The sequence below is a fragment of the Coenobita brevimanus genome, chromosome 15 (assembly GCF_032717465.1).
Source record: "Coenobita brevimanus isolate Jiangsu-jjx chromosome 15, ASM3271746v2, whole genome shotgun sequence".
NCBI lineage: Eukaryota > Metazoa > Arthropoda > Malacostraca > Decapoda > Coenobitidae > Coenobita > Coenobita brevimanus.
This window is the reverse complement of record NC_136968.1, coordinates 24977640-25049728: the sequence shown is the minus strand read 5'-3', so window position 1 is coordinate 25049728 and position 72089 is coordinate 24977640.

The window sequence follows — 72089 nt, the reverse complement described above, 5'->3', positions numbered from 1 at the left end:
AATTTTTACTAGGAATATTTTCTGTATTCTCACTGTAAATATTTGCTGCTTGAGGGACCGGGTCTAGATTTTCCTTGGTACATACTGATATGAAATATTAATTAAGATGGAGCACATTTCTCTATCTTCACTGGTAATGTTACCTGATTCTGTTCAGAGAGGTCCTATCCTATCTTTATTTTTCGTACGGTAAATTTGGTAAAAGGCCTTGGGCTTTTCTTTCGCTTCACTACAGTCGTTCTATTTTATGAAGGCAGTTTGGGTGGGACGCTCTGGGACTTCACACTGTTAGCTCTGTTGTCACATCGCCGCCGATACACGTGTAATTATTTGTGTTCACCTCTCTCTCTCTCTCTCTCTCTCTCTCTCTCTCACTCTCCTATTTTAAGCTAGTAACTACTTATAAATGAATTTTAAACACTCTGTATAGATGTAATTCAATAAAAAAGCTGTAGTATAGTATACATCTCATAAGACTCGTCAGCGTTGCCTTTGAGACGTTGTCAGGTGGTGACACGAGGGACAGCCCTGCGTGAGTGGGTCATACTCGGTCAGTCTCCCGCCATGGAAGCTATTTAAAAAAAAAAAAAAAAAAAGCACCTATAGACTTTTACCTCAGGGGTGGTGTGGAAAAAAAGTCGAAAACAAGAGAAAAAATTAAGAAAATACAATTAGTAGTAGTTAATATATAATATGAGAGAGAGAGAGAGAGAGAGAGAGAGAGAGAGAGAGAGAGAGAGAGAGAGAGAGAGCGCACGTGTGTGGCGACGATGTGGCAACAGAGCTAACAGGTTGAGGTCCCAGAGGGCCCGACCCAAACTGCCTTGATAAAATAGAACGACTATAGCAACCTTAATTTCATGACCTCGGTTTGCTTGCCGTATCTCCCTCTACTTCTCTATTAAAATTTGCATACCGGTTACGTAAGTGTTCCTCTCTACTTTTTATTTTTCTATATATTCCTTTCCTTTGGCCTATGAGAGATTTTAATGTGTTGTTTAACCATCTTGGTTTTGAATTACTCGTTCAAAACGGTTTTGAAGGGATATATCTATCTTGGCCTCTATGTATTATATTTACTAACTGGTTATATTTCTCACTGCCCGGACGGCTCCTTGATACTGTCACCTGAACGACACTCCCACCTATATTCTGACATGGAATTAGCTACGTGAGGATTTATGACACCCAGCACACACACATTGAACACTTCCACCAAGAAAAGTTTCCCAGTACATTACACACGTCCACTGGCAGAGTCAAGGTCTGATCTGCAGTGGAACGCATGAAAGGGGCAACCAGATATTTGACAGTGAAAAATCAGTTGTATGTTTTCTTTTGCAGCTAAAAAAAAAGAAAGAAAAAAAAAAAACTGAACTACTTCATACTCGTGGAAACAAGTATGAATACAAACGGAAAAAATCTAATTATCTGAATGTCTTTCATCCGAGCCTTTATTGCCCCTTCCATTTCACTATACTTTATACTCACTTTGCCAAACAACACACCTTCTAACATCCTCACACCGACTCCTAAACTCGTTCATGGAGTGTTGAAAAAAAAAAAAAAATGTGTAACCCAGTTAACCTATCCCTATTAAACTGCAAGAGGCAAGTATGTTTCTCTGCTCATACAGGAAGGAAAGTGACGGACATGATCAAACTGTGAAACAGTAGCGAACTTTGGTTCATTATGTACAGTAACCTCGACGAAATTTCCGCCTTATACACCTGCCTGCCAGTTCGGATTTTTATGTGTAAGACAACCACTAGTGAGGCAGCAGCAGACACTCAAATGTCTGGTACCACTTTGTGGGAGGGGAAGAGGTTAAGGGAGGAGGATGGCTGAGCGAGCTGATAGGTCCTCATCTATCCCCATCCTTTTGACAGTTACCAGACAGATGAATGCTGGCTACTGCTTCGCTACAGTTGTCTCACATTTATTATTTCGAAGATGTGGGCGAGCGTATAACACGGAACTTTCCTCGGGTGTACAGGGGACTTGTCATTCTGCCTGCTGTGGGCCAGTGCTGCCAAAACGCGGAAATACCGTCTGCTATGCGGATAAAACAGTCCACGGAACTGCACACTAAGTTTCGATGAGGACGCAGTAACCGCATCCTCACAAATGCGGACGAAACCATCCGCATCCCTTAATATATGCAATTTTACGTTGATTGCGTAATAAATAAACTTATATCACTTAATCCTAGTAGTATGATTACCCAGTACATTTTGTATATGGGTATCTATCTATCTCTATCTATAGCCCGACGCCCTAATCCCGCAAAGGGTGGCCGCAGACAAAACGCCTCCAAGTCACTCTGTCACCCACCATTTGACTCCCCTCCCCCCAACTCTCCCCCCCCCTCCCTCATATACCTCTCAACTCCATCCCTCCACCTCACCCTCGGTCTACCCCTCCCTCTCCCTCCCTCCACCTCACCTACATACACCCTCTTAGTCAGTCTTTCAATCTCCATTCTCTCCACATGTCCAAACCACCTCAGTGTATTTCTCCTAATCTTTTCAACCACATCCACATCTATCCCACAACGTTCCTTCACTTCTTCATTCGTCAACCTGTCCCTCCACGTTACTCCACATGCTCCTCTCAAGTAACTCATTTCCACTGCTCTCACTCTTGACTTGTTCCCCTCTTGCAATGTCCACGCCTCGCTTCCATACGTCAGGGTAGGGATCACAATACCATCATGCAGTGACTTCTTAACTTCCATACTCACCTCCCTATTTCTCATCACTGCTTTCAGTGTACCAACAACCTTTCTTCCCTGCTGTACCCTTTCACGTACTTCATCCCCCAAAGTTCCATCCTTACTCATCACATTACCCAAGTACTTGAATGCACTCACATTCTCCATATCCTCACCATCCAACCTCACTGCACACTCTGTGACTTCATTCCTCTCAAACACCATAACTTTACATTAACTTTCAGCTTCCTCCTCCTACACACTGTCCCAAATTCATTCACCAAACCTTGCAACTCCCATTCATCTTCACTCAACAATACTGTATCATCAGCAAACAGCAACACCGGAAGCTTCCAAATCTCACCCTCATTCATTAAGGCCACCCCCACATCCACTGCCCTACCTTGTACCTCCTTTACAACCCCATCCATATATATATTAAACAGCCATGGAGACATTACACACCCCTGTTTCAGTCCCACATTGAGATCAAAGAACTCACTCAGCTCACCATCCACTCGCACCGTAGCCCTAGCTCCCTCGTACATACTCTTTACAGCACTCAACAATTTCCCCTCCACTCCATATATTCTTAATACCTTCCACATACCTTGCCTATCTATTCTGTCATAAGCTTTCTCCAAGTCCATGAAGGCAGCATACACTTTCCTTCCCTTCTCTAGATACTTCTCCACTAAACATCTTAGAACAAATATCTGATCTACACACCCTTTTCCCTTCCTAAATCCCCCTTGTTCTTCTCCAACTAGCTCCTCTGTCATATGCCTAACCCTATCAATGAGTATTCTACCATATATTTTACCAGTCACACTAAGAAGGCAAATACCCCTATGGTTACCACATACTTCTCTCTCCCCTTTTCCTTTGTACAGAGGAACAATTATACCTGATTTCCAGTCCTCTGGAACCCTTCCCTCTTCCCAAGCCAATCTACACAACTTCCATATCCACTCCACAACAATCTCACCCCCATACCTAAGCATTTCACCACACACTCCATCAATTCCTGGGGCCTTTCCCAGTTTAATCTTCTTCATCACTTCCACTACTTCCGACCTACTGATCTCTTCCTCCCTCCTCTCATCTCTTCTTCTCCCAGCCATTCCCCAACCACTTATACTCACACTGCTCTCACTCTCTACATTCAACAAATCCTCAAAGTGCTCCTTCCATCTCCTCAATTTCTCTCTCTTCTCCACCAACAATCTATTATTCCTATCTTTCACTCCCCTACTATTTCCCCTTTCACACTGCCTTACTTTCTTTACCTCCTTCCAAAACAATTTCTTACTCTCCCTCCATTTCACACTCAGATTCCTCCCAAACTCTTCATCCACTTTCTTCTTACTCTTCTTCACCAGTCTCTTAACCTCCCTTCTCCTGCTCACATATACCTCTCTCTTCTCTCTCTCATCTTCTCCCCTACCTCTACTCGCCAACCATTCACCATATGCCTTCTTCTTTTGTTCCACAGCTCGTTTCACCTCATCATTCCACCATGCTGTCCCTTGCACACCCTTGCATCTCCTCCTCACTTCACAAACTGCCTCACATGCTGCGCTTATCTCTTCCGTGAATATCTTACATACTTCTTCCACCCATTCCATCTGCTCTAGCTCATACCTTCCCAATCTTTCTTCCACTATGCTCTTATACTCTGTCCTTTTCTCACTATCTTGCAATTTCTCCACTCTTCTCACAGGAGCTGCTTCCTCCTGTTTTCCCCTTCGCCTCCTCAACCACTTTCTTTGCAGCTCTACCTTGGCCATCACTAAGTGATGGTCCGAGACTCCATTCCCCCACCCTCTCCACACCCTTGCATCCAACACTTGTCTTCTCATTCGCTCATCCACACACACGTAGTCTATCATTGCCTTTCGTTCAACAAGTTCACCATCCATATATGGGTATGCATTGCATAATTATGCAACAAATGCATATTGCAGTCGTATAAGGTTTTGCAGCTTGATGTGGACTGACAATCCATCACCATATGCCTGCTGGTACTTCCAATACTGATGCTGAGTGCATATTTTCAAAAGTAAACCTAAATAAAACCCCTCTCAGAAATACACTTTCGCCCTTCACACAGGCATCACTTGTGCTCGTATCAGAAGCTGTTACTGCTACAGAGGGTTGCCACCGTTGCGTTGTTTTTGACCTGTCCCGCCTCATGGTTGAGTTCGTTCAGCACCTCAGCAGAGAATAACTCCTACCTAGGGGCTTTGTTAATCATTTTAGTTTCCTATTGGCAGAGGTTTGGCAGTTTATGGGTATAGGCCTATCTTTATTTAACACGTTGAATACGTCAGAGACACTTTAATATATATATGTACCCATCTATTCTGTATAACGTTTTACATTAATTATTGGTATGTTGTACTTTACAGTTTTTATATCCAGTGGGTTATAATTATGTTGCATGGAAATACTGTCCGAATGGGGAGATTCATGGGTATCTTTTTAATCCTTACGTATAGTTTCACTTGGTATTCCCCTCAGGCATTTCATTTTCCTCTATAATCCATTAAGGAAAATATAGCGAGGATATCAAAGTGCGGATGAGGCGGCAACACTGCTGTGGGCCTTTTGATCTGACACTGTATGGGATAAGGCGATGATAGATGATAGAACAAGCGATGGTAGAAGGGCGATAAGCAATAGTACAAAAAATTGTTATATTAGTAAAGAGTTGCCCAGTTAGTAATGAAATAAATAACAGTAAATGCCAAGGTAAAGGCATAACAACTAGTAATAATATGAAAGTGTACTACACAAACAGCCGGAGTTTACGTAATAAAATCGATGAACTGAGTGCTTTAATTTGTACAGAGAAAATAGACATTGCCGTTATTAGTGAAACTTGGATGAATAGACACTCGAAAACTTTTCGCAGAATATCAGATAAAAGGCTATAATATTTTTGTGTCAAACCGTCTGGGAAGAAAGGGGGAAGGGGTAGCTATTTATGTAAAGGATTCATTAAACTGTTACAATAAAGCAGACATTAAAGTAAATAGGGACACAAAGTGTCTGGGTTGAAATTAGTAACAATAGGGAGAACTTAGTCTTAGGAGCTATTTACAGATGTCCTAAATTAAGTACAGCTGATAGTAAATACCTTTCGGAGGAAATTAGGAAAGCATCACAGTCCAGCTTAGTAATAATTGTAGGGGACCTTAATTTGCCAAGGATAGATTGGAGAAATCAGACAGGAGATGCAGAGTCAGGAATTTCTAGAGGTAGTACAGGATAATTTCCCTTATCAGTATATCAGGGAGCCCACCAGAGGTAATATTATACTAGATTTGCTTTTAACTAATAAAGAAAATGTCATTAGTGATATAGAGGTTGGTGGACGACTTGGTAATAGCAATCATGAAGAAATTAAGTTCAATTTTATTTGGGATGTCTGTTCCACTGAAAATACCTCCACCATTCCTAATTTTCGTCTAGGAGATTTCGATGGCTTAAGAGCTTACTTTCGAACGGTATTCCACAGGGAGATTAGCTCTTTGAGAGAATGCCAGGTCAGTGGGGAACCCCAGGTCATAGGTGAAGGTCAGGAAACACGTGGGAATGTCCGTCAGGTGTCTGTGAGGGGGGAGGTGGTAGATGGGAATGTAGTCCAGGTGACGGGAATTAACTCAGCTCCAGTACTAAGCAGACGTTCGACCAGTGAGAAGTACTGCATAACGAGTTAGCAGATATAATACACGGAAGCCAAGATAGATATATCCCTTCAAAACCGTTTAAAACGAATAATTCAGAGCCAAGATGGTTAAACAACAGATTAGAATCTCTCATACGCCAAAGGAAAGGAATATATAGAAAAATAAAACGTGGAGAGGAACACTTACGTAACCGGTACACGATTTTAAGTAGAGAAGTAAAGAGGGAGATAAGAAAAGCAAAGTTATGAAATTAAGGTTGCTAGTGAATCAAAAGAAAACCCTAAAGGTTATTATCAAATGTACTGTACGAAAAATAAAGATAGGATAGGACCACTCAGAACAGAATCAGGTGACATTACCAGTGAAGATAAAGAAATGTGCTCCATCCTAAATAATTATTTCATATCAGTATTCACCAAGGAAAATCTAGACCTGGTCCCTCAAGCAGCAAATATTTACGATCAGAATACGGAAAATATTCTTAGTAAAATAACCATTAGTAAGGAGGATGTATTGAAAGAAATTAATAAGTTAAAACCTCAAACATCCCCAGGTCCGAACGATATATATGCAAAAATTATAAAAGAAACCAAAGAAGAATTATGTCAGCCACTTTTAACATTATTTAATGACTCTTTAAGTTCAGGAGAAATTCCAGAGGCGTGGAAGACCGCAAACGTAGTGCCCATCTTTCAAAAGGGTGATAAATCAGCTGTGTCGAATTATCGTCCGATAAGTCTAACGTCAATAGTGGGAAAAATGTTAGTCAATTTTGGCAAATAAGATTAGAGAACACTTAGAAAGATTTAATCTTATAAACGACAGTCAGCACGGATTCAGGCAAGGACGATCCTGCCTCACAAACTTCTTGTCATTCTACTCGGAGGTCTATGAGGCAGTAGATAGCGATAAAGCTTATAATATTATTTATCTGGGCTTTAGTGAGGTTTTTGATAGGGTCCCACACGAAAGGTTAGTTAGATAGGTTCGAGCACACGGTATAGATGGCGATATCTTAAAATGGATTGAATCCTGGCTGAAAGGACTAAAACAGAGTATTAATAAATGGAACTAAGTCGGACTGGGGGTATAGATGGCGATATCTTAAAATGGATAGAATCCTGGCTGAAAGGACTAAAACAGAGAGTATTAATAAATGGAACTAAGTCGGACTGGGGCTTAGTATCTAGCGGTGTACCACAGGGTTCAGTACTCGGTCCATTATTATTTATATTATATATAAATGATCTAGACTTAGGAGTCAATAGCAGTATCAGCAAATTTGCCGACGATACAAAAATAGGGCGTATCATTAAGTCGACTGATGATTGCCATAATTTACAAAAAGACCTCGATACATTGTCCAAATGGTCTAAAACTTGGCAAATGGACTTTAACGATGAAAGATGTAAAGTACTTAACGTAGGCAAGACCATTGGACACACTAAATACAGCTTAGATAACAAAGAAAGTAGCAAATCAGAAAGCGGGAGGGATCTAGGAGTTATGGTTATACCCTTTCTCAGGAAACATGAAGGAGAGAATTTTACAAAGCCTTTGGCAAAATCGGAACACGAGTGACCGTGTGAAGGATTAAGAGGTCCCCTCGGGATTCTGGACCTTCTTCCTTCCCTCTTCCGTTTTCTTTCTTCTACACACACACACACACACACACACACACACACACACACACACTTGAGTTGACTCGTGAACTGGGACTTAAATTGGTGCTTGAGTTGTAACTTACGTTGGCACTTGAGTTGTAACTTACATTGGCACTTGAACTGGGACTACAGTTGGTGCTTGAGTTTTAACTTACGTTGGCACTTCAGTTGGTGCTTGAGTTGGGACTTCAGTTTGAGCTTAAGTTGGGACTTAAGTTGGTGCTTGGATTGGGACAAGTCGACGCTTGAGTTGGGACTTATGTTGGCTCTTGAGTTGAGACCTTAGTTAGCGCTTGAGTTGGGACTTAAGTTTGCGCTTGAGTTAGGACTTGAGCTCGTACTTGTGTTAGGATTTAAGTTGGTACTTGTGTTTGGACCCAAATGGTACCTGTGTTGGGATTTGAGTTGACACTTGAGTTTGAACTTTTGATGGTACTTGAGTTGGGATTTAAATCGGCTCTTGTGTTGGATTTTAAGTTGGCACTTGTTTTAGGACTTAAGTTGGCACTTGTTATAGGACTTAACTTGGTATTTAAGTCGGAGCTTTAGTTAACATATGAATTGACACTTACATCAACACGTGAGTTTGCACTTAAGTTGGCATTTGCGTTTGCACGTAAGTTGGCATTTGAGTTTTCTCTTAAGTTTGCATTTGAGTTGACACTTAAGTTGGCACTTGAATTGGCACTCACGTTTGCACTTATCATTTACGTTAGCACTTTATTTGGCACTTAAGTTGGCAGTTAAGTTTGGACTTAAGTTGGCGCTTGAGTTAGGACTTAAGCTGGTGTTTGAATTGGAACTTAACTTGGTACTTGAGTTGGGACCTAAGGTCGCCCTTTAGTTGGGACTAAAGATGGCGCTTGAGTTGGTACTTAAGTTTGCGCTTGAGCTGAGACATGTTGGCGCTTGAGTTGGGACTTAAACTGTCACTTGAGCTGAGATCCAAGTTGGCGCTTGTGTTTGGACCTGAGTTGGCATTTGAGTTGGCCCTTATGTTGTCACTTGAGTTGGCACTTGTGTTGTCACTTGAGTTGGGAGTTATGTTTGCGCTTGAGTTGCAACATAAGTTGGCGCTTTACTTGGCACTTAAGTTAGCTCTTGAGTTGGCAATTCCGTTGGCACGAGTTGGAGCTTACGTTGGCACTTGAGTTGGAGCTTACGTTGGCACTTAAGTTGAAGCTTACCTTGGCACTTGAGTTGGAGTTTACGTTCGCACTTGAGTAGGGACCTATGCTGACCCCTGAGTTGTGATTAAGCTGGTGCTTGAGTTGGGACTAAGGTTGGCGCTTGAGTTGAAACATGGGATGGCACTTGAGCAATGCTGGGAATAGCGCCGCTACTATTTTAATAGCGATGGTGGTACCGCCATTACTTTTTTTTAGCCAGCAGCGAAACTGAGAGCGCCGCTACTTTTTGGCTGTACTCACGCGTTACCGCGCTCCTCGCTACTCACGCGACGAATACAGTCCGGAGTCGTGAGTACATACAGATATGCCGACGGTTTGGTTGTATTTATTAATGACGAAAAATAATACTTTCGTTAATTTTGTCAATTAAGGATGTTTGTTCTACATTACATCAGTAATTTATTAAACTATATATATTATTTATTAGTAATTGTGCAATAATTAGACAGGAAGTTGCTATTTAATTATCGATCATTTAAATTAAGTAGGCCTAAAGATAAATAAGGATGTCAGCTAGATGTAGGCAACACACACACACACACACACACACACACACACACACACACACACACACACACACCTCTAACTATTCCCGTCTCTAACTTGCGCTCTCTCCCTCACTCTTTCTTTCAGACTGATTCTTACTCACTACGTTATTATTTCGTAAAAGTATGTTACTTTCAGTTTAAGGTAATGGAAAAAACATTGCTATTGTATAGCCTTTAACAGAAAGCCCCAGTTCATTTTTACTCTCGTTTTCGTATATATCTTAAATGAGTATCATTGAAAATATAATAAATCTATATAGTATGTATCAATGGTAGGCCACATTTTTTTGCCTGTTACTTACGTATGTTACTTTCAGTAGGTATACTAGGTAACAGTGTAAAAGAACATTTGTTACATTATACAGTAAATAGCTTTTTTCCTGTACATTCGGCTCTAAGCTTCATTAAAGTGACACCGACATGTATGATTTTATTTATTCAGTATAAGTGTATACTGACATTACTGGTACACAACATAATCACTCAGACTGACTAATACAGTATTATCAAAACAGTATATAGTGTATTGCTATATCACAGATTTTTGTTAACCTTTCCTTCGTGTACGTTTTTCTTATCCAAAGCAGCAGGAGCGGGAGCACCGCTACATTTCATATCAAGTAGCGAAACCAGTAACGCCACTACTTTTTCGGGCTAGTAACGGGAATGGGAGCGCCGCTACTTTTTATTAGTAGCGTTCCCAGCACTGCTGATGAGGATATTTGCTTTGAAGATGTTCTGACTTTCCTTCCTCAAAGAATGGGATATTTTACAGTCAGACTCCCTCTCTTCCTTCTCTCTCTCTCTCTCTCTCTCTCTCTCTCTCTCTCTCTCTCTCTCTCTCTCTCTCATCTTTTGTCTGCCTGTCTTGAACCTTTGTGGGAACGACCTTGCTTCACCTTACGTCTCAGAGTAACTCCTTCTTTCCTTTCCTTCCATTCTTCCTTAATTCCTTCCTTCCTTTCCTCGACGTCTCTTTCTTTCCTTGTTTCCCCTTCCACACTTTTTCCCATCCAGTTCCCTTTTCCTCCTCCTAATTCTTTTCACCATTTCCACTCCTTTTCCTTCCTTTCTTTTCACTTCCTTCCATATTCTCCTTCCCAGTTCTTTTCAGCATTTCCTCCCTTCCTTCCATTTTCTTCTTCGCCCCCTCTTTCTCTCCCCTCCTTGCCCGTCCTCGTACCCTCTCCTCTCCTTCCTCTACCCCTCCCCCTCCTCTCTTCACAGGGGCCAATTTAAATCCCAACTCAAGTTCCAACTAAAGTTCAAACTCAAGTGCCAACTCATGTCCCAACACAGGTACCAAACGCAAGTACCAACTTAAGTCTTAACACAAGTACCAACTCAAGTCATAACTCAAGCGCTTAGTCCCAACTCAAGCGCCAACCTAAGTCTCAACTCAAGTGCCAATGTAAGTTACAACTCAAGTGCCAACTTAAGTCTCAACTCATGAATCAACTTAAGTGCCAACTCAAGTGACAACGTGTCAACTCAAGTACGAACATTAATCCCAACTCAAGTGAAACCTTAAGTGCCAACTCAAGTGCCAACTTGGGGCAAAACTCAAGCGCCAACGTAGGTCCCAACTCAAGCGCCAACCTTAGTCTCAACTCAAGCACCAGCTTAATTACAATTCAAAGGTCAGCATAGTTCCCAACTTAAGTGCCAAGGTAAGCTCCAACTCAAGTGCCAGTGTAAGCTCCAACTCGTGCCAACGTAAGTGCCAACTCAAGAGATAACTTACGTGCCAACTCGTGACAACACAAAAGCCAATTCAAGTGACATCATAAGCGTAAACTCAAGGGACAAAATAAGTGCCAACTCAAATGCTAACTCAGGTCCAAACTCAAGCGCCAACTTAGATCCCAGCTCAAGTGACAACTAAAGTCCCAACTCAAGCGGCAAGAAGTCTCATCTCAAGCGCAAACTTAAGTACCAACTCAAGCGCTACATTTAGTCCCAATTAAAGGGCGAACATAGGTCCCAACTCAAGTACCAATTTAAGTTTCATTTCAAGCAGCGGCTTAAGTCCCAACTCAAGTGCAAACTTAAGTCCAAACTTAACTGCCAACGTAAATGCCAAATAAAGTGCTAACGTAAACGATAAGTGCAAACTTGTGTGCCAATTCAAGTGCCAACTTAAGTGCCAACTCAAATGCAAACTTAAGAGAAAACTCAAATGTCAACTTAACTGGAAACGCAAATGCTACCCTAAGTGCAAACGCGAATGCCAACTTAAGTGCAAACGCAAATCCCAACTTAAGTGCAAACTCACGTGGTGACGTAAGTTCCAATTCAAATGTTAACTAAAGCTCCGACTCAAGTGCCAAATTAAGTCCCAAAATAAGTGCCAACTTAAGTCCTATAACAAGTGCCAACTTAAGTCCTAAAACAAGTGCCAACTTAAATCCAACACAAGCGCCAATTTAAATCCCAACTCAAGTACCACCTAATGATCAAACTCAAGTGTCAGTTCGTCCCAACACAGGTACCACTTGGGTCCAGACACAAGTACCAACTTAAGTCCTAACACAAGTACGAGATCAAGTCCCAACTCAAGCGCTAACTTAAGTCCCAACTTAAGCGCCAACTAAGTTCTCAACTCAAGCGCCAACTTAAGTCCCAAGTCAAGCGTAAACTTGTCCCAATCCAAGCACCAACTTTAGTCCCAACTCAAGCACCAACTGAAGTCCCAACTCAAGCACCAACTGAAGTCCCAACTCAAGCACCAACTAAAGTCCCAACTCAAGCACCAACTAAAGTCCCAACTCAAGCACCAACTAAAGTCCCAACTCAAGCACCAACTAAAGTCCCAACTCAAGTGCCAACGCAAGTACCGACTCAAGCACCAACATAAATCTCAAATCACGAGTCAACTCAAGTCCCAACTCATGCGCCAACTTATGCTGCATCTCAAGCACCAACATTAATCCCAACTCAAGTGAAACCTTAGTGCCAACTTGGGTAAAAACTCAAGCACCAACGTAGGTCCAAGCTCAAGCGCGAACTTAAGTCCCAACTCAAGCGTTCCAACATAAGCCTCAACTCAATTGCAAACTTAAGCCCCAACCCAAGCGCGACCTTAAGTCCCAAGTCAAGTGCAAACTTAAGTCCCATCTCAAGCGCCAACTTAAGTCCCATCTCAAGCGCCAACGTAAGTCCCAACTCAAGCGCGAACTTTGAGTCCTAACTCAAGCGCCAACTTAAGTCCCAAATTAAGCGCCAACTTAAGTCCGAACACGAGCGCTAACCTAAGTCCCAACTCAAGCGAAAACTTAATTCCCAATTCAAGCGCCAACTTAAGTCCTAACTTAAGAGCCAACCTAAGTCCCAACTCAAGCACCAACTTAAGTCCCAACTCAAGCGAGAACCTAAGTCCCAATTCAAGCGCCAACCTAAGTCCCAACTCAAGAGCCAAAGTAGATCCCAACTCAAGCACCAACTTAAGCCCCAACTCAAGTGCCAACTTAAGTCCCAACTCAAGCACCAACTTAAGTTCTAACACAAGCACCAACCTAAGTCCCAACTCAAGAGCCAACTTAGGTCCCAACTCAAGCGTCAACCTAAGTCCCAACTCAAGCGCCAACCTAAGTCTCAACTCAAGTGCCAAAGTAGCTCGGAACTCAAGCACCAACTTAAGTCCCAACTGAAGCACCAACTTAAGTCCCAATGAAGCACCAACTTAAGTCCCAACTCAAGCACCAACTTAAGTCCCAACTCAAGCACCAACTTAAATCCTAACTCAAGCGCGAACTTAAGCCCCAACTCAAGCGCCAACTTAAGTCCCAACTCAAGCGACAACCTAAGTCCCAAGTCAAGCACCAAAGTAGATCCCAACTCAAACCCCAATTCAAGTGCCAACTTAAGTCCCAACTCAAGCACCAACTTAAGTCCCAACTCAAGCACCAACTTAAATCCCAACACAAGCACCAACCTAAGTCCCAACTCAAGCGCCAACTTAAGTCCCAACTCAAGCTCCAACCTATGTCCCAACTCAAGCGCCAACCTAATTCCAAACTCAAGTGCCAAAGTAGCTCCCAACTCAAGCACCACCTTAAGTTCCAACTCAAGCACCAACATAAGTCCCAACTCAAGCGCCAACTTAAGTCCCAACTGAAGAGCCAACTGAAATTCCAACTCAAGCGCCAACTTAAGTCCCAACTCAAGCGCCAATTTAAGTCCCAACTCAAGCGCCAACTTAAATTCCAACTCAAGCGCGAACTTAAGTTTCAACTCAAGCGCCAACTTAAGTCCCAACTCAAGCGCCAACTAAAGTCCCAACTCAGATGCCAACTTAGTTCCAATTTGTCCCAATTTAAGTGCCAACTTAAGTGCCTAAAGTGGCACTCAGATGGCACCTATCCGGAAGAGTTCTACTTTAGTTCCACTAAGTTCAAGTTCCACTTAAGTGGTACTTAAGTGGAACTTAAGTGGCACTTAAGTGGAACTTAAGTGGCACTAAAGTGGCACTAAAGTGGCACTTAAGTTCCACTTAAGAATCACTTAAGAGGAACTTGAGTGGAACTTGAGTGGAACTTCAGTGGCACTTAAGTGGCACTTAACCCGTCACGTCCCGAGGTTTTCCGCACCTCCGACATCCCCCAGTCCCGAGGTATTTTCGATTTTTTTTTTTGGCTAAAACCTTCGCTTTTGGTGAGAAACATCGAAAATTCATAGAGAAATCGCTCACCTGAGGTTTAAAGTGCCCAATCCAGGTAGGAGTTCCTCCTTACCTGAGTGGGTTTTCTAACATGCTGGCACCAAAGAAAACGAGTTCTATGGGAGGGTAACTATTTTATCCACTCATAAACGGTATTTATTTATTTACTTGGTACGAATGTATATGTAGTATGACAGTATATTGGTTTTCAAGCAGTAATAAAGGCATTATAAGCATTGTTTCACTCACTAACTAATCACCATACCTGACCTATTTTTGCCACACTACCTGATCATTATTTCTGGCTGTTTCTTCTTCTAATGCTATGTAAACATTGTCCTCCACATTGTCATCGATTGGGGAATCACTCTGGCCCTGAATAACTTTACTAGCCAGGTCACTGGTAACAGGTCCTTTGCCAAGACAATGGTGTGAGGGGGGGAGGGGGGAAGTTATGCAGTGTAAGGCATTGTCCCTGCTTGGTATCTTGTACAGGAATAGAGGAAGGTGTCCCGTGTATACATACGAAAAATCACGTGCGAAAATTGAAAATTGTGCAAATTAGGTACCTTGCAATTGCACGACGTACTGGTACGTCGCCGGGACTGGCAAATGCAAATCGTGGTGACGTACCCATACGTCGTCGGGACGGGGCGGGTTAAGTAGAAAACTTCCACATAGGTGCAATCTGAGTGCCACTTGAGGCACTTGAAGTTGGCACTTAAATTGGGACAAGTTTGAACTAAGTTCGCACTTGACTTGGGACTTAAGTTGGCGCTTGAGTTGGGACTTAAGTTGGCGCTTGAGTTGGGACTTAGGTTGGCGCTTGAGTTGAGACGTATTTTAGAGCTTGAGTTGGGACTTAGGTTGGCGCCTGAGTTGGACATAAGTTGGCGCTTAAGTTGGAACTTAAGTTCGCGCTTGAGCTGGGATCTACATTGGCGCTTGAGTTTTGACCTAAGTTGGCACTTAAGGTTTCAATTGAGTTGGGATTAATGTTGGTGCTTGAGATGCAGCGTAAGTTGGCGCTTTAGTTGGGACTTGAGTTGACTTGTGAACTGGGACTTAAATTGGTGCTTGAGTTGTAACTTACGTTGGCACTTGAGTTGTGACACGTTGGCACTTGAGTTGGTGCTTGAGTTGGGACTTCAGTTGGTGCTTGAGTTGGAACTTAAGTTGGTGCTTGGATTGTGACAAGTTAACGCATGAGTTGGGATCTTAGTTGGCACTTGAGTTGGGACTTAAGTTAGCGCTTGAGTTAGGACTTGAGCTCGTACTTGTGTAAGGACTTCACTTGGTACTTGTGTTTGGGCCCAAGTAGTACCTGTGTTGGGACTTGAGTTGACACTTGAGTTTGAGCTATAGTTGGTACTTGAGTTGGGATTTAAATTGGCTCTTGTGTTGGATTTAAGTTGGCACTTGTTTTAGGACTTAAATTGGCACTTGTCTTAGGATTTAATTTGGCACTTATTTTGGAACTTAATTTGGCACTTTGGTCGGAGCTTAACATTTGAATTGGCACTTACGTCACCACGTGAGTTTGCACTTAAGTTGGCATTTGAGTTTTCTCTTAAGTTTGCATTTGAGTTGGCACTTAAGTTGGCACTTGAACTGACACTCACATTTGCACTTATCATTTACGATAATACTTTATTTGGCACTTAAGTTGGCAGTTAAGTTTGGACTTAATGTAGCGCTTGAGTTGGGACTTAAGCTGGTGCTTGAATTGGAACTTCAGTTGATGCTTGAGTTGGGACGTAAGCTCGCCCTTTCGTTGGGACTAAAGATGATGCTTGAATAAGGACTTGAGTCTCCGCTTGAGATGAAACATGATGGAGCTTGAGTTGGGACTTAAATTGTAACTTAAGCTAAGACCCAAGCTGGCGCATGAGTTTGGACCTGAGTTGACGTTTGAGTTGGCACTTATTTTGTCACTTGAGTTGGCACTTATGTTGTCACTTGAGTTGGCACTTATGTTGTCACTTGAGTTGGCATTTGTGTTGTCACTTGAGTTGGCACTTATGTTGTCACTAAGTTGGGAGATATGTTTGCGCTTGAGTTGCAGAATAAGTTGGTGCTTTAGTTGGCCAAGTTAGCTCTTGAGTTGGCATTTACGTTGGCACTAGTTGGAGCTACCGTTGGCACTTGAGTTGGGACCTATGCTGACCCGTGAGTTGTGATTAAGCTGGTGCTTGAGTTGGGACTAAGGTTGACGCTTGAGTTGAGACATGGGTTGGCACTTGAGTTGGGACCTACGTTGGCGCTTGAGTTTTGACCCAAGTTGTCACTTGAGTTGGCACTTAAGGTTTCACTTGAGTTGGGATTAATGTTCGTACCTGAGTTGGCACGTTGTCACTTGAGTTGGCACTTAAGTTGATTCATTAGTTGGGACTTAAGTTGACACTTGAGTTGTAATTTACGTTGGCACTTGAGTTGGGACTTAGGTTGGCGCTTGGGTTGGGACGCTTGAGCTGATACTTAAGTTTCCGCTTGAGTTGGGACAAGTTAACGCTTGAGTTATGACTTGAGTTGGTACTTGTGTTAAGACTTAAGTTGGTACTTGCGTTTGGTAACTGTGCTGGGACCTGAGTTGGCACTTGAGTTTGAACGTCAGTTCGTACTGGAGTTGGGATTTTAATTGGCCCTTGTGCAGAGAGGATGGGGAAGGGTAGGGGGAGGAGAGGAAGGAGGGAGTCGTAGGGGGAGGAGAGGAGGGGGGGAGAGGGTACGAGGACTAGCAAGGAGGGGAGAATAGGAGGGGGCGAAGGAGATAATGCCAGGAAGGGAGGAAATGCTGAAAAAAACAGGGAGGGAGAAGAGGGAAGGATGTGAAAAGGAAGAAGGAAGGAAAAGGAGTGGAAATGGTGAAAAGAATTAGGAGGAGGAAAAGGGAACTGGATGGGAAAAAGTGAAGAAGGGGAAATAGGGAAAGAAAGAGACATCGAAGAAAGGAAGGAATTAAGGAAACAAGGGAAGGAAAGAAGGAGTTAGCCTGAGACGTAAAGAGAAGCAAGGTCGTTCCCACAAAGGTTCGAGACAGGCAGACAAAAGATAAGAGAGAGAGAGAGAGAGAGAGAGAGAGTGTTATCGTGCTATCGGACAGACGTAAACATGAAGCAAACTAAACATTATAATGCTAACAAAAACAACACTTATTCTACTGTAAATTTGTGTTTATCTGACGGAAGTGGGCCACTGACAGCTTGAATATTATGTTGTGGTTCCATGAAATTTAGTCAGCTTTATTCCTGCTCTAAAAATGAGTCTCCTTGGTTACTATAGCCGCGGCGCGCGACTCTGAGGTTGTTATTATCGTGCCCTGGCAACCTATGATTCAAAAGTGCGTGATTTCGCGTATAATATCAGACGCATGTAATTCGTGTATAATATGTTCGTGTGGAATATTATTCGTGTATAATAAATTCGTGAACAACAATATGATTCGTGTACAATATGTTCGTGTATAATAATATTCGTGTATAATAATATTCGTGTATAATATGGTCGTGAATAATAATAATCGTGGATAATATATCCGTGCATAATAATAAGATTCGTGTATAATATGTTCGTGTCTAATATTATTCGTGTATAATATATTCGTGCATACTTATATTCGTGTGTCATATTATTCGTGTATAATATATTCGTGCATACTTATATTCGTGTGTCATATTATTCGTGTATAATACATTCGTGCACAATAATATGATTCGTGTATAATATGTTCGTGTATAATAATATTCGTGTATAATATATTCGTGCATAATATATTCGTGCATATAATATGATTCGTGTATAATATGATACGAAATCGGACGCACTCTCGAATGGTAGGTTGCCAAGGTACGATAATGACAACCTCAGAGTCCTGCTCCGCGACTATTCAGCCCTCTAATCTGACTAGAGAGAGAGAGAGAGAGAGAGTAGATGGGGAAGGGAGGAGGGAGACAAGAAAGGACGGAAGCAGAGGTTGAGAGAGAGAGAGAGAGAGAGAGAGAGAGAAAGAGAGAGAGAGAGAGAGAGAGAGAGGGTAGATGGGGAAGGGAGGAGGGAGACAAGAAAGGACGGAAGCAGAGGTTGAGAGAGAGAGAGAGAGAGAGAGAGAGAGAGAGAGAGAGAGAGAGATGCTAGATGGGGAAGGGAGGAGGGAGAGAAGAGAGGAGGGAAGCAGGGATTTAGAGAGAGAGAGAGAGAGAGAGAGAGAGAGAGAGAGAGGGTAAGTCCATTGATGAAATGCGAATATGGATATCCAGCTCAGATTGAAGCAAGGGGAAAACTGCAGACAACTCTGTCTTGTCATCTTCCAGGAGTCAGTCAGGAGGTGCTGTGACCTGAGATGCCAACTTACAATGTCTTGATGACGGGCGAATCAAGCTAAAAAAAAAAAAAAAAAAAAAAAAAAAAGTAAAATAAAAGGAATAATATGCTATAAAATCTAAATATACAACGAATAGCTGGTCCAATATTTTTCGTTTATTTTTAGCGCTTTGTAGCTCAAAAAAAAAAAAAAAAAAAGTTGCAACCAAAAACAGGAACCACAGTTCATATTGACCTGTGAGCATAGCGGGTCACTTATACCCATTCATTGATTGTGTGTGTGTGTGTGTGTGTGTGTGTGTGTGTGTGTGTGTGTGTGTGTGTGTGTGTGTGTGTGTGTGTGTGTGTGTGTGTGTGCCTCTTGGCCTCAGGCCTTGTCCCTGGCCAGCCTGTATTCCCACAGGTCGTTAAATCAGATGCCTTCGGCCTTTGACAGTGACTTTGGAGTAAAATAGACGATATTCTACATTCGTGTTTCCTGAGACAGACTATAGTAACGACCATAAACCAAGGCAACAGTGTATAAATGCGAGAAATAAAGCAAATTGGGTCCTAGGATTTATTTCGAGAAGCGTGAGCAATAAATCATCAAAAGTAATACTGAAACTTTATCTAGCATTAATAAGGCCACATTTAGACTACGCAGTACAATTTTGGTGTCCTTACTATAGAATGGATATTAACTCGTTAGAAAAGTACATAGAAGAATGACAAAAATGATACATGACGTCCGGAACCTGTCATATGAAGACAGACTGAAAAGACTAAGTCTGCATTCACTAGAGAGGCGTAGAGTAAAGGGAGACTTAATTGAGGTGTTTAAGTGGATGAAGGGTATAAATAAGGGAGGTATTAGCAAGGTACTTAAAGTGAGCATACAGGATAGAACTAGAAATAATGGTTTCAAACTAGGAAATTCCTTTTCAATAAGGAAATAGGTAGAAATTGGTTTGGTAATAGAGTAGTAGACGAATGGAATAAGATACCTAGTAAAGTAGTTGCTGCCTCTTCCATTGAGAGTTTCAAGCATAGGCTAGATAAGCATATGACAAATAAGGGGTGGATATAGAAAAAAGAAAATCTTATAACCAATACTAATTCATAATTTTTCCTTTCCAGGTTACACTATGATAGTCTCTATTCTCCTTTCACACTTTCCTATAAAATGTCCACGCCTGTTTTTCTATACTGCGTGGTGTTCTTTCTTTCTTTTTCCGCCGGCTTCGGCTGGAGGGCTTGGAGGGCGGGGGAGAGCCTTCTTGTTTGCTGTCCTTATCTCTTTCCAGTAGTTCAGTTACTCTTGTAGGAGCTGCCTAGCATGGGCCAACCGGCCTACTGCAGTTATCCTCTCTTCTTATGTTCTTATAAAATTGTCTGGTATGGTTTAAGTCGATCATATTTTAAACATGCGATCAGATACGACTATATTGGGGGAGGCGGTGGCTGAATCGGTAGAGAAGCGGCCTGCAGTCCTGATGGACCCAGGTTCGAATCCCGGCTGGGGCAGGGAACAGTTTAAGGATTTGAATTTCATAAAAGCAGACTTTCCTGATCTACCAGATGACCCGCCAACATGTCATAAAAGTACCCCCGCTAATACCAGTACACCAGTCCTGTATGAGACAGCCCTAGCATGTATTCAGTATGGACGGTGGTTGTTAGCGCCGAAGTGGTGACATGTAGAGAGGTGTATGGTATATAGGAGGACTACTGGGCCTTGAAAGCAGGCTGTGAAGCCTATGCCCAGAGTCGGACACACACACACAAAAAAAAAATAATAAAAATAATAATATGCAGCAGATGGGATGATAATCTTATGGAGATATGTGTGACGTTCGAACAGGCAGATGTTTGGATATGGACTTTAACGCTCAGGATCATTACTATTAACCCGTACAATCCCGCCGTCGGCATGGTGTCGACAGTAAAAAAAAAAATTCACTTAATCCCACCGACGTGATGGTGCCGACAGCAAAATTCGAGCCCTGTAACATCTCAAAATGCTTCAGTCTAGCTAATTTTTTGCTAAGTAGTACCTTAACGTATTGGCAACACTGTGCCGAAGCCCTTGTAGCACGAGTTTGGTTCTGGGTGGGTGGGTATCATCAGATCAGTTGGCCAACTTGGCCACTGTCTGTCATAGTGTCAGGGTGTTGCGAAAAAGTGTCTGGGATTGGGTGGGTATAAAATTGCAAAAATGCTTGGGATGGTACAGGTTAATGTTGTTAGAGCTTATATGAAACAATATAGAATGCTTTCAGTATGAAGATGATATTACATGAGATTGATTATAAAGTCAGCCAAACACATGCGAAAATACAGTTTTGTCCTCTTTAAATCACATCCCCTGCCTCCATCATTCCTCATCTCTCACACGTTCATAGTCGCGGTTTGACATCATCCCCTTTTTCCCCTTATTAAAATTAGTTTAAGCAGAGTATGGAAAGTAATCATACTAAAGGCTTCATTGAGCTTCACTTTACCTCATTCAGCTATGCTCGAGTATTCATAAAGTAACTGTTAGTGAAGAATCAGTTATTGTAACCATTATATGAAGTTTATTTACCCATCCAGAATTAATGTTCCAGTTCCTATTCCTGTCCGCTCTTCATCCGTATCCCTCTCCCTTCCATCCGTCTCTATTAGATCTAAACCTCCTTGATCCTCCTCACGTTATTCCCATCTCCCACTTCGATTTGCGCTCCTTTACCCCATCCCAGTCACCACGATCCCAGTTTCAATCCACTTTACCTGCTTCGTTTCACTTATTATTTTTGTGAACACGATTGTCAGTAGCGGATATCAAATTCACAGTTGTGGAAATATAACAAACACAATACTATGAACATAAAACTGTCAACACTATCACACCCATACAGCCATCATGCTTATAGGGCACATCTATTGGTACTACCAGACTTAGTGGTAGGTGGTGGCGACCATCAGGTCACTTAATGTAATGCTGCCTGAGTACTTCTTTTTTCACCTTTATCATTCATTTCCTGTATCTGCCCTCCTCTCTTCCAATTTCTCTCATCCTTCTTGCTACATTTTCTTTCTCTTCTTTCCATTTCAGATGGGTGGCCTTTGAGCGACGAGCCTAATGGTTTCCTGTCACCAGGGAAGCCATTTGGAACTTTGGGTTTTAACCATGTAACCAAATAACGGGTGAGATGGAGCATGTTATGGTGCCCCAGATAACCAGGTGGAGATACAAGCGGCATCCATCCAGAGACCAATCCTCCACACTCTTTACCATGTCTCGTTCTGATGAGGTGCTGTCCCACTGCAGAGGAGCATTTGTTCATTGCACGAAACAGTCCTGTATGCGCCGGGCCTGGTCGTTTTGGCCGTAAGTCATTTAGCTCCTAAAGTTCAAACTGGGAAATGGCCGAATCGCCTAACGGCCTGAACTGTATACAACCAAAACAACCAAACCTCATTAAGATGCCATTGCTGAAGTTTTGTTCATCACAACATCATGGAACATAATATCTCTCAACTTACCATATAGCTGGATGCCATAAATATATATATATATATATATATTGTTACATAGCCTATGATTTCATCATCCTTTGTATAATTTTAACGTACAGTATGCTGCATGTTTGATCACGATTCGCCTCGTGGCTTCCATAGTGACCAAGCTTCCGTGTTCTACCTCACTCCCCCCTTCTCCCCTTATAGTAGAGTAAGTCGTTCTTTTTGTTGTTCAGAGCAGGAGTGTCAACTCTTTGTCCCCTATTGCTTCATTTGCGCGTCCTTCTTACAAGTTGTATCAAGGTCTGCCGGCCCCTATATAATGAGCTGTTTCTGCATTAATGGCCACTTAGATCTACTCCTCATTTTGTTCACATCTCTGTCCTCCCCTGTACAGTTGTTATTATTTTTGTGAGTGCTCAGGAAGTCTCCAACCATCAAGCTGCTGCGTAAATTGAGTATGAGTGTTGCTGCATTTTATCTTGTGCTGTATAGAAATAAGGTGTTAATTCGTAGGCCTAGTGAGGTTTTTGTGATTAATGTAAAGTTTTTGCTGTCAGCCAGTAGTAATAATATTTTGTATCTGTAATAATATATCTTGCATTCACTGAGCATTATCCGGTTTTCTCATTTTATCAGGGCTGACTTAGATAAATTTACTCTTGCTAATTTCGTGTTAATAGAGGCTATTGCAGTTAACCATATATTTAACCTGTTTTTTGCCATTACATTATCCTTATGAGTCCTGAATGTTTTGTTGTTAGTTTGAGCATTAAACTTTAACTTGTAATTTTATGTAACTCTTTTGTTTTGAACCTGGAACTTTGCAGGACAGTTTTCTCTGTTCCGTAACAATATATATTTATATATATGGAATATCAACACCAGAGCTTGTAGGAACATCTTTAATGGTGACGTTTCGCAGTATCTCAATGCATCTCTATTTACCAATAACCCGTAAAATGTGACTGTTGATATTTGCAATAATGAACTTTTTAAGGAGCATGACGTAGTTTCCCGCCTCAGTAGCGAACAGATATGTAAATTACTAAATTTAGCTGTAAATGGCTGCATATTTTATTCAATGAACAAGTCTACAGACAAGTAGATGGGGTAGCAACAGGAAACAATTTTCCCTCAACATTAAACAACATTTTCTTAAGCTTTCATGGGCAGTTGCTTGCCTGTGGTTGTTTGGTTTACTTGGCCAGACAGACCTGTGTTATTCAACAACAGCTACCAGGGTTCGCAACGCACTTCCTTCCTCCCCTCCACCATGCCTGACTCCTTCCCTCCTGTCTTCTCTCTATTACCACTCCTCCCTGCGGTTGTCTTTCTAATACAAAATATTTCTTAATTTACATTATGTTTACCTGTAAGTCAGCTTCTATGGTGGTCCAAATCTAAACTGGCGGCTAGGGTGTGGCGACTTTGATGCATGGTCGTGAGGAGTGTAGACGTGTTTTTCCTTGCGCTCTTCTCTAGTTTTCAGGGCTGCCTCACTGGCATTAGCTTTTTTTTTTTTTTTTTCACCCTTCTGGTGACGTTAGGCTAGTTAGTTTCTAACTTTCCTCCCCTCCCTATTAGTTTGGAACAGCAGGTGTCTGTTTTAATAAAACTGAGTTTACCTTTGCTTATCGCCCATGGAGGGTCTCCCCCACTGATCGCTCTGGGGCGTGAATAAACACAGTCGGGCCTCCCTGGAGTGGTTTGAGAGGGCAACCTCAGACTTGGGTGTCTGGACCCTGGTCATTCGTCCCTTGCTCGTTTTTCTCCCTCTTCCCACTTCCCCCTAAAGGGGGAAGTGGTAACTATGGTGGACGCCCCTACTGCCTCCCCCTCCCTTCAGGGGGGTAGGTAGTCCTGACTGATCCCAGACTGCTGCACGGACAGACTGCACCGAGACTGAACTGCCCCAGACACGTCCCCGGCTTGACATCAATGTAAAAAACGCCGAGTTTGTACAGATTCATGCGGTTGGTTCCACTCCCCTGTCCAGCCTCAATCCCTTTATCATCAAGAAGGTGATTGATGGGTGTGCAGGTGAGGTGGAACAAGTGAAAAAACTTGCGAGTGGAGACCTTCTCATAAAAACCAAGAATTCAGCCCAGGTCAAGGATTTGCTTAAACTGAGGAAGTTCCATTGTCACGATGTCCAAACAACGATCCCCCACTCCATGAATTCCTGCAAGGGTGTTATCACCTGCAGGGATCTTGTGCTTATGGAGGAAGAAGAAATTGTACAGAAGCTTTCTCAGCAAGATGTCATTGAGGTGAGGTTCATTACCAGATTCTCGGAAGGCATAAGGACGACGACCGCAACAGTTGTTCTCACTTTTGGCAAAGTATCTCTTCCAGCCAATGTGAAGGTTGGATACGAAATTGTAAATGTTAGACCATACATCCCGAACCCCCTTCGTTATTCAAAATGTCAGCTCTATGGACACCATGAAAAGGGTTGTCAGGCTTCCAACACTGTGTGTGGCAAGTGTGCTTCTGTAGGTCACTCTGCTGACAACTGTACATCCGAGACTGAGTGCTGCTTTCACTGCAAGGATGCTCACTCCACCTCCTCGAGGGCTTGTCCCATGTGGAAGGAGGAGAAGAAGGTCTGCACAGTGAAAGCGACACAGGGCATTTCCTTCTATGATGCTAGGAAGAAGGTGGAGTTGCATGCAACTCCCAAGCCTAATATCTCCTATGCATCGGCGGTTATGTCCCGTCCCGTGATGTGCACCGTTGAGACACAGACTGACCTAACATTCGCTCCTCATGCCCCATACCCTACCTCTCAGTCTAAGCCTCCTGTACGCTCCAACTCTCTTACGGATATCCCTTTTGCTACTTCCTACTCCCAGGCTGCCACTGCTCCTTTGCAGTTAGTGCGGTCAAAATCGAAGTCAGACAAGTCTGACAAAATTAACTTGACCACCCTCACTAAACAGTCACATCCTCATGTCCCTCCCGCTCCTGGACCAGCGAGGGAGAGAAAGAAAAGCTCTTCCTCGGTGGAGTTTGGGAGCCTCGTTATTGATGAGACTATGGAGATCTCCACAAACAAGCACCAGGATAGGTCCCCCGGTAGTCACTCGCCTGCTGGCAGGCGACAAAAAAAGACCAAGCACACTGGCCCCCAACAAAACTCTTAAAACGCCACATTCACTCTATTACAGTGGAATTGTAGAGGTATTGGGAATAAGTTACCAAATATAGCAACCTTGCTTTCACTACACAGGCCAGATGTTGTTTGTTTACAGGAGACGCGCCTGGAGGATCACCCTGATCCTCCACAGTTCAAACACTACCACTCATATAGAAGATATGAAGGTCACGGAGTTGCCATTTACACACACAAATCACACCCACAAACGGAAGTGATTCTAAATTCTACTCTGGAAGCTGTCGCGTGCAGAGTAAAATTTAATAACACGTATCTGTCTATTTGTTCTCTCTACTGTCCTCCACATGGCCCCATTGATAGTGATGCTTTAAATTCATTTTTTGAACACCTCCCTGGAAATAAGTTAGTGTTGGGCGATTTTAACGCCCATCACTATCAATGGGGTACCTTGAGGATTGATGGTCATGGGGAGCAAGTAGCCGACCTAATACTACAGTCCAACCTCTGTCTTCTGAACGATGGTAGAGTGACTCGTGTAGATGATCGTATTGGTAACTTTTCGGCCATTGACTTATCTTTGGCCTCCCCTGGTATACATCAAGATTTCTCATGGGACCCTTACGACAACTCCTTGGGAAGTGATCATTTACCCATCTGTCTTTCTTATACACGTGACATCATTTCGGATCCTCCACCTCCAAAATTTTACTATAATAAAGCAGATTGGGGATCCTTCTCAAGGACTCCCAATTTAGATATATCTGGGGAGACCATAGATGTTAAGGTCGAAAATATAACTACTTCCATATTACACGCAGCTGAGGCTGCTATTCCCAAGACTTCTACAGTTCATGCAATGCATAGAGCACATTGGTGGATGACGGATTGCCGACAAGCATTAAGAAAATGCAATAGGAGATACAGGATTTTTGATAGTCAGCCCACTGAGAAAAATTTTATTGCATACAAACAGGCATGGGCTGAGGCAAGGAGAATAATAAGAAGGGCCAAACATGACTCCTGGCGGTCCTTTGTGTCCACTGTGACTCGCACAACACCATTACGTAAAGTCTGGTCCACTATAAGAATATTAAATAATAAAGGCCCATATTTCCCTGTCACCACCCTTCAGGTTAATAATAACATTTATGACGAGCCCGTGGACATTGCTAACATCCTCGCCAGGAGTTTTTCTCATGTAAGTAGCTCAGCCAATTACGACCCGCGTTTTCAACACCATAAACGCATGGCTGAGCTACAGATATTAGACTTTGCCACAGAAGACGTAGACTCCCCGTACAACAAAGAGTTTACACTAGATGAACTGCTCCTTGCCCTTAAATCCTGTAAAGACACCAGCCCTGGACCAGACACCATCACGTACGGTATGATCCAGCATCTTAATCAGGACAACCTAATTAAGATGTTAGCATTGTACAATGAGATTTGGGCATCTTGAACGTTCCCAAACTCATGGCACTGTGCACGTCATACCGATACCCAAAGAGGCTGGTCGTCTTATGAATCCCACTTTATTTCGTCCTATTGTGTTGACTTCTTGTCTATGTAAGGTCATGGAACGTATGGTAAATAATAGGCTTCTTTTTTGTTTTAGAGTCGAAGAATTTGTTAAATGATCAATAATGTGGCTTCCGTAAATACAGAAGTTCACTAGATCATTTAATGAATTTGGAGCATTGTATTGCAGAGGCATTTGCCAATAAAGAATTTATTATAGGGGTGTTCTTGGACATCCATAAAGCCTATGACATGACATGGCAACACGGTATACTAATGAACTCTATGCTTATGGTTTAAGAGGAAATTTGCTTATTTTTATTTCAAATTTCTTAAGGGACAGGATTTTCTCTGTCAAATTGCCCCGTAACGTAACATCGGATATATTTATCCAGGAAAACGGTGTGTCGCAGGGAAGTGTGCTTAGTCCTACATTATTTAGTATTATGATCAATGATATTCTGTCATCAGCTCCCATCCCGAGGAATCTTAAGTACTCGCTCTACGCTGACGATTGTGCAATATGGCACTCTTCCCGTAATGCACAATTTTCGGCTGGCCGGATTCAAGCAGCCCTTGACTCTGTCCACCTATGGGCCTTGCAGTAGGGATTTAAGTTTTCCATCCGTAAGTGTGCCACTGTAGTCTTCACTAATCGTAACGTACCTAATTTGTGCTTAACTTTGGATAATCAGGCGGTACCTTTTCAAAATTCTGTAAAAATTTAAGGAATACAATTTGATCATAGAATGAATTTTAAACTTCACGTTAATACTTTGCTTGCTCATTGTGATAAACCGTTAAATGTCCTCAAGTACCTAGCGGTTACTACCTGGGGTGCCGACAGAAAATCTTTATTAATGGTGTATAAGTCCCTTATTCGACTGAAGCTAGACCATGGCGCACATGTGTATGGCTCGGCATCCGATGCCACGCTGAAAGGCTTGGATGCGCTACAGAATAAATGTTTGCGAATGTGTCTTGGAGCCGTCCGGTGTACCCGTGTGGCTCATATGGAAGTGGAGGCAAATGTGCCTCCCCTTCATATTCGCCGTGACCACCTGGCCTTGTCCTACGGCGTAAGGACATTTAGGAAAAGTAATATCGGCAATGTGGCCTGTACCCCCGTGTCAATACCACCGCCTGCTGCGGGGGGTGCATCGGCCACTTGCCGTTCGCCTCCACTTACTGACTCAGGAGCTTGGTGTGGACCCCAGTGACTGTGACAAGTTGGTGTTAAAAAATATAGTGCCTTGGGAGCCACCTGGCTTTACCGTTTGATGTTACATGACTCCCAGCACCAAAGGCCAAGGCGCCAGAGGCGGAGGTCCACCACTTGTTTCGTAACGTCATTTGTCACTTGGGGTCCCACCACTTGTTTCGTAACATCATTTGTCACTTGGGGTCCCACCACTTGTATACCGACGGCTCCAAGTCGAGTGAATGTGTGGGTGCACGTGTGTGGTCGACTGAATGTGCCCTCGGGTATTGGTTGCCGACTCATACATCTGTGTTTACCTCAGAACTTTTTGCTATTGACAAAGCCATAGACTATGCTCTCAGTTCTAGGCATGACTCATTTGTCATATTTTTGGATTCAAAATCAGCCCTTCAGGCAATTGCATCTTGCACTACGGACTCTCACGAGATCCAGGGCCGCATCGTTAATAAGTTGCATTCATGCAACAAGTCATTCACGCTGATCTGGGTGCCTGGTCATTGTCGTATCTACGGCAATGAGCAGGCTGACTTACTTGCAAAGTCGGCTGTAGAGCTCGAGGAGATTTGGGATGTTCCTCGTGATCTACAGTTGAGTCTCTCTCTCGGATAGAAATCAATAAATCTTCTGTGGCAAGGTCAATGGACCAGACTAAATATTCCAACTTGTAAGCCGCACCTGGGCGACTGGAACACCGCCAACCGTCCCAGTCACCTTGAAGAAAAAGTGTTGGCATGGTTACGGCTCAATGCCACCTTTTTAACTCACATGAAACCATATATAGAAAGATGCTTCCCACCGCACTGTGACATCCGTGATGCGGTGTTATCTATCAGTCATATCATCCTGCGCTGTCGGCGATTTATTCGTGAATGTGCTTCACTTATAAATTACTGCAGCACAGTAGACATCCCCTTCACCCTTTCCACCATCCTGGGTGATGGGGACATTGTTATGATTGATAAATTGATGGCTTCCTTGAGAGAGACCGGACTGATCAGAGTGATGTGACTTTTTTACTATATGGTTTTGTTTTTTATCGACTGTAATTATGTATATATTGTACTAATAATTAGGGTTGACAGTTGACATATTTGAAATACTTCCTCCTTCCCACTGATCTATTTCTAATATTGATGTCCCATACATTAAACCCCGTTCCTCGACTGACAGTCACCAGCTGATGAGTGTAAGTGTTCAATATAGAAAGGTATTGGGCACTTGCAGTTGATGGTGGTCTGTTGGGCGAGGTTCTTCACTTTCTGTACAAATTATGTAAATACAGTATACCATCTTGCTTAAGTTATTCTAATTAGGGCCGACAGCTGACGTATATGGAAATGTTCCTGACTCGTCTGGTTCCCTTTCATATATTGATGTCCCCTATATTAGGTTGTGCCTCGACTGACAGTCACCAGGTGATGAGTGCAGGTACGTCATGTAGAAAGGCATTACATATCTGCAGTCGATGGTGTTCTGTTAGTCAAGGTATTTTTACCATTAGTGTAAGTCTAGCTATTTGTCTCTGTAGGATTTAGTATAGGTTAGCGATTTGTCTGTTAGGTGATTAGTTTTAGGGTCTTTAGATTAGTTTTTCTTTATAATATAAAGTATAAAAAATATAAAACCAAGAAAAAAATTTACAAAATTAAAATACAAAAAAATAAATAAAATTAAAATTATTATATATATATGTACATTTGCTTGAAAGTGTGTCTGTATGTATGCATAGAAGTGTGTGTGTGTGTGTGTGTGTATGTATATATATATATATATATATATATATATATTTATATATATATATATATATATTTATATATATATATATATATATATATATATATATATATATATATATATGTTTAAATGTATATACATATATCCGGCCTTAGTAACCAGGGGCTTTGGCCCCAATGGTTGATAGGCCAGGAAAAAAAAAAAAAAAAAAAAAGGGTGCGGCGCGACCCTCTGTACAGTGGTGCCATGTTTTCCAAACCCGCGATGTGAAACGCCTGCTATATATGTAAAAGGCATCACAAATACGATAAACATATATGCATATATTGTTAACGTGTGTATTATAATATATGAAAGAACAGTAAATTTATTATGCATAAAAATATTTACACAGCTGTACAGAATCGTGGCATAAATATTTTACAGTGTTGCTAAAAAAAAAAATGTAGTCACCTTTATTTGGTTTTACCGTATTTCTGGAGTGGGTAATAATGTCACAATTATGATTATAAGGTAATGTGCAAGAATATAAGTAAAAATATGCCAATTTCTTAGTAAAAAAAAAAAATTATACATTTCATCCTCATGAGCGGCAACATTCAGACCCAGTCTGACCCGGCCACAGCCTACTCGTGTACTCACTTTCCTTTGTGTCCTTGACTCAGACAAGATGGAAGTTCAACCAGTCCACTCCTCGCATCTACAAGGAAATTGTCTTCAATGTAAGGCAGTATTTTCAGAAGGAGAAAGAGAATGGAATTCTTGATGACATTTCGAAGGCTACCTTTCACTGTCACTCTCACATCTTCTGATGAGAATTCATCGTAACTCTTCTGTGAGAGATAGAGGAATTGGCCTGCTGGGGACACCTCTTGAAAAAAAAAAAAAAAAAAAAAAATGCGCCAAGACTTTTACCTCCTGGGTGGTGTGAAAATAAAGTCAAATTTACAATATGTAAAATATAATGTAAAAGAAAATAACCATAATGTATCCTAAACATCATAGATGAGAGAGAGAGAGAGAGAGGGGGGGGGGAGAAGGCAGGCCAGGGGAGGTGTGAGGGAGAGATTGAGGAAGGGAGGGAAGGAAGGAGGGAGAGAGTGACTGAATGAAAACAAATCATGGCGCCACACCAGCGAGGTCATCTGGCGACAAATGAAAAACAATAATAAATATTTTTAAATAAAATTAGATGTAACAGAAAATAAAGAAATGAAAGCATAAGTTTGTAAGTCACTCATAAAAGAAACAAAATTCCCTAGGGTGACACATCTCCCCCCAGGAGAGAGAGAGAGAGAGAGAGAGGGGTGGGGGGGATCAAGCGTATGGAAAACGTGGCACACTGTACAGAGCGTCGTGCCCCACCCTAGCCACCAGTTTAGATTTGTCCTACCATAACATCTATATTCTTTTTCCATAACCACAATATTATTACCTCCATTCTCTTCCCCTATTACCTCTGTACTTATCGAACAAAAGCAGATATTCGAAACAACGATGTACAGTATATAGCGCACTGATATTGTTTTGGATAAGTGGTTCTCCACCTATGGATCGCGATCCATGAAGGTGGGCCACGGGATAAATTTCAATGATTGCAGGGACATACAACAGGACTTATGTGTTCGGTATATTTATTTACTATACTGAAATGATGACTATCACTATTTGCATTGCCATTAGTACAATAGGCTGTATATAGGTTGCTCATTATATATATATATATATATATATATATATATATATATATATATATATATATATATATATATATGCGGAACGTTAAAACAGCTGTCACCTCTATGACGGCCATTATATAATAATAAAAAAAAAAAAAGGTGACGCCCCTTGATCATAACTTTTTCTCTCCCTCCTTATACCGCACCTCTCACCATACAGTGAATACACAGTAATGACCAGGGTGGCAGAATCACAATAATGCTTAACCACTTCACGGATACTGACATATTTCTCACAGTTAACCTGATTTTGCTAGATGCCTGAGAGCATTTTATTTTTAATTATCAGAATTTTTGTTCTGAAGTGTATATCTATTTGATATTATGCTATTGATCTGCCTAGAAGTGGCACCTGTCCAAATTACCGCAGCACAGCAAGGAACATGAGTGATTATCAATCTATAGCCACAGTGGGGCCATAGTATATTTTTCAGGGAAATCATGGGACATTCTTAAATATTTTGCTTCACTGTTGGGAACTATAATCATTTTCCTGAGGCATGATTTGTGAAACTAAATTAAATACATGAATTCATTGTTCTTCAATCATCTCATGCAGAATAGCCTACACCTGGAAGCAATGCTACATGAATTCGATGAACTTCAAAGTTACTCATTTGCCAAAGAACAGTAGCAGTGAAGAACATGGCTGAGTCTGAGGTGAGGGTGGGATGATATCTTATTTTGTACTGGCTCTGTTTGTGTGTTTCTGTGGGGCTCGTCTGCCTGTCCGTACAAAGAATTTTCCATACTGTTAAGCATCAAACGAAGAGTGTTATTAATTCCACATGGAAGATGACTTCTTCGGTCCCGCTACTGATTCTCAACTAATAACGCAGCTGATCAGAAAAATGCAGTTCCAGCAGAAATACTTTTGTTTTTCATTATCACATCCAAAGCATTCTTTGATGTGCATGCAGTGCATCTCAGTGCTTTACTACCAGAATTATTAAAATTTAACATCGAACATGTTCATTCCAGCAAAGTTGTTTTGCTTCTTGAAACGTAGCTGTTGATGGAGACCACGACCGTCGTTTCGTCCGGGGGACGCGGAACGAAAAAGTTTGGAAACCACTGATCTTTAGTAACAGTTAATACGCTGCTGGATCTGGTGTATGTGTGTGTGTGTGTGTGTGTGTGTGTGTGTGTGTGTGTGTGTGTGTGTGTGTGTGTGTGTTTCAGTAATATCCTAGATAGATAGATAAGTAGATTGATAGACAGATAGGTAGATACAAATATAGAGATACAGACAAATATAGATAGATAGATAGATAGATACACAGATATGTATATATGTACACACATGCACTCACATACTGGATCTATGGTACCCAAGAAGTTGGTCGTTCATTTATCTATCTATCTACCGCCAGACACATTAATCCCGTAAGGGGTGGCCACAAACAAATCGCCTCTGTGTCACCCTGTCCCCCGCCATTTCATTGCCCTGCTCCCAGCTCACACACACCCTCTCTCATATACCTCTCCACTCCATCCTTCCATCTCATCCTTGGTACCCCCTCCCTCTCCCACCCTCCTCCTCACTCACATACACTCTCCTCGTCAGTCTCTCGCTCTCCATCCTCCCCACATGTTCAAACCACCTCAGTGTGTTTCTCCTAACGTTCCCAATCACATCCACATTCACACCACAACTCTCCTTCACTCCCTCATTTGTAAGTCTGTCTCTCCATGTGACTCCACATGCTCCTCTCAAACAACTCATTTCAACTGCTCTCACTCTTGAATTCAATCCTTCCAACAATGTTAGAGTTGGTATCACAATACTGTCGTGTAGTAGCTTTTTTACTTCTATGCTCACTTCCCTGTTTCTTATCACTGCTTTCAAGGAACCAGCAACCTTTCTTCCCTGTTACACCCTTTCAAGCACTTCACCCTTTAAATTTCCATCCTTACTCATCACGCTACCCAGTAGTTAAACGCACTCACATTTTCCATTTCCTTCTCATCCAGCCTCACTGTACATTCACTGACTTCACTTCTCTCGAAGACCATAACTTTACTCTTATCTACATCCACCTTTAGATTCCGTTTCTTACACACTTTCCCAAACTCACCCACCAAGCCTTGGAGCTCCCCTTCGTCATCACTTAACAACACAGTATCATCTGAAAACAACAGTACAAGTAGTTTCCAATCAGTACCCTCTCTCACTAGGGCAGCTCCAATATCTACTGCCCTACCTTGTATCTCTTTTATAACCCATCCATATACAGACTGAACAACCATGGAGACATGTCACATCCTTGTTTCAATCCAACCTTCAAATAGAAAAATTCTTTCAGTTAACTATCCACATGCATTGCAGCCTTAGCACCCTCATACATACTCTTCACAGCCTTCAGCAACCTCCCATCTACTCCATATATTCTAATACTTTCCACAATCCTGGTCTGTCCACCCTGTCATATGCTTTCTCCAAATCCATGAAGACCACATACAATATCTTTCCCTTCTCTAGAAACTTTTCGACTTAAGATCTAAGAATGAATATCTGATCTACACAACCTCTTCCCTTCCTAAACCCTCCCTGTACTTCTCCAACTAATTCCTGTTATTTCTCTAACTCTGTCAATAAGTATCCAGCCATATACTTTTCCCATTACACTTGGAAGACAAATGCCCATATGATTACCACACACTTCTTTCTCCACTTTTTCTTTGTACAGGGGAATAATTATACCTGACTTCCAATCCTCCGGGACTCTACCTTCCTCCCAGGCCAATCTGCACAACTTCCACATCCATTCTACTACTATCTCTCCCCAATGCTTCAGCATTTCACGACGCACTCCATCAATTCCTGGGGCTTTCCTCATTTTAACTTTCTTCATTGCTTCCACAACCTCCATCCTCCTGACTTCTTCCTCTCTTCTCACATTCCTGCTTCTTCCTACCATTCCCCAGCCACTTATACTTGCATTACTTTCATTCTCTATGCTCAACAATTCCTTAAAGTGTTCTCTCCATCTGTTCACATTTTTGTCCTGTGCCAAATAAAACGCTCAAGAATATATGCACGAAAATATTTGGTGCCTCTGGCAACAATATAGCTGTTTGGTGTGAATGGGGTATCTAACATTCATGGTAACGCTGATCTACTCTGTCTTAGGGGAGTAACTTTCTCCATCAACAAGCAGTCTCTTCGTGTGATTCAGGAATGGGCCACCTTACTGAGTAGGAAAGGTGAATTATGAATCTGGTATTGATCAGTGGGCCACTTTAATTTGGAATGATTCTAAATATATTTTAACAATCAAGTTGACATGTTATTATAAACCAAAAGCATTCACTCTCTTTGCCAAACCCTCAAAAAGGCACGACTATATTACACAGATATTTATTTCATATGGTTATATGTCAATAAGTAGTTAGGATTAGGAAAAGCAAAGAGGGGGGGTAAGGAGCAATTAATGCCTCCCCACTTGCTTCTAATACCGCACTGAGAGAGAGAGAGAGAGAGAGAGAGAGAGAGAGAGAGAGAGAGACCTGCTGTGGAATACCAGAAGTTTACAAGGCAAAAAGTTATTTGCATAGTTTGTGGTCATTTACTTTTTTGTCGTGTTGTTTGTGACGTGTATTGATATTATAATTACATTATTTTATCTCGAGGCTCACATGACAAACCTAGTATTACACTGAGACAGTATAAACTACACAGGCTGGTGGCCACAAGTTAAAACGAGTAACAATCTATCAGTCTGTCTATTGCCAGACGCCTTAATCCCATACGGGGTGGCCACAAACAAGTCGCCTCCACGTCACCCTGTCCCCCGCCATTTCACTGCCCTGCTCCCAATTTACACACCCCTCTCATATACCTCTCCACACCATCCCTCCACCTCATCCTTGGCCTTCCCCTCCCTCTCTCCCCCTCCACCTCACTCACATACACTCGTCTCCAGTCTCTCATTCTCCATCCTCTCCATATGGCCAAATCACATCAATGTGTTTCTCATAACACTTCCTATCACATCCACATCCACACTCCAACGCTCCTTCACATCCTCATTTGTCAGTCTATCTCTCCAAGTAACTCCACATGCTCCTCTCAAATAACTCATTTCCACAGCTTTCACTCTTGACTTGTGTCCCTCCAACAACGTCCAAGCTTCACTTCAATACGTTAGAGTTGGTATCACAATACTGTCATGTAGTAACTTTTTCACTTCCATGCTCACTTCTCTGTTTCTTATCACTGCCTTCAAGGAACCAACAACCTTTCTTCCTTGTTGTGCCCTTTCATGCACTTCACCCTTCAAACTTCCATCCTTACACATCACACTACCCAAGTACTTCTCACATTTCTCATTTCCTCATCATCCAACTTCACTGTACATTCACTAACTTCATCTCTCTCGAAGACCATAACTTTACTCTTCCCTACATTCACCTTTAGATTCCATTTCTCACACACTCTCCCAAACTCATCTACCAAGCCTTGCAGCTCCCCTTTGTCTTCACTTAGCAACACAGTATCATCGCAAACAACAGTACGGGAGCTTCCAAACACTGCCCTCTCTCATTAGGGCCACTCCAATATCCACTGCCCTTCATGTATCACTTTTATAACTCCATCCATATACAGATTGAACAACCATGGAGACATAACACATCCCTGTTTCAAGTCAATTTTCAAATTGAAAAACTCACTCAGTTCACCATTCACACACACTGCAGCCTTAGCACAATCATAAATACTCTTCACAGCATTCAACAACTTCCCATCTACTCCATATATTCTTAATACTTTCCACAATCCTTGTCTATCCACCATGTCATATCTCTCTATCTATCTATTGCCAGACGCCTTAATCCCGTACAGGGTGGCCACAAACAAATCGCCTCCACGTCGCCCTGTCCCCCGCCATTTCACTGTCCTGCTCCCAATTCACACACCCCTCTCTCATATACCTTTCCACTTCATCCCTCCAGCTTATCCTCGGCCTCCCCTTCCTCTCCCCCCTCCACCTCACTCACACTCTCCTCGTCAGTCTCTCATTCTCCATCTCTCCACATGGCCAAGTCACCTCAGTGTGTTCCTCATAACGCTTCCTATCACATCCACATCCACACCACAACGCTCCTTTATACTCATTTATCAGCCTGTCTCTCCATGTGACTCCATAGGCACCTCTTAAATAGCCCATTTCCACTGCTCTCACTCTTGACTTGGGTCCTTCCAACAACGTCCAAGCTTCACGTCCATACGTTAGAGTTGGTATCATAATACCTTTATGTAGTAACTTTTTCACTTTCATGCTCAGTTCTCTGTTTCTTATCACTGCCTTCAAGGAACCAGCAACCTCTCTTCTTTGTACCCTTTCAAGCACTTCACCCTCCAAATTTCCATCCTTACTCATCACACTCCCCAAGTACTTAAACGCACTCACATTTTCCATTTCCTCATCATCCAACCTCACTGTATATTCACTGACTTCACCTCTCTCAAAGACCATCACCTTTACTCTTCCCTACATTCACCTTTAGATTCCATTTCTCACACACTCTCTGAAACTCATCCACCAAGCCTTGCAGCTTCCCTTCGTCTTCACTTAACAACACAGTATCATCTGCAAACAACAGTACAGGGAGTTTCCAAACACTACTCTCTCACTAGGGCTACTCCAGCATCCACTGCCCTACCTTGTATCTCTTTTATTACTTCATCCATGCACAGACTGAACAACCATGGAGACATAACACATCCCTGTTTCAGCCCAACCTTCAAAGAGAAAAAATCACTCAGTTCACTATCCAAACGAACTGCAGCCTTACCACCATCATACATACTCTTCACAGCATTCAACAACCTCCCATCTACTCCACATATTCTTAATACTTTCCACAATCCTTGTCTATCCACCCTGTCATATGCTTTCTCCAAATCCATGAAGGCTGCATACAACTTCTTTCCCTTCTCTAGAAACTTTTCCACTAAAGATCTAAGAATGAATATCTGATCTACATAACCTCTTCCCTTCCTAAAGGATTCCTGTTCTTCTCCAACTAATTCCTCTGTTATTTCCCTAACTCTCTCAATAAGTATCCTACCATACACTTTTTCTATTATACTAAGAAGAAAAATGCCCCTATGACTACCACACACTTCTTTTTCCCCTTTTCCTTTGTATAAGGGAATAATTATACCTGACTTCCAATCCTCCGGGACCCTACCTTCCTCCCAGGCCAATCAGCATATCTTGCACATCCATTCTACAACTATCTCTTCTCCATGCTTCAGCATTTCACCACACACTATATCAATTCCTGGGGCTTTCCCCAATATGACTTTCTTCATTGCTTCCACCACTTCTATCCTACTGATTTCATCCTGTCTTCTCGCCTCCCTCCTTCTTCCAGCAATTCCCATGCCACTTATACTCACATTACTTTCATTCTATGTTCAACAGTTCCTTACAGTGTTCTCTCCATCTGCTTACTTTTTCTCCCTTCTCCACTAGTAATCTACCATTTTTATCTTTCACTCCCCTACTAACTTCATTGCCACCCTGTCTGATTCTCTACCTCTTTCCAGAACATTTTCTTACATTCCCTCCTCTTGACACTCAAATTCCTTCCAAATTCCTCATCCACTCTCTTCTTACTCTCTCTTATTAATCTTTTCACCTCTCTCTTCCTTTCTACATATAACTCTCTCTTCCGTCTGTCAACTTCTTCCACACCCCTATTTCTCATCCACTCATTATATGCTTTATTCTTCTGTGCCACAGCCTGTCTAACCTCTTCATTACACCATGCTGTTCCTTGCACCCCTTTTCATCACCGCACACACCACCACACATGCTGCACATATTTCTTCTGTGAATATCTTGCACACACCTTCTACGTCCCCGATCGGCTCCATTTCATATTTACCCAATCGTTCCTCCAATTCTCTCTTATATTCTGCCTTTTTCTCATCCTCTTGTAACCTTTCCACTCTCCTTACATCTACTCCTTCCTCACGTCCTTCCATTTTTCTTTTTGTCCATTTTACTTGGACCTTGATTCTGACCACAAGCAAGTGGCAGTCGGAAAGTCCACTCCCCCAAGCTCTATACGCTGTTGCATCCATTACACATCTTCGCATCCTTTCATCCACACACACATAATCAATCATTGCCTTCCTTTCATTCAGTTCACCAACCACCCTTCTCATCACTCGCCATGTATACGTGTGTATCATTTTGTGCCTGAAGAGGGTATTGGCTATCACCAACCCCCTCCCGGCACAAATGTCCACTAAAGCACTGCTCCTGTTAATCTGAGTAACATAGAGACAAAGCTGTTTATAGGCCGGCTCCTGGGATATTCCTGCAGTTTATTTTCGTAATATCTCAAGGCACAGTAAATGAAAGAAAAGCATTTGGGAGCCCGTCAGAATATGCTGTTGGCCCAGTCCAAGATTTAGGCCATACCTTGATACCCTGAATGTTTTGTGTTGATAGCTCAAGCCCGTTCATGAGATATAATGGTGCTAAAGGTGGACGATAAAAAATTAATTGACCTTTGGCAGCCATTTTGGGGACCTTGACATTGACCCCGAATGCCCATTTTCGAACTCGGCCAAGAATGTGGCCGTATCTTGATACCCTGAAGATGTCATAAGCCATTCATGAGATATAATGGGAACACACACACACACACACACACACACACACACACACACATTACCTAAATTAGTATCTTTGTATGAGTCAAGCTCTGTACCAGATTAGACTAAATGATTTTTCATTATTAAAAGGAAAAAAAAAAAAAAGTTTAAACAAGACTTGTTCAAACAGAAAAGAGAACCAAGAGGAAAAAAATGCACTGAGTCAGCTGAGGTTTGTTTAGACTACAGCAACACGGGGAAAGTGTACATACTTTGTAAGTACATACTCTGTTCTTTTAGTATTGCAAAATGAATACATACTTTAGTAAAGCAAATTTGGAAAAGAAAAGGGATAAAGGTAAAATGCAAAATGATGATTTCTACCAAGAACTGGTTGAAGTAGAGACTCACAATAGACTGGTTGAACATGTACACAAACTAGAAATGGCTTTCAAAAATGAAATTGATGAAATAAAGAAGCAAATGCACTTGCAAAAGGAAGAAATAGAAAAACTAGGAAGGGAGGCCAATAAGAAAGACACAACCACCAGTGAACTAACAGTGGAATTGAGTACACTTAGGAAGAAAATGAGTGAAATGGCAAGTACAGTAGTCAATCACAAGAGTGTTATGGAAGAGTTCAAAAATGACACAGAGACAATTAGGCAAGTAAGCAGTCTTATAGACCAGAGCAGTGATGCTGAGAAGATAACACAGGTGAATGAAGCTGTGCAAAGCTACAAAAATGATGTGGAAACCACGTATGCTGAAATGGTGAAAGTAAAGAAAGACTTAGAAATAAGGGTGGAGGAAAAAAACATTAAAAAGGAAGTGAAAAGAATAATCCAAAACAATCCAAAGTTAGTCATAGATTCAGTAGATATAAACAAATCTATAGTAATCACTGGTATAGAAGAGGAAGAAGTAAAAAACAAGATCAGAAGAGACAAAAAGGAGATGGCAACTGTAATGAGCTTACTGAAGTAAAGACATAGAGAAACACAAAAGGTTAGGGAAATACGAGAAAAGCAAGACAAGACCTCTAAAGGTGACTTTCCGGAGTGTAAACACTGTGGAGGAGATACTAAAAAATGCAAAGAATCTTATGGAAAAAGAGGAGTTCAAAAATGATGCCTAACACAAGAGGAACTGGAATTACTGAAAGAGAAAAGGGAGGAACCAAAAACAAAAAATGAGGGAAGATCAGAAGAGGAGAAGAAGAAATTTTTTTAACAAAGTAATAGGATTGCAGGTACGAAAGTGGTACACAAACAGAATGGAATAAAAAGGAGGAAGGTAGTAGAACCATGTCATGACAAGTATATAAACAAGATGATAAAGTTGATGTACTCAAATGTGGATGGAATGGTATCTAAATTACTAGAGATGAATGATTATGTCAGAGAAAATGAACCACAAATAATGTGCCTAACTGAAACAAAATTAACACCAAGGATATCCAATGACATACTAAACTTAGAGGAATACAATATATGGAGAAGAGACAGAAATTTAAAAAAAAGGAGGAGGAATTATAATATTAACTAAGAAAAATCTAAAAGTCAATGAAATAAAACTAGATATACCATCACAAGTAGAACTGATTGCAGTAGAGATCAACACATCTGAAGGTAAAGTAATTGTAGCCAATTTGTACATGCCACCCAGATCAAACACATGGGAAAGAGACGAATATGAGAACCTGGCAGAGAGTACAATTCGGAGTTTAAGATCATTACTACATAAAATGGAAGAAAAATCAGAAAGAATTATACTAACTGGGGATTTCAATACAAATATAAATTGGAATACTCTAGATATAATTAGCCAACAAAGCTGTTGGGACCAAAAGCTCCTGGATCTCGTGCAAGAGTTTTTCCTAACGCAACATGTGAAGGAAACCACCAGAAAAAGAGGACTTGATGTACCTTCAGTGCTAGATCTAATATTTACTAGGCAAGAAAATGATATTGACAGTTTAATATATCACCCTCCACTCGGCAAAAGCGATCATGCAGTGCTAAATTATAACTTCAGGATAGCATATGACATAGTAAACAGCAATGACAGTTACAAAAAAAGCCTAAACTATAAAAAGGGAAATTATCAAGACCTAAAGAAGTATTTCTTAGAAGTTGATTGGGAAAATGAGCTTAGAGGACAAGATTTCAATGCTGTATAAAAAAAATTCTGTGAATTTTATGAAATAGGAGTCCAGAAGTACATCCCACAGCACAAAGAAGCAGATAAGAAAATACAGAAGTGGTTCAATACAGAATGTAAAAAATCAAAAGAAGAGATTTGTTGTGGAATAGATACAGAAAACACAATAGTGAAAGGGCGTATAATAATTACAAACAGGCAAGAAACGATTATACAAGAATAAGGAGGGAAGCCCAAAAACAGTTTGAGCAGGATATAATAAATAAAAGTAGTGATCAAGCAAAGCTGTTTTACAGCTATATCAGAAGCAAAACCAAAATAAAAGATATAATACAATCCATTATGGACGAGGGAATCATTATCTACAAGAGAAAGATATTTGTGAAGCACTAAATAAGAATTTCCAATTAGTTTTTACAGAAGAAAAAAATTTTGAGAGGGACTATGTGGAACATGCATGTCCACACATACTACCAGATATACAAATAGCAGAAAAAGTAATACAGGAGGAGTTAAGTAGATTAGACAGAGGAAGAGCAAGTGGTCCTGATGAAATTTCATGTTGGGTATTACGAGAATGTGCAAAGGAGTTAAGTAAACCATTATTTTTAATTTTCAAGAAATCCTTGAGTCAAGGTAAACTACCTGATATTTGGAAAAAAGCAAATATTGTCCCCTTATTCAAGAAAGGAAATAGACAAAATCCACTCAACTACCGACCAGTATCACTGACCAGTGTTGTAAGCAAGGTATTAGAAAAGCTTATAAGAAAAGCTTGGGTAAATCATCTAGAAGAACACAGTATGATAACAGAAAGACAGTTTGGTTTCAGAAAAGGAAAATCATGTGTTACTAATCTGTTGAGCTACTATGACAGAGTAACAAACACAATACAGGAAAGGGAAGGATGGGTGGACAGTACCTATTTAGATTTCAAGAAAGCTTTTGACACAGTACCACACCAAAGACTTTTATGGAAACTGTACCATCAAGGAGGAATTCGAGGCAAACTGTTTTGTTGGATGCAAGACTTTCTCATAAAAAGAGAAATGAGAACAGTACTAAGAGGAAACTACTCATCATGGAAAGAAGTGACTAGTGGAGTACCACAGGGTTCAGTGCTGGCACCAATCATGTTTTTAGTGTATATAAATGATATAAACAGTAACACTGGAAACGAGAGCTATCTGAATATGTTTGCAGATGATGCAAAAATACAAAGGAGAATTACTAGCACAGACTCTTGTAAAGAGCTACAAGAAGAATTAAATAAACTTCATGAATGCAGTAGTACATGGCAAATGGAATTCAATGTGGACAAGTGTCATGTAATCAAGTTTGGTAAAAGTGGAAAAAGACCTGATTGGGATTATAAGTTAGGAAATAAAACCCTATACACATCAGAAAGAGAGAAAGATCTAGGTGTGATTATCAATAACAGACTATCTCCGGCTGACCACATCAGCGAGAAGGTACGGAACATGTATACACTGCTTGCAAATATGAGAATAGCATTCACATACATAAATGAAGACATGCTAAGAAGGATAATAACATCATTCATTAGACCAACCCTGGAATATGCATCAGTAGTCTGGAGTCCTCATCTCAAAAAGCACATAGACAAGATTGAAAAAGTTCAAAGGGCCGCTACAAGATGGATACCAAGCTTAAGGGACCTAAGCTACGAAGAAAGACTAAATAAACTGAATCTACCAACACTACAGGAGAGAAGGAAAAGAGGTGACATGATAATGCTATATAAGTGCATATCAGGGAAGGAGAAAATAGACATAAATGATTACTTAACATATGGAGAAGCATCAGCAAGAGGACACTGCAAAAAACCGCATAAGAAGAGAGGTGATAAAGACGTAAGGAAATTCAGTTTCTCAAACAGAGCAATTGATCAATGGAATGCACTACCGAATGAAATAGTGTGTGCCAAAACAATTAACAAATTTAAGGATGTGTACGATAAATATGGTTTAAGACATGGGACAGTATGAGCTTGACTCATTCCTGTAAAGATACAACTAGGTAAGAACAATTAGGTAAGGTACGAACCTTACACACACACACACACACACACACACACACACACAGGTAGGCAAAAACATTATCGCTCTGCCTACTCAAGAGGGGCGAAAACAACAGTATTGAAATAAAATGTGATGCACTGTACTGTGCAACTGAACACATTTATTTACACTGTGATGAACTGTTAATGAAATCTTACGTTGTATTAGGAAACAAGTATCCTAGTTACGTAATCTTCAGTTTTGGAGTTTGAATTCAGAAGTAAGAAGGTTAGCTAGGAGAGATAAAAGAAGATGTGTGGATGAAAAGGTTGCAGAGACTGATATCTTAATAAACAAAAATGATGGACAGAGTCAAAGAATAGCATATGAATAGATTAGAGAACTGAGTGGTAATGCAGGTAAACGCAAGGAAATACCAGTTAGAGACAGGGAAGGAAATTTATTGACCAAAGATGGAGATATTAAAAATAGATGGAAAGAGCATTTTGAGACAGTTCTTAATAGACCAATACCACCAGAAGAGGATATACCGTCTGCTCAGGAAGATTTAAATATAGAAACAGGAGAGTTGAGGCTTGCAGAAGTGGAGAAAGCAGTACAACAGTTAAAGAATTATAAGGCACCAGGGGAGGATGGTTTATTTCCGGAAATGTTTAAAGTGGAGGGGGATAGATTAATAATGATCTTGACCAAGCTATTCAATAAGATATGGGTGACGGGGTTACTACCATCAGTTTGGAAGAATGGTGTAATTGTTAAAGTTCCGAAGAAGGGAGACCTGAGTGAATGTGGTAATTGGAGGGGAATCTCTTTGTCACCGATAGCTTTGAAAGTTTTCAGTAGAGTGTTGTTAAATAGGTTGGAGCCGGTGGTTGAGGGTATTCTGAGGGATGAACAGGCTGGTTTTAGAAAGGGACGTGGTTGCAATGATCAGATCTTTATAGTTAGGCATCTGATGCAGCAAGTTAATGAAATGAGAGTACCGTTAAGTCTTTGTTTTGTTGATTTTGAAAAGGCTTTTGATAGTGTTTCGAGAGAGACTATGGGGAAGATCATGAGACATTATGGAATACCAGAGGAGTTTGTGAGGGTCATTATGAACATGCATGAGGACACATTTTGTAAAGTGATGGTTGATGGTTGAGTGATTCGTTTGAAGTCAAGTCCGGAGTAATTCAAGGTGGTTTTCTATCGCCTTTACTATTTATATTGGTCATTGATTACATTATGAAACGCGTTGGAACAGAAACCGGTGCAGGTATACTTTGGGAAGAGAACAGGAAACTTTTGGATTCTGATTATGCAGATGATATAGTTTTGAATTGTGATGGGCCAGAAGAGATGCAGAGAGTGTTGGACTGTTTGGTGAGTGAAGGTCGCAAGGTGGGTTTGGTTATTAATTGTGGAAAAACTGAAATAATCAATATGAATATGGAAAATGCGCAGGAATGTGTAATTGGAGGTATGGTTGTAAAGCAAGTTGATAGGTTTTAAATATTTAGGTACTTATTTAGCCAAGGATGGTTCTTTGAACTTTGAATTCGAGGAAAGGTTAAAGAAGGCTAATCAGGCAATGAGAATGCTTAAAAATATTTGGAATAATAAAAATTTTTCTGTGCATACAAAAATCAAACTTTATAAGGTAATGGTTAGGAGTATCTTAATTTATGGACACGAGTCTTGGTACAGCACAGTGACAATGGAAAATAAATTCTTGGTGTTTGAAAATAAAGCACTTAGAAGAATATTAGGAGTTAAGTGGTGGGAAAGGATACCAAATAGTAGAATCAGAGAAATAACGGGAGTGCAGCCGATCGATGAATATGTTAGATTCTCACGATGGAAGTGGCTAGGACATGTGTATAGGAGACAGGGAATAGTACGAGGTACACCAGGGTGGGTGGTACTTGGTAGGAGAGGTAGAGGAAGGCCAAAAGAGACGTGGGTGAGGACAATGAGACGGGAAGCTGGAGATGAGTGTTGGGGAGATCTTGAGGAGTTAGCACAAGATAGGATGTGGTGGTGTGAGTTCATCGAGGCCCTATGCATCCCCGAGGGTGCCACAGGAAATGATTGATTGATTGATTGATTGTATATGTCTTGATTGGTACCAGTTTTTGTACTCATTCATATTCTAACACTACTTTAATCTGCAATTTATTATTTGGCACAGGAAATCTTGAACGGATATAATACGAGATTTTGATGGGATAAAATAAAACGGTCTTCAAATTCAGACTCAGTGCACTTAAATTGAGAATAATTCCTAGTGCTGGCTTCGTTTTACTCTCTCTCTCTCTCTCTCATCATCATCATCATCATCATCATCCGGGCTTCCTTTCCCACCCTAGGGCAGTGTGAGGAGCAGCATGTCCAGACAGGCCAAATTTGCCCAGTCCAATGGGCCACGCTTCCATTCACTTACCATTCAAGCCCCCGAAATCCTGGCTCTATCAGATACGACAAAAAATTAGCCACGTTCTGTCGTTTCACATAAACGTGTCCGATAGAGTCAATTTGGACGCTGCCACGTTAAAAAGGGGTGCCAAATCCCTGAACATGCTCTTCTCCTCACAATATTCATTCAACCATCTCAATTTCTTGTCAGTTCCCTATCCTCATCTACTTCCAAACCTCTCTTCCTCACACACTCATCCACCATACCACTCCACCTTCTCATTGGCTTACCTCGCCTGCTCCCTCCTTCAAATTTGCTCAGATTTATCTTCTTCACCACTATTGTTATCCATTCTCTCCACATGACCATACCATCTCAGCACACTCTCTTCTATTCTGGTGTCCATAGACTTCCTCACTCCACATCTTTCACGAATCACATTATTTCGTATCCTATCCACCCTCTATACTCCACATACATTCCTCAGCAGTCCCATCTCCACTGCTCTTACTCTTGACTTGTCATTTTCATGCCACACCATAGTCTCACATCCATATGTTAAAGCTGGTACTAACACTCCTTCATCTAAGCCTCGTGCAGCTGCAACACTCAAGTCTCTGTTTTTTATCAAGGCATTCATTGCACCAGCTACTTTTCTTCCTTGTCACTCTACTTTCCACTTCTTTTGCACATTTTCCTCTCTCTTCTATCACTGTACCCAGGTATTTGAACTCTCTCACCAATTCCAGTCTCTCTCCATTCACTGCAACATCGCACTGGGAGTCACCTTCTTTCAAATACCATCATTTTACTCTTTTCTACATTTACTCTCCAGGCACGACACTCACAGACATCAGCAAAACTCTGCAATAACCTACCAAGTTCTTGTCCGGTAGAGTATTTGCAAGTAGTACTGCATCATCAGCATACAACAAATTTGAGATATTCCATACATCACCATTCATTACCAACGCCATCCCCCTCTCCATTACTCGTGTGTTTACTTCTCTCATCACCCTATCCATATATATATTGAACAACCATGGGGACATCCCACAACCTTGTCGCACGCTCACATCGATCGTGAACCATTCACTTAGATGCCCATTAACCCTTACACATGCTTCACTACCATCATAAAAACTCTTGACGGCACCTAGCAGCTTACCATCTACACCATACATGCGCAGAACTCTCCACAATCCCTCTCTGTTTACTTTGTCGTATGTTTTTTCCAGATCCATGAATGCCATAGACACCTTATCGTCCTTCTCACAAGCCTTCTCTGCTATCTTTTTCACTGCAAATATTTGATTCACACATCCTCTGCCACTCCTGAAGGCACCCTGTTCATCACACTAGGACTTCAGATATCTCTCTTACTTTCTCTTTAATAATTCTTCCATATACCTTCCCTACCACACTCAATAGTTGTATGCCACGATAATTCTTGCACTCACTTTGCTCACCTTTATTTTTGTACAGGGGTACAATCACAGCCTTTTTCCACTCTGCTGACACACCTTCTCTCAATCATGCCTTCTTACATATCTCCAACAAGCACTTCATTCCACTCTTTCCACTACACTTAATAATCTCTGCATACACCTCATCATTCCCAGCTGCTTTCCCATTTTTCAGCCACTTCACAGCACTCTTCACCTGTGCGAGTGTCACGTCTCTTGGCACTTCGTTCCTTCTCTGCACACCCCTAAAACCAGTCATGTTTACAGCCACTCTCCTCTCTATTCCCATTCATTATGCTTTCAAAATATTCTTTCCATCTGGTCCTTACTTCATCCCCATGAGTTAATAATCTACCACCTACATCCTTCACACAATCACATTTCTTTCTGCTTTCACTTCCACATTTCCGCACCTCTTTCCAGAATAACTTCCTATTTTCAGAGTAGTTTGCATTCATTTTTCTTCCTAGATCATCATTTACCTCCTTCATTTTACTCTTCACTAGTCTCTCTGCGTGCTTCCCGCTCTCAATATATTCATTTCTAATTTCAACTGAACCTCTGTCCTGTAACCACGTTAGCCACTTTTTCCTTTTTTCCTCCACTGCTCTCTTAACCATCATCCAACCATGCCATACCTTTCTTCTTTGTTGTTATTCTTGCCGCAACACACACCGCTTTAGCATTTCTAGGCATTCTCTATATGCATTCTACAGGCTGTCCAGATCCATTTCTTTCCAGTTCACTGATTCTATCTCCTCCCCTACTATCGTCCTGTATTCATCTGCCATTTCTCTGATCCTCAACTTCTCAACTTTCAGTCTTTCACCCTGACTGCTCCTCACTCTCCTGATCCACCTCACTCCCCTCAGCTTGATCTTGCATACCACAATCATATGATCTAACCAGACATGGGGTAATAGTAACAGTAATAGACAATTACAGGGTTTTCAAAGTAATAGTAATAGTAATAGAGCACATGTTCCTGGCTGTAATAGTAATTGTAATAGTAATAGAAGGCAAAGTAATAGATAATTGTATATTACTTTGCCATTACAGACACTTCTTTAATACCGTTTACCATAATCAATAAAAACAGCCTTCTTGCCTTAGTTACCTGTTGGCTGCTCTCCAAGCTGCAGGTACACCGCAGGAGACCGTGGAGAATGGAGAGTGGTCAACAGGCCATCAGGTGATCTAGACACACTTGTGCATTCAGTGGAACAGCCTCCCAACGATAATGAAAATAAAAACCATTTTCAATTTAATTAATACCGTTATCATAAATAATATATTAATAGTAATAGTAATACTAATAGATGACCAAGTAATAGTAATAGTAATTGATGACCACTAAAGTAATTATAATAGTAATATAATAGAGAAATTGAAAATAATAGTAATAGTAATGGTAATAGAAACCCAGTAATAGACCCCATGCCTGGATCTATAGTCGGATTCCCGCCCGTTTGCAGCTGAGGTGTGACCCGCACCTGTGGACAATGGTGCCACGTTTCCCCAACTCGCGATGTGAAAGGAAGCTATTTATGTACAAGGCATCACAAATTCGATAAATTCAGATGAATAAAACTTACACTTGTGTATTTTGATGGATGAATCAACAGTAATCTTATTATGCATAAAATATTTATACAGTAACACAGAAACATGGCATACATATTGTACAGTGTTGCTAAAAGATATTGTAGTCACTTTTAATGGTTTTTAGCGTAGTTTTAGGGTGGGTAATAATATCACAGTTATGGATATAAGATAATGAGCCTGAAAAAAGAAGAAATATGCCAATATCCAAAGTAAAAGAAATAATTCATGTAATTCTTGTGAGTGGCAATACTTACACACCCATCTGGCCTAAAATAAAGTACGTACCCCTCCGTACAGGTGTTGTTTCTTTTTCTTCTGTTTTTCTGCCTTCTGTGAGAGATAGAGGAATAGGCCTATTGGGGACACCTCTTAAAAAAAAGCGCGCCAAGACAAATACCTCAAGGGTGGTGTGGAAATGATGTCAAATTTACAATATATACAATATTATGTAAAAGAAAATATCAAAAATGTCTCTTGCAATAAAAGAGAGAGAGAGAGAGAGAGAGAGAGAGAGAGAGAGAGAGAGAGAGAGAGGCATGCATTGAATGCATTGTCGGCATCACTAAATATAACAAAACCAAATTAACAAATGAAAGCACAATTATAAATAACTTATAAAAGAATCAAAAGTACTCAGGGTGGCTCACATTTCCCGCCAGGAGAGAGAGAGAGAGAGAGAGAGGTCTGTCACTGCCTTCTTTGTATTCATTTGTTCCTTTGTACATACTGCACACACTGATATACATTGTTCCTATTGATGCACATATATCTATACACGTAATTTCTCTCTCTCTCTCTCTCTCTCTTCTAATAATGACCACGTGGTAGGTGAATCCAGCCACCCCTTCCCCTCTCCTCCCTTCTTAATCCCTCCTGGGTGTCTCAGGTCAAATCCCCCTTCACACTTCCCCTCCCCCCTGGACCACCACCCCAACAAACCCACATTCACACTCCCACCCACACCTACACCCACACCCCACTACGTCGGGGTGTATGAATCAGTAACGTAACAAACCTCTCAGCAGACAGTAACTTTGACACTCCATCTACTACTAAATATAACAAAACCAAATTAACAAATGAAAGCACAATTATAAATAACTTATAAAAGAATCAAAAGTACTCAGGGTGGCTCACATTTCCCGCCAGGAGAGAGAGAGAGAGAGAGAGAGAGAGAGAGAGAGAGAGAGAGAGATAACGGTATAGAAAACGTGGCAACACTGTACACAGGTGCGGGCCACACCACAGCCGCAAACGTGCGCGAGTCCTACTATAACAGAACTCCATATCGTCCTCTCACGGCCCTCGTATCAGCAACCATTCCCAGCATTGGCCTCTCTACAAGCACGTTCAGGCTTCTTTCAACACGATCCCCGTTCCCTCTATACCATGTATATTTATGTGCATCTTTGTGTTTGAAATAAGAGTTACAAATGCACAATCTCCTCTCCTGACACATATTCTTCAGTCGCAAATATTTATGATGATACTACGGGAAATATTCTTGGTAAAATAACCATTAGTAAGGACGACGTATTGAAAGAAATTAGTAAGTTAAAACCTCATAAATCACCAGGTCCGGACTATATATGCAAAAATTATAAAGGAAACCAAAGAACAAGTGTCAGCCACTTTTAATATTAAATAATGACTTTTTAAATTCAGGAGACGTTCCAGAGGCGTAAAAGACAGTAAACGTAGTGCCCATTTTTCAAAAGGGTGATAAAGCAACTGCATCGAATTATAATCATCGTCCGATAAGTCTAACATCAATAGCAGGAAAAATGTTAAGAGTCAATTTTGGCAAAAAAGATGAGAAAACACTTAGACAGATTTAACCTTATAAATGAAAGTAAGCACGGATTCAGCGAAGGACGATCCTGCCTCACAAACCTGTCATTCTTCTCAGAGGTCTATAAGGCAGTAGATAGCAACAAACCTGGACTTTAGCAAAGCTTTTGATAGGGTCCCACACGAAAGGTTTGTTAGAAAGGTTCCAGCACACGGTATAGACGGCGGTATCTTAAAATGGATAGAATCCTGGCTGAAGGGATGAAAGCAGAGAGTATTAATAAATGGAACTAAGTCGGATTGGGGATTAGTTATTCATAAATGCTGAAAAATATTATGTAAATATAGTTTCAGTCATACAGGTAAAAAACTTAACCATGGGTAATAACATTTTAAAAATTTGTCTAAAAACAATGTCATAAGCTTCACAAAGACGTCTCTTATTTTTTTTATACAGCACTTGTTAAAAAAAAAAAAAAAGAATAAAGAAAAAGTTTTAAACGACACATATCTAGCAAAGCATAACAACCCGGAACTTAAGGTGTTTCCCCTGCTGGGTTGGGAAGAAGTATACTTGCCGATTGTTTCTTTTTGTGCCAACTATAGGGCGTTAGAATATGACGCGATTTACATCGCAACTTTTCCATATAGAACACTACATGCATTTAACACAACATCCGCGTTACTGAACAATGAACATAAAATATATTTGATGGCATATTCCATGAGTAGGTTAATGACCAAAGCGGCCTATCACATATCGTTAAGTGGGTAAGACATTTTGTCAGTCCAGTAACACCAGAAATATCCCTCAATATCCCAGACTCAAGAGTAATACAACACAGTAATAAAATGCTTGAAATTCAAAGCCGTCTGGTAGTAGTAGTAGTAGTTGTTCCCTAGGCAAGGCCGAACAACCCCAAGGCCATGGCCGAGACTGGGCATTCCCACAGAGCTCTCAAAGAGTGTATGTTGTGTTGTTGGCGTAGGTGATTGTGTGCAATGCAGTATTCCATAATGTGGTTAATAGTATGGGGTGCTGTGCTGCATCCTGGACAGGCATCAGCGAAGGCATCATCCAGCCTCCTCTGGTAGCTTAAGAGGGCTGGATGGTGCCCACAACTCAGCCTGGCCAGGTGGACCCTGTTCTCACGAGGAAGATAGGATTCAGAAGGGTGGATGTCAGGGGGCCGTGCATGCAGCTGTGTGTTGTCTTTAAGTGACTGAATGGAGCGGCGAGTGATCTGAGTGTGGATATGCTTCTGGAAGCTTGTCTGAGGTGGGTGAGGGGGTAGAGATGACAGTATTTGTGTATGGTATCGTGTGCTGGGTGTTGTTTTGATGTTCCTTGGTGTGGGTGGATGTGCTGCCATGTACTGTAGTGGATGTTGTGGGTTTGTGGAGGCTGCAGCAAGAAACTGGGTGCCTCTCATGTCTAGGTGATCCTTGACTTTGAGCACTTTGGTTTCTTGATGTAGGTGGTCTGTGGGTGTAGTAGCTGTGCAGCCTGTGATTATTTTTAGGGCCTTGTTCTGTATGGTTTGTAGAGTGTTGTAGTGTGTTTTGGTGAGGTTAGAAGCCCAGGCAGGGCTTGCATAATTCATCACTGAACATATGTATTGTTTGTATACTGTGGTGGTGGTTTCTTTGTTGTGTCCGAATGTTGTATGGGCAAGTGACCTCAAAGCATTGAGTCTTGGTGTTATTTTATTTTTAATGTTTGTGATGTGTTGTTTAAATGACACTGATTTATTTATGTTACACCAAGGATTTTGTGTGTGTGTGTGTGTGTGTGTGTGTGTGTGTGTGTGTGTGGGTGGTAGGGGAGTGTTGTTTATGGTGAGGTGTGGGATGTGACTGTGTTCTGCAGTCTAGTTTGTGAGGAGAGTCATTGTAGATTTGGCTAGGGCTATTTTGAGCCTGTTTGTGGTGAACCATTCATATAGTGTGTTGAGGTAAGGTTGAATGATGTGTGCAGCAATGTGGTGCGTACATGTAAGTGTTATATCATCTGCATAGGAAGCTATGTGTATATGTGGTGTGTGGGGTGTGGGTATGTCGTGCATGTATAGGTTAAAGAGTGTAGGGGACAATACAGATCCTTGGGGGACGCCGTTTGTGAAGTTTCTGATGTTAGAAGACTGACCGGCAAATGTTACGTATGCACATCTACCTGCTAAGTAGTTTGCCAGCCATCTTTTTGTGTTATTGTGCATGTTTGTGTTGAGTATTTTGTTTGTGAGGTTCTTGCGGGTGATGGCATCAAAAGCTTTGCTAATGTCTAGTGTGATTAGGAGTGTTCTATGTGGTGGCCTAGCTGAATTCATGCCATCGAAAACTCTGTGTGCAAGGTCTGTAAGAAGGGTGTTTGTGGAGTGTAGTGGCCTAAAGCCATGTTGTGACTGGGCTAGGGGAATGTGAGGTGTGACTAGTTGTAGTACCAGTCGTTCAGTGACTTTAGAGGGGGTGCAGAGAAGTGTGATGGGGCTGTGTGAGGAAGGTAATGTGGGGTCTTTGTTGGGTTTATGGATAGTGATGATATTGCCATGCTTTCAGATGTTGGATATTATGTTGTATGAGTAGCTGTAGTATGATATGTTGGTGAGTGTTTGTATGCCTTGTGGTCCTAGGTGTTTAAGGTGAATGTTGCTTATGTTGTCTGGTCCACAGGCAGATGAGTGCTTGAGGTTGTTAATGACGTGCTTCGTCTGGTTGTAAGTGAAAGGTGCGTAGTCTGGGTCTGTGGGGAACTGTCTCTTATGTCGGATGATACGTCGGTCTTCGGGATGTGGGTTTAGATGGCTGACCTGTGAAAAGTGATTGATGAGAGTGTTTGCTTGTTGTCTGTTTGAGGATATGATGTTTGTTGTTGTGATGGCAGCATGTGATTGTGTGGTGTTGCTGTTGGAAATTGTGATGCTGTTTAGTGTTTTGTAGAGTTTGCTGATGTTTGTTTTGTGGTCAAGTGTTTGGAGGTAATTTTTCCAGTTTAATGTTTGCTGTTCTGATATTTTATTGTTTATCTGAGTGTTGAGTTCTTGTATTTGTTGTGTGGTGTCTTGTGTATGGGGTGTTGGGGAGTGTCGCAGTGTGTCCCGTTGTCTGATAAGGCCTTGAATTTCTGGTGTGAAGTTGGGGTTGTGTCTCTTTCTGTTGCCTCTAGGGATGTGTCTTTTGTCTGCATTTTGTATAATTGTATTGAAAGTGTGCACAGCGGTGTTGATGTTTGTGATGCGTGTACTGTTTAGTGTTTCAAGATGTTCTGTTTCAGTTACAAAGGCCTCCCAGTTGGTTTTCTTATAATTAGTGTATGTGTGTTTGTGGCCAGCTGGGGTGATTCTGGTTTTGGCAGTGATCATGATTGGGTGATCAGAACCTAGGGTTTTGACCACTCTCCATGATGAAGTGGGGGCAAGGTTTGGGGAGCAGAAGGTGATGTCTGGAGATGATGGGAGGAAGAGGGCTTCGTGTGGGATATGGGTATGTTGGTCTAGGCTGTTTAGTATGAAAAGATGATCTGTCTGGGATTGTAGTACCAGCCCTCTGTCTGTGTCAGGGTTGTTGACATGCCAGGCCGACGACTTGACATTGAAATCACCACCCAGGATGATGTTGGGTATGTTAGTGATGTGGTGTATTTGTGGAGAGTAATTGTGTGGTACTGCGGGGGACGATTGGGGGGGAATGTATGTGTTAGCGATTGTTATGTGTGATTTGTTACAAGTGTGTATTTCAATTGATTGTATTTCTGTTGAGGTGTCATGTGGGGGGAGAAGTGATTTTGTGTGTGCACTGGTATGTGTAAAGTTGATGGATTTGTGTACCATGGTGATGAGTCCACCGCCACCACCATCAGCCCGGACTTGTTGAATGGTGGTGAAGTTATGAAATGTCAGTGTTTTCTGTGCTCTGTGTAGTTTTGTTTCTTGTAAGATGGCAATGTGTATGTTCTGTTATTTGATGAACTGTGTGAGTTCATGTTTTTTGGTGTTTATGCCATTTATGTTTAATTGAAGGATGTTTATGTTGCAATAAAGGAGATGAAAACAGGGAAAGCTGCAGGTATGGATGGGTGTGCTGTGGAATGCCTGAAGGGTGGTGAAGTGACTATTGTTGACTGGTTAGTAAGATTGTTGAATGTGTGCTTTGTGAAAGGTATGGTGCCAATTGACTGGGCAAGTGCTTGTGTGGTCCCGTTGTATAAAGGCAAGGGTGATAAGTATGAATGTACTAGCTTTAGTGATATAAGTCTGTTGAGTGTTGTAGGTAAGGTGTATGGTAGAGTGTTAATTATGAGAGTTAGAGAGGGTACAGAGGGAGTAATTGGTGATGGGCAGTGTGGCTTTAGGAGAGGGAGGGGATGCGTGGATCAGGTGTTTGCTGTGAGACAAGTGTGTGAAAAGTATTAAGCGAAAGGCAAGGATGTCTTTTGGGCATTCATGGATTTAGAGAAAGCGTATGATAGAATTGATAGGGAGGCTTTGTGGACTGTTGTAAGATTGTATGGATTTGATGGTAGGTTACTAAAAGGGGTGAAAAGTTTTTATCTAAATAGTAGAGCGTGTGTAAGAGTGGGAAATGCTGTGAGTGATTGGTTTCCCGTGAGAGTGGGGCTGCAACAGGGATGTGTGATGTCGCCTTGGTTGTTTAATATTTATATGGATGGTGTTGTAAGAGGCGTGAATGCAAGTGTTTTAGATGGAGGTCTGAGTCTGGTGAATGTCGATGGTGGAGAGTGGAATCTTAAGCAGCTGCTGTTTGCAGATGATACTGCACTGGTGGCTGATTCAGAGGAGAGATTGAGACAGTTGGTAGAGGAGTTTGGAAGGGTGTGTGAAAGGAGGAAATTGAAAGTAAATGAGAATAAGAGTAAAGTGATGATGTGTATGAGGTTGGTAGATGGTAGGGGGATGAATATAGTTTTGAATGGTGAGTTGCTTGAGGAGGTGGGGTGTTTTAAATATTTAGGGTCGCATGTTGCTATGAATGGAAGAATAGATGCAGAAGTGAAGTTTAGAGTAAATGAAATAGGAAAGGTGTTGGGAGGAATGAAAAAAGTGTTTAGATGTCGTTCGCTTAGAATGGATGTAAAGAGTATGCTGTATGAAGGTGTTGTGGTACCGACTGCATTATATGGGGCGGAAAACTTGGAATATGGGTGTAGCAGAGAGGAAAAGTTTGAATGTAATGGAGATGAGGTGTCTGAGGAGTATGTGTCGAGTGATGTGTATGGATCGAGTGCGAAATGATGAAGTGCGAAGGAGAACTGGAGTTGTTCGGGAGATGGCTGGTAGAGTTAAGCAGAGGGTGTTGCGATGGTTTGGGCATATGGAGAGAATGGATAATGAGCGATTGGTGAAAAAGATAACTAGATCTGATGTGAGAGGTGTAAGGCTGAGAGGGAGACCACGAATAGGATGGATGGACAGTGTGAAGAAAGCGCTGGATGCGAAAGGGATGTCTGTTGAGCAAGGAAGAGTGGCTGTGTGTGACAGAAATAAATGGAGAGAAATTGTGAATGAGTAAATGATGACGCAGCCCTGAGGGGATACTCTCCCGCATTTGGTCTGATTAGCTAGTCAGGTCAGGTGCGAGTAAGGGGATGGGTCTATTATGATGTGGCAGGGGTAAACCAGCTCTGCTGTCGGGCCCTGCTGCGGATGTCACTGATTGCACTGTGCAGTTGACCCATGTGTGGTGTGGTGCGGTGAGGATCTGTCTCTTTTCCCCTTTGGGGCTAAGATGCTAAAGACTGTGTTTGAATGGATGAGTAAATGGGGAGTGTGTCGTCCTGTCTCGCCTACCTCCCTTTCCATGGGGGAAGCAGCCTAGGTATAAAGACAGATAGACAGATGTTTATGTTGTGTGAGCGATGTGTGTTGGCTGCTGCAGCACGGGGGGAGGTTGTGTGGGTGGAGGGGAAGGGGTAGGAGGAGGTTGTGATGGAGGTAAGGGTTGAGGTGGATTAGGATGGGTTGGGATGGGAGGAGTTGGGGGACTGGATGGTGTGGGAATGATTTTTTTTTTTTTTAATGCAAGGAAGAAGGAACCAAAGGCCATGAGCCCGCAGTAACAGTTCCCTCCAAGAGAAAAACAAAATACAATGGAGAGCCAAATTCAAGATCCGATCATTTTGAGATGCCTGGACACACTGCGTTTGAAAGACTGGAGATCATAGGCAGCAGGAAATACAGACAGAGGGAGACAGTTCCAGAGCTGACCTGTTGCATAAATGAAAGACTGGGAGTAATGGTTAACTCTTGCATTAGAGAGTTGGACAGAAAAGGGATGAGAGTTTGCTGCCAGACGGGTGCTATGCACCCGTCATAGAGGTGGAGGAATGCAAGCAGACAGTTCAGAGGAGCAGTGACCATTAAACTAGCAATAGAAAAGAGATAAAGATGCAACAGTGCGGCAAAGAGACAGAGGTTGAAGGGAGTCAGTAAGAGGAGGAGAGTTAAAGAGACGAAAAGCCTTTGACTCCACCCTATTGAGAAGGGCTGTATGTGGGGAGCCTCCCCACACATAAGAGTTGTACTCCACACAGGGGCGGATAAAACCCCTGTATAGAGTCAACAATTGTGCAGGGGTAAAGAAAGAGCAGAGTCGGCTTAGCACACCCAATCTTTTGGAAGTAGATTTTACAAGAGATGTAATATGATCTTTCCAAGATAAGTCCCAAGTAAATGAAACCCCAAGCATGTTCAAGGATGATGCAGGATTAAGCTGAATATTATTAAACATTAGTGGGTATACCTGTGGAAGATTTTGTTGGGTTGATAGGTGTAAGAACTGAGTCTTAGATGCATTAAAAACAACCATATTATTTTTACCCCAGTCAGAGATATGAGCCAAGTCAGACATTAGGTGTGGGTTTGGCTGTGGAGGCGTGAAGGAAGTAGGAGTAGGATTGGAAGGGGGGTTGATGGGTGGGGGGAAGGAGCATACGGAGCAGGTCCAGGTGTTTAGGTAATGTTTTCTGGATGCAAGTGTTGTCAGGTGTAATGGGTCCAGCTCTTGCAGGAATTGCACTGAATTGAACCCTTTGTCTGTCGGCTTGATGTGATAGGTTTTGAGCATGTTGGACATATGTATTTGTTGGTGGGTTCTGGATTGCTCTCAATGTTCCCAGCTAGAAGAAGTCGTCGAGAAATGACAGCCGGGTAGTCATTTCTCGGTTTAGAAAAAACGGTGTTGTTGTGTGTGTTGTGTTGGGAAATGTGGTACTTGCCCAGGCGACCGAAGCCACTCCCAGGTACTCGAGCCCCGTGAGGGGCCAGGGGGTTTTACGGTGGTTTAGCCCCCATGCTGTCCTCCTTTTCTCTTCGACAGCCTCTGGGGGTAGACCCACGACGAAGACGCCACCGCTTCAGGTCTAGCCGTCTGGTTAAATGGTTTAGTTACTTAATTCACACATCATTAAGCTTGTTCTGTTAATTAATTTCTTTGGTACTGAAGATTAATCACTGACTGCAGGATGTTTGTACAAAACATACTGCATTATAGAAACGGTGTACCAACTGTTGAATTGTTCGGTATATGACTGACGTACAGACGTTGGAAAAACTTCGTTTCCTTTTCCGTGGACTAAGATGTTTGTAACACTGCTCGATGGAGAAGTATCCCCTCCTCCTCCCTTCCTCAAAGTCCCACACTCCCACCCAACTCCCCCACTTTTCTCTCCGACCCCATAACCCCACCCAGTACCCTCCATACTCTCGCTCACAGCCAGCTAGGGGCTTCTGTCCTTCAAGCACTTCTCTGATTACGTGTAGTCCGAACAACTAATAAAGGAATAGTACAGTATATATCATAAACCAAGTTAGGAAAAGGTTTACTACACTGTGTGTGTGTGTGTGTGTGTGTGTGTGTGTGTGTGTGTGTGTGTGTGTGTGAGAGAGAGAGAGAGAGAGAGAGAGAGAGAGAGAGAGAGAGAGAGTTAAAAGACAGGTAGCGACAGGCAGAGCGGGAGAGTAAGTGGAATAATGAGAAATGAGAGGGCAGTTACGGAGAAAATAAATAGGGGAGAGGCAAGGAGAGAACAACGAGAGTTAAGAAAAGAGACAGAGATTGAGAAGAAGACAGTGAGAGGTGAAATGAGATACAAGCACTGTGAAAGGGAAAGAGAAAAGGAAGATGTGAATCGAAAGGCTGGGAGACAGGGAAGTAGAGACAAAAGGGGAGACAGCTGAGAGAAAATGGGAAAGGAGCAAACATTGAAATAGGGATAACAAAAGGAGAAAGTGGGAAAGAGAGCTACGGAACGGAATACAGAGAACGAAAATGAGAAAAATTAGAAAAGGAGGCAAAGTAACAGGGAGGAGGAAGAAAGTGTGTTATTCTGGCAAGGACGCAGGGAAAGAACTAAGCATAAGACGAAAGCATTGAGGCTGAGTAGAACGAATGACATTCAAGTAAAAAGGGAGGGAGAGAAACAGAGAAATTTGCGGAGAGAAAGTAGAGATTAAGGGTGGCAAGAAAATAGTTTTATTTTTAGGGCAAGAAAGAGGAGGGGGATGTTAAGAAGGGAAGACAAGGGGAGGGAGAGGGAGGGAGGAAGGGAGGGAAAGACAGTGGGAAGAGCGGAATGAAAGAAGAGATTTCGAGTGACAGGGAGAGACGGAGAGAGGAGAGAGAAGAGAGAAAAAGGTGCATGCAGTTATTACTGGGCAGTGAAGAAAATGGATTTAGTACAAGAAAAAAACACGGAGAGAGTAACGGAGAAAAAAAGGTAACACATGTAATAAATGAAAAAAAGTAAGACAAAGTTGTGACAGAAAGGGAGAAAGAAGAGTGAGGTAAGGAGGGAGTGACAGAGGGGGAGAGAGATGAAGGAAAGGAAAGAGAGAGGGAGGAAGGTAGGGGCTGAGCAGATACCTATAAAAAGAGGGGAAGGAGGGAAAAGGAAACTGGGGATGAGACAAAGGATCCAGAGAGAGAGAGAGAGAGGGGGGGGCAGTACAAAGACAGGCACAGGCAGATCGGTCGACAAATATTCAGAAAGTGTGCTTTTGTGAGTGTGTGTGTGTGTGTGTGTGTGTGTGTGTGTGTGTGTGTGTGTGTGTGTGTGTGTGTGTGTGTGTGCTTCCATCCCTGTGTCACTTCTATAACATCGTTCCATTTTTTCACCTGCCTGTATTCCTCCTCTCTGCTTCTGTTTCTCCTCTCACTCACTTTTTTAAATCAGTATTTCTCAGGATTGTTCTTACCATTCCAAGTCTCTCTCTCTCTCTCTCTCTCTCTAGGAATAGAGATTGTTCTCACAGTCTATGTCTCCTTAATACGGCCACTTCCTGAGTTGCTGTGGAATTTTGGTCGCTTGAAAAAGACATACGTCGACTGAAAAATAGTTCAGGAGACTAAGGTATCAGGTTCGCCTGAGGGCTGTGGGACTTTTTTAGTAGAAACTCGTAGACTACGAGGTCAGCTCATTAAAGTGTTTAAAATCTGAATGGGTTTCACAATCATTGCATAGAAAGTCGCTTACTCTTAACACTGACTCGGCACACAACAATGGTTGGAACATGTAAATGAGAAAATTTACCAGCAGAATTACGTGAACACTTTTTCACGTGCAAGATCTGTTCCACATGGACCTGACTCAACATGGACTTTGTTAACACTATAGTACAGATGTTCAAGGGATTCATCTGCAGGATCTTACACTAGAAAAAAAGTGAATTGGATAAATTATGCATTCCCAGGCAAACAAGAAGTATCCCCACGGTATGGACTGCATAGTCATTAAGATCCTAACTTTTCCTTGTAACTCCTCTCTCTCTCTCTCTCTCTCTCTCTCTCTCTCTCTCTCTGTTCCACTATTGCAGCATTTAATCACAGCAGATTCTCTCTCTCTCTCTCTCTCTCTCTCTCTCTCTCTCTCATTCTGTGTGTGTGTGTGTGTGTGTGTGTGTGTGTGTGTGTGTAAAAGGTGTCTACTTCCGCAACATTTAATCATAGCAGATTTATTTTCTCTCTCTCTCTCTCTCTCTCTCTCTCTCTCTCTCTCCTGTGTGTGTGTGTGTGTGTGTGTGTGTGTGTGTAAAGAGGTGTCTACTTCCGCAACATTTAATCATAGCAGATTTATTTTCTCTCTCTCTCTCTCTCTCTCTCTCTCTCTCTCCTGTGTGTGTGTGTGTGTGTGTGTGTGTGTGTGTGTGTGTGTGTGTGTGTGTGTGTAAAAGGTGTCTACTTCCGCAACATTTAATCATAGCAGATTTATTTTTTTTCTCTCTCTCTCTCTCTCTCTCCTGTGTGTGTGTGTGTGTGTGTGTGTGTGTGTGTGTGTGTGTGTGTGTGTGTGTGTGTGTGTGTGTGTGTGTGTGTAAAGAGGTGTCTACTTCCGCAACATTTAATCACAGCAGATTTATTCTGTGTGTGTGTGTGTGTGTGTGTGTGTGTGTGTGTGTGTGTGTGTGTGTTTGTGTGTAAAAGAGGTGTCTACTATCGCAACATTTAATTACAACAGATTTATTATCTCTCTCTCTCTCTCTCTCTCTCTCTCTGTAAATCACCGGGTCGGTCAGGATCACTTGATGGTCGTGATCGTCAGCTTTTACCCTCCCGGAAGGGAGCTGAGAGCTCATATAGTCCGATCTAAGGGCAAGGCTTTGACCTTCACACACGCACACACCCGTCCCCTTGCTCGAGAGGGACAGTAACCACCCACTTCGTCGTCAGTGAAACTTTCGCAACCTGAGCGAGGTGCGAACTCCCGTCCACCAGATTGCGTGCGAGAACGTCACCACTGAGTCAGGAGCGGTGTGTGTGTGTATGTGTGTGTGTGTGTGTAAAAGAGGTGTCTACTATGCAGCATTTAAACACAGCAGATTTATTTTCACTCTCTCTCTCTCTCTCTCTCTCTCTCTCACACACACACACACACACACACACACACACACACACACACACAGTGTAGTAAACCTTGTTATAACTTGGTTTATGATATATACTGTACTATTCCTTTATTAGTTGTTCGGACTGCACGTAATTTGGGAGTATAGAAACCCCTAGCTGGCTGTGAGCGAGAGTATGGAGGGTACCGGGTGGGGTTATGGGGTCGGAGTAAAAAGTGGGGGGGTTGGGTGGGAGTGTGGGTCAATGAGGAAGGGAGGAGGAGGGGATACCTGTCCATCGAGCAGTGTTACAAACACAGAAAAGAAAAACGAACTTATTCCTACGTCTGTACATGTAAAATGTGGCATTTCAAAATTACTATGTAGCACTTTTTTCAACATTACCACTGAACTCGATGGTATTTAATACAGAAGACATTTGGGAATGTCGGATGTAGTCATCCAGCGAGTATTCACTTAAGAGTTGATTTTGATAATATCTGTGATTAACGATGGTCCAGGATAATCGCTAGCAACTATGCCAATCCGTTTCTTGGCGTTCCTCACATACGAGTGCAGTCTGGGGTTCATTGTACGAGTCAGAGACCGAGGGGGAGCTGAACCAACGTGGCTGGAGAAAGTTATGTACATCTTGCCACCGCTGTCATTTTGGGCTTTGTCTAGATGACGTATTTATGTGGTTTCGGATATTACGTAACACCTCGTCCTCAGCAATTCATGCTCTGTTATTACACATCATTCTCTTAGATTGTAGTTTAGAAAACTAAGTTACAAAATAACGTCATATATATCATGCAAGATGATGTTGAGGCGTGATGTGCAGAACAAATCAGGAAAATTATGGATAATCTATTTTCACGCTGACGATTTCATTATACATTTATTCTTCATTGTTGATGTATAATGCTAAGTTTAGAAATAGCACTGCTTTCCAATTAGTTTATGGCAATAATTGTGCCAAAATAATTTTCGGTGAAATAGCAGTGATGCTGGGTAACGATCTTACACAGGGTGATTAGGATGGGTTAACTTAATAGTTTTGGCCTGATAGGTATTGGGGGTTTCAAGATTAGGTATAGTGGCAATCATGTGTGGTTAAATTTATGGAGGATGAGGTCAAGTTAGGTTATGTTATGGTGCCGTAAGATGAACCTCTTCGCTTTAAAACTACGGCTGGAGCGACAAAGAGATTACTCGTGGGAAACTGTTGTTTAATACTACCAGCCACTGGCGCTTCCAGTCAGTGGGATCCAGTGTACAGTACCTCCCAAAGGTATCTTAAAAAAAAAAAAAGTGCTATACATTCTAACACAATGGACGATTTATCTGACATGTTGCGTGAAGCGCTAACAAAATTGGTAGACCTGCATGCTGGAGAGTGGTTGCCATACACCTGCATATGCCCTGGGATTGTATATACCGTTTTCTAACTGACGTAATACTAATCACTTTGTCATATACAGATATATTTGATGTTATTATGGTGACAACTAGTTCGTTTTAACAAAGGCACGGTTACTCTTTCTGTGGTTCATCTGTAATGCTTTCACGAGTGCCAGCACAAGGTTATCAGCACTCTAGATAAATAGTATACAAGCTTTCCCAGAACTGATATATTTTGAGAAAGTGTTTATATAATATCTGTGATTATGACTGGGAGACATATGACACCCAGTGTAATGTGAACGGCAAAAAAATATTAGGCAAGTAGAGGTAAACGAAATGTAGACAGTAAATTAACTTATCAGAAACTAATCCCCAGAGCAGCGTATAAACCCATTTGTCACATACACCAGCCGTATTGTGGATGTGACATGCGAGATTCATTCATATATTGGACATTATATCTAAAATAAATACAAGGTAAGGTTAAACACACTTTGGGGGGGCTCCTTTATTCATTTAATAACCACTGTATCCACCGCCTGCATCCAGACCTCTGTTCAATCGACGCGACACCTACTATGAAGCTGCGCCATTCACGTAACGAAACACCACACCTCAATATCTTCCGACACAGAGATATTGACACATTCGGGTAGTATGTATAAATAATGATGTGTGGTTAAAACCGTCCGACATGCAGACCCTATAGGCTATTATTAACCTCTACATTGTTAATCTATTTGTAGTTGTGATAACGAAAGAATTGTGATGTGTATTTTTCTCATGCTGTTTAATAATCTGAGTTTCACTTACATTCAAGGGGGGCTGGGTGACTCAATGGTGGCGTGCGTAGCTCAAGACCGTGAGGTAGCGAGTTCGTGCCCCACCCGAGTAGCTACTCAGTTGAAAGTTAACGCTCTCATCACCCTATCAGGGCTATGTGGTCTAATATAGGCCTAGCTCGGAGAATTCATTCCTTCACTTATATTCGAACATGACAACTCAGCCCATCGCAGTCAGTTTTCGAACATGGCAACTCTGCCCGTCGCAGTTACTATGTTTCCCAAGATACATTTATCACAGTATAATATGTGTAATGGGTTATATTCTTTAACACAGAGATATAAATATCGCTGAACTGTTACCATTTACAAGTCAATGGATGTTTGCAGTCACATAGTGGCGTTGATGTGTTTATTAGCAGTACCACCCACAATACCTAACCATGCGTACCAACCGCACCGGGACGACAAGTGGCCGGGAATAATGTTTCATTCTGTTCATTCTGCCATTCTTCGCACCACACTTTACAGATACTTTTGGGAGCTACTGTACACACGCTGCCGAGGACGTCTAAGGCAAACATATCGACAAGAACTTAAATCACTAGGGAGAAGGAACTAGAAATTCTCTTGGTCTATGTCAACGAAAACATGGCCATAAATACTGTGCCTGAAATTACATTTTTTTTTCCCTTCGCCTTAGGAAGGAGGAGCATTATACTTCTGTGTGTGTGTGTGTGTGTGTGTGTGTGTGTGTGTGTGATTCACCGGGTCGGTCAGGATCACTTGATGATCGTGATCGTCAGCTTTTACCCTCCCGGAAGGGAGCTGATAGCTCATATGGTCCGATCTAAGGGCAAGGCTGTGACCTTCACACACGCACATCCATCCCCTTGCTCAAGGGGGACAGTAACCACCCACTTCGTCAGTGAAACTTTTCGCAACCTGAGCGAGGCGCGAACTCCCGTCTACCAGATGGCAAGCGAGAACGTTACCATTGAGCCAGCGAGCGGTGTGTGTGTGTGTGTGTGTGTGTGTGTGTGTGTGTGTGTGTGTGTGTGTTTGTGTGTGTGTGTGTGTTTGTGTGTGTGTGTTTGTGTGTGTGTGTGTGTGTGTGTGTGTGTGTGTGTGTGTGTGTGTGTGTGTGTGTGTGTGTGTGTGTGTGTGTGTGTGTGTGTGTGTGTTGCCAGAATATCTCGAAAAGTTGTGAACGAATTTTCATCAAACCTTCAAGAAATAGCAACTATATGGGTGTGCATGAGTCGATTTTTTTTTTTTTTTTTTTTTTGAGGATTTGATCAAAGACGACTGAATGCCAGCCTCAGTAATTATATTTTTCAATATGGACTGGCTTTCTGTGAAACACGATGACTGAATTCCGTAGAGCTTTGCTACTTTTCTTCACATAAGGTTTACGGCTTGTACAGAGAAACCTGGACAGGTGAGGTGAGGCTTATGTCATATTTTCTCTTTTCCCTCAGCTTGTCCGTCACTCTTCGTTCACGACTCCTGTCTCCCATCCCCCCCACCCCCACCCCGTTAATCCCATCCCTCCTCTTCCCTACTCAGCTATCACTACACACACACACACACACACACACACACACACACACACCCCTGAGAAGCTCATCTTCATTCTTCATAAACTCATCTGCTGATGGAGTGAATAACGTCAGTGCAAAGAATTCGCTTACTGTGAAATAAGTATTATAAAAAAATAAAATAATGGAACATAATTAAAGAGAACACCTGCAGTAGGCCGGTTGGCCTATGCGGGCAAGTCCTTTTAAGTTTGGGTCTGCATACTAGAGAGAGAGAGAGAGAGAGAGAGAGGTGAGGAGTGACCACTTGACCCCTGGGAATGACCAGCCTCCCCCCCCCCTCTCTCTCTCTCTCTCTCAAGGTTCTGTAGGAGTGAATAATACTGTCAGTGCAAAGTATAACTTTACTGTGATATAAGTATTATAAAATAAATAAAACATTGGAACATATTTACAGAGAACAACTGCAGGAATTCCCCTCGAGACGTCAGCATGTGCAACTGTCATTATTTGCCTGCGGGCCATTTAACGTCCACCTTCATACTTGCCTACACCTTCTGCCACAATTTTCGCCAAAGATTCCACTATATTTCTCCTCAACATTACTTTCCAATTCAGAGCATGTCATTAATCATGATAATGACTGCACACACACACACACACACACACACACATATATATATAAATATATATATATATATATATATATATATATATATATATATATATATATATATATATGAGAGAGAGAGAGAGAGAGAGAGATGCTATTAATTATAAATGGGAGAGGCAGAAGGGAGACAAGAAAGAAGTGAAGCAGGGGTTTACAGGAGAGAGAGAGAGAGAGAGAGGGGGGGGGAGGGAGGAGGGAGAGAAAAAAGAAGGGAAGCAGGAGTTGAGAGAGAGAGAGAGAGAGAGAGAGAGAGGTGAGGAGTGACAACTTGTCCCCTGGGAATAACCAGTCTTTCCGGGTCATATGGTTAGGACAGACAGCAGGTGAGGGAAGGAAGGGGATGGGGGGGTACGGCTCATATGGACGAAGATTTAGTGGAAAAATCGAAAAGGAAAAAGAAACTATCAGCTCAGCCACCGAGTGTCCAGCTTTCAATGTCCATGTACCATACCTTGGCCAACAACATATTTTGGCCGGTGATTAGCATTCGATCCCCGAATAATTTTGTTTCATTTCTGGTGTTTTTCCAATCCTTTTCGTGGACAAATGCTTAAAGTGGGTTTAATGACCCAAAATAGGACCAAAAACAATTTTTAAAAAGGCAAAACTTGACCAAAATACAATGAACATAACGTAACCTAATCTATATTAATGTGGGGCCTTCACTCCCCTCAGAATCCCATGATATTAACTACGATCACCACTTAACCTAACCTTGAAAGCCCTCAATTTCTCTTGTAGGAAATAAATTAACCAAACCTTAAATAAATCCCCCCAATCATAAATAAAGTGACAAAATGAAGACAACAATGAAAAACGTGGTGCTTTCTTCTTTCGCAGTTGGCGGGGAACAGGTGGTGGGCACTTGCATGAACTCTGAAGGCACGTGCTTTTGTCTGAGTGCTCGCGACGGTACATTTAGTGACCAAAGACTTGTTCATTGTAAAATTGTCGTTGCTCTGAACAGTTCTCTGACACAGCCTGTTATAATCTCCTTTCGTTAAACTTGTAATCATTTGCATTCACATCTGTTCCCGGTCCACCGATAGATTCGTGATTCTGCAGTCAGTACAGACAGCCGTCCACACGGAAAATTTGTCCATTCTATAGTACGGACACCAAAACTGCAAGGCATAGTCTAGATGTGTCCTTAATAATGGGATATAAAGTTGTAATATAACTTTAGATGTCCTACTGCTCACTCTTCGCGAAATAAATACTAAGACCCAATTTGCATTATTTCTAGCGTTTATACACTGTTGCTTTGGTCTGAGGTCTTTACAGACCATGACTCCCAAATCTCTCTCGCTTTCTGATTTATCAATATCTTTATTAGCTAAGTGGATTTACTATCTGTGGAATACACGCCTGCTGGCTGAGCCCTCGTGTCACAGTACAGTATTGTCCAATTACTTCAAATATGAAACTAAAGATAATTCTCCAATGAAGATCACTGCAACAATTACCAGAGGTTCTTCCTTACCTTGCCTGGTGTTGACTACAGAGCATGTTCATGATGAGTGTATTATCCTATCAAACGAAGAGTTCAGCGACACGAAACATTCCTCCACTTACTGTTGCTGTACACACACTGACACAGCTGGACGTCCGTAGTCCTGGGGTAGCTGGCCAGTCCTGACGAAAACGTAGATCTGGCAACTCTGGACGGCAGGTAGCTCCCGTGGGTATCAAACATGGCTTAGCCTCTAATCCCTCACTCAAATCCCCCCCTCGTTCCCTCACATACAGTACCTACTCTCCTGTTTTCTCCTTCTCTTTAGTTAAACGACAAAAAGTCAGCTATGTGAAAGATGTAACACCCACACACACACACACACACACGCACAGATTGTTTTCTGCCCTATAGCTCCCGCCCCCACAAACGCCTAAGAGTTGCCAGTGTTCACCGGATCACCAAATAGCGTGTGGTCACTACCCGCCACTGAGCTTACAGCATGTGCTTTATGAAACACAGGAAGTAAAAATAGAACACAAAATTAATCAAAGAAAACTTGAATATTACATTGAACTCAAGAATAGGGAAGAAGACGCTGTTGAAGTAAAGATGAGAAACATTGTGAAGATTTTGAAAGAGAGTACGTGAGAGAAATAAAAGACATTAAAGAAAAGTACAGCATACCTGAAGACTTAGAAACATTAGAAGAGAGAGTGGCAAAAAGGGTAATAAAAGAAAAAATAATGTCAAAAAATAAAGAAGAAATTTGTGAAGACATGAGAAAAGGGAGTAAGACGAAGGAATCAGTGGAACAAGAAATAGGCCAACAAAGATACCTAGAGGAAATAGAGTATGAAAGTGCAAAGATTATATTTTTTGTTCGAACCAGAATGCTAGAAGTGAAGGAAATTTATAAGAAAAAGTATGAGCCTAACCTTATATGTGACATGTGCCAAGAAGAGAATGAAAATCAGCATCATTTATTCATATGTGAAGCATACGAAGATTTAACAAGCGAAATTAAAGGAAAAGAATCAATAACAGAAATACTAAAACAAAATGAATTACAGGTTGTAGCAAATACAGTGGGCAGAATAATGAAACGAAGAGAAGTAATTATGAATATAAGGAGCAACATAGAAATGAACAATAGAGACTGAGAAAAAAAATAAAAATAAATTAAAAAAAATGTATAAATAAATAAATAAGCCATCTTGTTTAAAGACAAGAACTCCCGGATGGGAGTAGGCGCCAACAACAACAACAACAACAACAGCATGGAGAGGCTCTCTCCTCCGCGAGCGTGACTCTGGCAGCCATTTTGAAACACCCGCACTGGTCGCTTATAATACAAAAACATATATGTATTACGATTTTCTTTTCTGCCTAATTCAACGAAATATATGATGTACACCCTATAAAAAAAGAATCGGGACCCTTACTGCACGATACAATATGCCACACCGCACGAAGGAATTTGAAGCCCCAACTGAGTTCTGGTGCATGGTTGGTATCCCTGGTCTACTGAGCTGCCAGTTATCTGCGGTAACAACCTTGTGCGATTTAAACTGTTTTATAATGTCTCAGTATGGAGATTGTGCGTCATGAAATAAGTTATGCTTCACGATACACAGCAAGAATTATAGCAGAGTTGCGAGTAACAGCACATTAGTAACTTATCTTTGTCTCCTGGGGTAGATCTAAGGTGTAGACGATGATAAAATATTTTGTTATAAAAGCCTGACCGATCATATGCTAGAGTCCTAGGAATCATATGGGAAAGCCAAAGACAAGAGCATGGTTTATTGGTTGATATTAAAAGAAAACACGTCCGTGTAATGCGACGATAGCTGCACGTGTCTTCTCTGAAGTTTTCATCACAGCTCTCATATCTGGTGGGATTAAAAAGCACCAATACACCTCCTACTGCTTCATTGCATGCTTTGCTCATTGCAGTTGAACCACTCCCGATACCAGCATTTTCAATACATTGTCTGCAAATCTTGCAGCTCTTTTTTTAATTGTTTATATCTCACATGAATGACCCCGTACCCTTCACCCTCCCTCCACGATGAACCAATCTTATCATGTTTATCATACTACTGATATGTGAATAATTCTCCATTTCATGATTCATTCCCTACGTCATACCGATCACAGCACTGAACTAAATACTACTACTACTGTAATCACATACAATCTGCGATTATATGTGGCCTTATACTTTTTTACTTAACGTTAACTTATTCATCCAACCGTTGTAATGGTGTATAATACAGTAGTGAGTTTATTTCCTTCCACTGTAAAATTTTATCATGTCCAGAGTGGTAACCCAGATTCGTTGGTTGCCAAGCACATACTGACTGCCAGTTATATTATTATTGAACCTGTTGGTAATGTTATACTGTTTAGAGGTTTACAAGCAAGTTACATATTCCTCGTTATCATTACTTCAAGACGACACGGAGCTAGGAGAACACCATCCTTTAAAACGCAGACACCTGCAAAGGGAGGCTTCAGGGGTACCAACCCCGCCACGTCTTCACGGCTTTCGTATCAGTGGTCATTTTGAGACGCATAGGCTCGTGGGGTCCCGATTCTTTTTTAATAGGGTGTACATTTAGCCAAGAATTTAAAACAACGCCATAGGTTCCTGCAGTGCAGAACTTATCCTTTATTGCAGAAAGGGAAAAGATGGTGTGTTATTAATGTTGAAGTGATAGTGATGTTGAAGCTGTTTTACATCGAAGTAGCGGTGTTGAATTGGTGTAGGAAATCCTTAGACTATCCATGCCATGAAACTGAATGTCCAATTTAATAAAGGCCAGAAGAAACATGAAAATATCTACAAAAGAGTGTGAACAGAAGAGAAGAGGACATGGAGTGAAAGCCTAGAGATAAATGGGTCCTTTTTAGTTGCCTCATTCATGTAGGGATACTGGAGAAGAATCTTCCCGCCCCTCCCCAGGGGGCAGTAATATTACAGAATTAGCAACAATATATCTATCTATTGCCAGACGCCATAATCCTGTAAGGGGTGGCCATTGGATTTTGAGTTATTTGTTTCACAGGGAGGGGCACCAGCCCCCCACCAACTCACCTGTTGACACGTAGGGAGCACTCATGGTTTGGTTATATGGTTACCACCCAGCTTTGTAAATGGTTTCTTTGCTTACAGGAAACCATTTGGCTTGTCACTCAATGTAAAGCCACCTGTAAAAGAAAGAAAAGCAATAAGAAGTGACATGAAAGATGGGAGAAATAGGAAGAGAGGAGGGCAGGCAAAGAAAAAGAATTATAAAGGCTAAGGAAGAAGTAGGCAGCACTACATCAAGTGAGTGGATGATGGTCGCCACCAGATACTGTATATTTCTTACTTGTGAAATATAATGCCATCTCTCTTCAGTGAATTCCTGTGCCCATCTCTGCATTCGTAAGCTGCACAGTGGACCATGGCACTATATTTTCTGGAATCATCGGCTGCTTCAAAAATCCACAGAGCAGCTTAGTACAAAAACCGCGGCCATCAGTCGTGGTGTAACATGGCTGCCACTACACCAACGCTGCCCTGGCGGCGGACACACAAATTACGGGGCACTATAGAGTTCAGTCAAAGCCACCTTCAGAGGTGGCGTTGACTGGATGTGGCGTTAGCTCTGGGCTACCCGCTCAGAACTGGTGTACCATCCTTTAAAAAAATTCCTATCGGGATTATTACTCATGCATAAAGCATTATACCAGTGTTATACTCCTCTTAGATATTTTACTGATGCTTTAAATGAGATTTACGTAGAAATGTTCTTCACGGAGTTTACTTAAAGTTATGAAACATACTGTCTGTTTCCATTTTTTTTTTTTTTTTTTTTTTTTATGCGAGGAAGAAGGAACCAAAGGCCATGAGCCCGCAGTAACAGTTCCCTCCAAGAGAAAAACAAAATAAAATAGAGAGCCAAATTCAAGATCCGATCATTTTGAGATGCCTGGACACACTACGTTTGAAAGACTGGAGATCATAGGCAGGAGGAAATACAGACAGAGGGAGACAGTTCCAGAGCTGACCTGTTGCATAAATGAAAGACTGGGAGTAACGGTTAACTCTTGCATTAGAGAGTTGGACAGAAAAGGGATGAGAGTTTGCTGCCAGACGGGTGCTACGCGCCCGTCGTAGAGGTGGAGGAATGCAAGCAGACAGTTCAGAGGAGCAGTGACCATTAAAGTAGCGATAGAAAAGAGATAAAGATGCAACAGTGCGGCGAAGAGACAGAGGTTGAAGGGAGTCAGTAAGAGGAGGAGAGTTGTTGGAAAAACTTATCATACAGTTTCCAAAGATCGTAATCTTTCATTTGGCATATCCTGACATGGCTCTATCCATTATACACTTAATAATATTGTACGGCGAAATCGGACGGGGCCGAGATCAGCGACCCGAATTTTTAAAGGCATGGTATTCCTCTGGCTGTGAGGAAACGTCTCAGTTCTGCTGCAGTCCATTATTTCACATCTGCTAAAGCACATTCATCCGTGATTCACATCAAAGTCATCTTGATGCAAGCCACTCTACGTGTATAAACATCATCAATGCCGCCCTTAGCCCCTGGCGGCGAGCACAATCGACGCGGAGCTACCCATGAGAAAGCCCCTCCATATGGTACATAAGAACATAAGAAGAGAGGATAACTGCAGTAGGCCGGTTGGCCCATGCTAG